Source organism: Conger conger, chromosome 6 (genome assembly GCF_963514075.1).
Source record: "Conger conger chromosome 6, fConCon1.1, whole genome shotgun sequence".
NCBI classification, from domain to species: domain Eukaryota; kingdom Metazoa; phylum Chordata; class Actinopteri; order Anguilliformes; family Congridae; genus Conger; species Conger conger.
The window spans coordinates 33,848,433-33,920,521 of record NC_083765.1 but is presented as its reverse complement, the minus strand read 5'-3'; the positions used below and the strand labels follow the sequence as shown (position 1 = coordinate 33,920,521).

At 42.2% G+C, this 72,089-nt stretch overlaps 2 protein-coding genes across 5 annotated transcripts; one reads left to right on the top strand and one right to left on the bottom strand.

Moving 5' to 3' along the window:
- The first annotated feature begins 17,208 nt into the window (after positions 1-17,208).
- On the top strand, positions 17,209-20,650 carry LOC133131308 (secreted frizzled-related protein 2-like). The gene is made up of 3 exons (XM_061246611.1): positions 17,209-17,811; positions 18,819-18,899; positions 19,290-20,650. Exons 1-3 carry the CDS (start codon positions 17,313-17,315, stop codon positions 19,592-19,594), a joined length of 885 nt encoding a protein of 294 aa, XP_061102595.1. The 5' UTR covers positions 17,209-17,312; the 3' UTR covers positions 19,595-20,650.
- A 935-nt stretch (positions 20,651-21,585) lies between these two features.
- On the bottom strand, positions 21,586-62,201 carry tmem131l (transmembrane 131 like). 4 transcript variants are annotated; one of them, XM_061246441.1, is made up of 34 exons: positions 62,010-62,201; positions 61,127-61,197; positions 57,930-57,973; positions 45,166-45,237; positions 43,300-43,423; positions 42,780-42,896; positions 42,058-42,162; positions 39,631-39,714; positions 38,667-38,814; positions 36,959-37,017; positions 36,761-36,866; positions 36,540-36,642; positions 35,036-35,186; positions 34,439-34,606; positions 33,816-33,885; positions 33,303-33,420; positions 32,946-33,015; positions 32,532-32,641; positions 32,072-32,141; positions 31,633-31,745; positions 30,977-31,119; positions 30,520-30,706; positions 29,602-29,787; positions 28,448-28,597; positions 27,473-27,989; positions 27,003-27,124; positions 26,626-26,789; positions 25,800-25,997; positions 25,151-25,229; positions 24,107-24,213; positions 23,673-23,805; positions 23,238-23,314; positions 22,927-23,129; positions 21,586-22,058 (listed from the first exon to the last, which is right to left on the bottom strand). In XM_061246441.1, exons 1-34 carry the CDS (start codon positions 62,131-62,133, stop codon positions 21,771-21,773), a joined length of 4,581 nt encoding a protein of 1,526 aa, XP_061102425.1. In that variant the 5' UTR covers positions 62,134-62,201; the 3' UTR covers positions 21,586-21,770. The 4 variants fall into 4 exon arrangements, with proteins under 4 accessions (XP_061102425.1, XP_061102427.1, XP_061102428.1 ...); XM_061246443.1 differs by having other exon boundaries at positions 33,816-33,882; XM_061246444.1 differs by lacking the exons at positions 57,930-57,973; positions 61,127-61,197; positions 62,010-62,201 and adding an exon at positions 47,862-47,981.
- Between the last annotated feature and the right edge of the window lie 9,888 nt (positions 62,202-72,089).

Sequence of the window (72,089 nt, the reverse complement as noted above, 5' to 3'; positions counted from 1 at the left end):
TTTATTAAGGGTGCCAATAATTATGTAAGATGTAGATGGATGTAGGTGGGCAACACCGCGCTTGCACATTGAGGTTTAATTTGGCTATTTATACTCCTGACCATAAACAAGGATTTAAAAAATGCCGACCTGCCTCAGCCATATGTCACGGAATGAAGGGAGGCTGTCACCAGAATCACTGCACTTCACCGAAAGACCCACTACGGCTACTCTACCTGCCAAGAGCCGGAAAGCCAAAGGAATGGCAGGGTCCTAATTACAGACCGCCCCTGTGTGCAGGCCTGTCAGGGGACCTACCCCACAGGGATAAATGAGGACATTGATGGATGATGGAGTCTGGAGTATCACATTTGGGTCTAATCAGTCCATCTGTATTTTTCTTGGCCATTGTATATAAAACACATTTGCACAAACAAGAGGAAAATGTCCAATGGTTCTTGTTTCGACTTGATGAAAAATGATGCCGTGGAGAAATAAAAAAAAGAAATGGTCCTAAGTGGTTTGCGATACTTGCCCAATTATTTATGTATTCTTTTCTTTGCTTGTTTCTGCCTTTTCGTTTCTGCAAGGGGATGGGATGATACAATTTGTTGACTTTGTTAACTTTCTGCTAACACAGAGTAACCATTGGGCCAGTCCCACAGATCAGGGGTTAAACTTCTGTTCCTTGATGACCAGGTTTATGTTAGCTTATCTAATGACTAGCTATGGGAATGTTGTTTACACCTATGTTTTTGTGAAAGTACATTGGACAAAGCACATAATGCATATATGATACATGTATAATCTTCCAGTCTGACGAAGAACTCGTATAAATCCTTTGTAAATCCTGCAAATTCCAAAGTGGATAAAGGATCTTGGCAAATTGTGAGCAGTGGTTCGTCAGAGCAAAACCAGTGCAATGAAACACTGGGAACAGAACTGGGAATCACTGAGAACAGAATTCCATCTCAGGCCTTCCTGCATCACCACAACAGTTCAGAGTGATCATGAGCCATCTATTACTCTCCTGGTCAGAGAGAGGATTTCAGTGTGTGTGGGCTGGTATGTACATTAATATCACCACAGTAAAATGTTCCACTTAAAGACCAGGGTTCCCATTGCTCCTGTGGGACCTGGGCTTATTGATTTTACTGTGGTGTCCAGCTCACTTGGCTGATCTCTAAGAGCTTAGCCCCAACCCAAGAGGGCAATGATGTCAGCATCATTGTACAATCTCAGGAGGGCTGCTAATGTGAATGATGAGCCTGGTTTGTGGTGGATCACCCAGTGAGTAGTTTTCAAAGAGATCGAGGACAGCATGATCTTTAGCATTGGGGTGGGGAGTGGGGGTGTTGTGTGAAAAAGTGCTCAGAATATAAAGAACACAGACAGCACATGTACATCCACTCACATTCTTATCCATAGCATCTGGAAGGGTACTTCGCTGCACATCTGGCTTAAGTGTTCATCAGAGAGCAAAAGATGTAGGGAGATTGACTTTCCAATGATCCGTATTTCCTGTTCGCAGGTTGCCACTGCCATCCATTTCTCAGCAGGTCTCACGTACAGTACTCCACACTGCATTAATCGTGAGGATCACTCTCTGAGGACCGATCTTACTCTCGCACGCTCAGCTCCAAAAAATTCACTCCTTTCAAATACAGTGACTGTGGTGGCATTTCAGATGCACAGGTAATACACTGAATAGTAAATAATTCTAGTAAATTCTGTAAAATAGTCTATAGTTTAAACAGAAATGATACAAAATATGACTTGTGCAAATGCCCAGTTGGGTAACAGTGAATCTATACCCTCCCCTCCTTTTTGATTTTGAAAATTCAATGAAAACTATCATGCTTATTTGTTGTTGAAGTGGTGATTGTCAGTTTTGACATCACTGTACTGGTAGAAAAAAGGCAGGAGATCCACCAACCACAGTTTGTTGATGCCAACTAATAAAACAAACCTTACAATAGTTGATGGGTGCTATACCCTGCTAATGTTCACAGGGAGCCTGGAAGCATATCCAAAAAGTCCCTACCAATCACCACTGATGTTGTTCTGTTGGTTGTTATCAACTTACACCATGATCAGTCAAGCTCCCTCTGTTTCTGACATCATGACTAACTTATCCCAATTTCATTATCCTTGACTTGAAAATTCCAGTGGAACTGTATGGAAGCTCTGTAGCAACTGCCAAAAAAACAGCTAGAGCCTTCCCCCTCAGCAGGAGGAGAAACAGTGGTGTAGCACTACTGCTCCTGAGAAAACTGCTGACCTATGAAATTTACTGGGTACAGTGGTGGGCTAATGAGGTTCAGAAGCCAGGAGCCTTTGATGGGCCTCTTATGATTTCTGTTTCATTGGTGGGTTTCAGTGAGGAGATTTAACAATTAAGCCCTACAGATGTTGAGAGGGGGCTTTTCACTCTTCTACTCCTCCACTCTTCTGGTCAAAAGTTGCTCTTGTTATTCTAAGTATCGCTGAACTCATAATTTTACATATTTCTCTATAAGCTAGAGGCGCTGGACAAATGATTTCCACCGGTCGGTACTTCCAGGGCTACATCAGAAGCTTGTGGGGGCTGTGCAAAGTGAATAAACGTACAGTAATAAAGGTGAACAAGTAGACATCAAAAATGGGCAGTGGAGATAAAACCAGGGCCAAAAATAGTTTCAATCCGAAATTAGGTCAAAACTTTTGGCAGAAGAACCGCCAAGTTTTCAATCGGCCATTAAGATCAATCCATAAACAAGATTTACTAACATGGACACTCTTGTCATACCTGTGAATCATTGTTGCGATAGCTGTATGATGTGAAGAAAATATTGTCTGGAACCAATAAAGCAAAGATCTTTCTCTTTCCAACTATACATTTCTGAGTGTGCCTATTTGTTTTTCATAATATCATTGCTATACCACCATCAAACCACTGAAATATCAACATTGAACCTAGATCCTAGGCCCACATACAGCTATCAGGTTTCTGATGGCTAAAATCCAGTTTTATTGTAATGTATTGTTTATAAGCACTGACACATTGTCCATTTCAACTGGAAAGAGAAGAAAAGTTGGCTCAGTCATTTCACCCTTCAAAAATGTGCAATGTTAGATAAATGGGTTTTGAACCTTCGATTTACTGAGTTTGTCATTTATTTGAAATATAAGTCCTGGAATCACTCTGGAAGATACAGAGTGATTAACTCTGAAGAAATGGGAAAGACAAAACAACTTCCTGACATCCAGCAGTTGCTCTCTGTGCATAGGAAAGCCTCAGCTTCAGAAACCCACAGAAACACATAAATAAACAAATAGACAGATTGGAAAAGACAGACCAGAATGAGTTATGTATTGGGAAGTTTAAAAACCCAATACACCAAGGGATATACTCTATGTCCTTTTGTCTCAATCCAGAAAAATAAAATAAAATACTTATTGGCATCATTCTCGAAGGAGCAGTTCTTCATTTACATAAGGGATGAATAAGAAATATAATAATTTAGATTATTTACATAAACTAGCCTATGCATGTCTACTGTAAAATAAATTGACTTGAGTCTGACAACAAGAGATGCCAGAGATCATAATAAAAAATTGAGCTCATCTCACTGTGAAGTCGAAGTATTCTGTAATGTAGCCTACAGAGCGCAAAGCATTTTATTCCCCATTTAGCTTCACGGTGCATACAGTACTGCCCAATTAGTGGCAAAGGAGAATACAAGCAACGCAACGATGGAGAACTAATTACCGAGTCCACCTTGGATCTGTGATAAAAGTGTGGCTTCTCATAAAATAAACTAACCCTGTTGTTAAAAATTACAGTAATGTGTGACACAACACATGCAGTCTGCCAAGAAGCAAGTCTCTCTGCCAGCATTCCGATCTCCAACACAGAAAAATACATTTATGGGAATGCTGCTCCGTTGGCTGTCAAGGGAATGTTTGTATGAAGTTACTTTGCCTGATATCCCATAGGTCCTTTAACTCCTGGGCCTGAGCTCTATGCAGATTAATTAAATTAATGAACTTAAAGAATCTCCAGAAAGGCTCCTGGCTGGTTCAGGTCAGTGAGGGCAGTCTGAGCCTTATTGTGCAGTCATTGTGCAGGTCTGAGCATTTTCCCTCCCGGTATAAATACCAACAGACATCCCTTCCCTCTTCCCATCTCGACTTTTATTCCATGTTTGTTCTGTTTAAATTTTTTGTCTTTCATATCAAAACGACAGGGTAAACAACCCCGTCCAGCAGCCAGATGTGATTACGTCAACTGACTCCAAGCCAAAGATAAAGCACATCAAATGCCAGTCCACTTTACCATCAAATGCCAATCCACTATGCCAAATACAGCCACTTAATGGGCTGGTTTCACAGACACATTAGTCCTGGGCTAAATTGAGTTTTGTTTAGAGAATCTCCATGCAAAATTAAATTTATTCTAGGACTAGGCTAATCTGTGTCTGTGAAACCGGCCCTTCATGTTTAAATGAAGCCCCCGGTAAAGTGCCAATCCATTGTATGGTCAGGCCATTGGCAGCAGTGTAGTATAATGGTGAGTGAGGTAGACTCGCTCTTAGGTTGGACTAACTCAAAGGTAGTGGGTTCAGTTCTCTGCTGAGACACTGCAGTTGGGTCTGTGAGCAAGGTACTTGTCTTCACAGGCTACTCAGATCAGTGAGAAAAGCACAATCTCTTCTATAGTGCTTCTATTGCCTGTTGGGGGTAACAGTCACAGGCTTTGGGGGTGAATGCATTGGAGAAGTGCACTTCAGCTTTAGGGTTCAGTTGTGAGACAGGAAGCACAGCAGTGACTCAAAAAGCACCCCCAGAAAACATGGGGGTTGGGGGGCTGTGAGCAAGTGCCTCTGACCACAGTTTTGACAGCATGCAACATGGAAAAGAGAATAACTCAAAATTACACATTGCCAGGAACGGAACATTTTAAGAGAATAATGAAATCAAATCTGCGGTCATTTTCTTTGGTTTCTGGATGGCTTTGGTGTTTTCTCCTGATTTAAGGTTGACGTAGGAAACGGAAAATATGCATGAATTATCCGCTGCAATTTGAACGGGATGTGGCATTTTGCAGCTATGCTCAGTACAGTGTGCTATGTCAGCAGGGGGCGCTAAGAGTAGAGTACTTCTCTTTAGGAATAGCTATCCCATATGGGGTTTCTCTGTTATGAGAGTGCTTTCAACTCACACTTCATCCCTGTCCAGGGAGTTATGCTTATAATTCATTTTCATAGCCAACATCAGAAATACATCTGGTAGGTGTGAAAAGGCTATTAAATTGTCATTAAACATGCCCATTGAACTGCTCTGGAATTTGACTGGAATTAAGAAACACCTACAACTAAAATATTCTTGCAAGATTGTTCCAGTTTTCATAAGATAAATATAAAAATTTTAAAATGCTGTTGGCAATAATCTGAAGATACCTCCAATATACACTCACTGAGCACTATATTAGGAACACCTGTACACCTACTTAATCATGTTTTATTGGCACACTGGGCCTTTTAATACCAATCAATCATCGCTTCAATGCCACAGCCTATTTGAGTATTGTTGCTGAGCATGCGCATCCCTTCATGGCCACAATCTACCCATCTTCTAATCGCTACTACCAGTATGATAACACACCATGTCACTAAGTAAAAGTCATCTTAAACTGGTTTCATGAACATGACAATTAGTTCAATTTTCTTCAGTGACCATCCCAGTCACCAGATCTGAATCCAATAGAACACCTTTGGGATGTGGTAGAAAAGGAGATTTGCAGCATGAATTTGCAGCTGACAAATCTGTAGAAATTGCGTGATGCAATCATGTCAACATGGAACAGAATCTCAAATAAATGTTTTCAACATCTTGCCACTTGGAATCCATGCCACGAAGAATTGAGACTGTTTTGAGAGCAAAGGGACAACCCTAACCAGTATTAGTATTGTGTTCCTAATAAAGTGCTCAGTGAGTGTAGTCCATCATAGCAGTAGAGAGAAGAGAATAAGAGGAGAGAGAGAAAGAGAGAGATGTGGGTGGGGCACTTTTTAAATCCTGAGGGAAACCTAACAGACAGTGATATACAGAACAACACACACATACACACAGCACACATACATACACATATACATACACACTCCTTTTCCAATTTAGAGACAGGCTTACATGGCCTCCAGTCCCCTGCTGCGTTTCTCCAACTGCTGTCATCACTCAGTGTGGAGGGCAGTGGAACATGACTATTCAAAGTCAAGGTCAAAAGGTCAAGCAGGCACCAATGTAGCTGAGCTCTGCGAACAGTTTCTCGTTTCAGACGATATGGCCTGAGACGCTGCATACGGCTCGCGAGAAACAGGCCTGCTGGCCGGGCAAACTCCCCAAACTCCCATACCACAACCCCCTTTCACCAAGTGATTTCACAAACCTCCATTCAGCTCCGTCAAGTTGATGTGCTTTCATGTGAGCGCTCCGGCATGTTACAGCATGAAAGTGTTCATCTAAGCCTGTAAGCTTATACACTATGTGTCAACCACATGGCACATATTTCTGTTACTTTACAAGAAAGTTAAATTGTGTTTTTAAAGACAAATAGTAAAAAGAGTGATTGATGTGCACATAGTGTATTCTGGGGAGTACACAAAACAGTCTTGGGTAAAGAACTCTTCTATCTCTTCGGTGAGACCGTGCAGAGAAAATTGTTCAGTGTAGAATAAATGATTTTAACTCAAGTAGACTGCATATTGCATCTACTGGATTCAAACAAAACAGTAACAGCAGTAATCAACGTATTCAGTAAGTGGCTTTTTGTAAAAGGAACACTGCCCTGTCTTTATTTATTATTCTAAATAAAACACTGCTTCTGCATCTGTTACAAAAGCAAACACTCACTCATAATGCCATAGAGCAGTAATTTATATAATTGTTAATGACTTTATACATATTCTTCTTGTAGGCTGCTACAGTAACTCTCCATAAAAAGTTTTTATGTAAACCTGAAAAATGTGACAGCAATAATAAAATAAGAGAATAATATATAAGCTCACACACGTATAACTTTCAATTCAATTTATAGATTCAGATTATAAAAATTATAAATTATAATGTATTGCAGTACCCCGTCATAACAGGGAAACCCATAATGTACCCTGAACAGTTTGTTAAGGATGAAACACTTTCCTTTCAACTCAGATATTTTCCACAGACATTGTTTAATTACACAGGAACTTTATCGCTGAATTCTCCTCCAAAAGGCTGGATTGACATTGACAGGTGTGCACATCAGGAGGTTTGGGGGTGGTAGTTGTCTATGGTGGAGGTGGGGTGGGGGATGGGGGTGTAGGGCCCAGGCTGTTTATCTGTTTCCTCATGTTACAGCTGATGTCTGTGAAGCAGCTTTCGGCCTTAGGCTGTTACGGCCACTCAGGTGGCAGATGTCAAGCTTTATTTACCCACAAGCTCCAGTCCGGTGTGGCCAGTTCAGGCTGGCTCATTCCTTAGCCTAAATTAGGATTTATATTTTGTCAAAACTTGGCATGGAGATCATATGTCTTAAGAGAACTATCTTGAGTGTTTTGTTTACACTACACAGGAGTTTTGGTTTTGGTGGACAAAATAATTGCTTGTACGATTGCCTTTTTTAATCTGTTTACAGTCCTCTGTGTTGTGTGGTATGGGCATCATTGGTGAATACACATACAACAACTATACTAAGGTATAAACTCAGATAGCATCCCTGGTGTGAATACAGAGATCACATCGCATCATCTTTTTTTGTATGGAAGGCTGGTCAATATATTATTGAAACTGTTTAAATGTCTGTAGGTTTTAATATATATTATCTGATAGTACAATTAGTGTGATAGTACATTATCATTTTTCAGTGGCACAAGAATTATGCTTGTTATGGCTTTAAACTTGACATTACACATCTCCTATATTTGAGACAGCTTGTTGTTTCAGACCACACTGTATAGGGTTTATCCAGACATTCTGTAGCTAACTCTGACACCCATTCATTTCCAGGCCTCCATATGATAAATAAATATTGAAGCATTATAAGCTATGAGTGAAGTTCAAGATATTTCCAGGAGGTAAAGCACAGGTAATTAAATTAAAAATAAATATCCAATATTTATATAGAGGAATATTCAGATCATATATACAGTGATCTACAATGCACCCCCACACACAGTAACAGTATACAGTCAAGTGGTTAATCTTGTTGAATGTATTACTCAGTAATTTAACTGACACTTCACACTCTTTTCTACTGGAGTGATTTAAGCTGCATGGTATTTTATTTTTTAAAAAGTGTGGCTCTGTGTGCCAAGAGCCCTTCTGCTGCAATGAATCTCAGCTGGGGTTCGATGAGGTTGGGGGTGACTCAGATGTAAGCTTTTCTCCATATGTGCGAAGTTGGGGTTTGGGGGGTCACATACATCACTGACAGTGCTCTGATCACTCCTGGGCCTGTGTTTTAAAGTACTTAAGTCCACACAGTATGAGACCTTAACATCTATTTGAGCTGTGGGTCAAAGGTCAAAATGTGTCTGACTTCCTTTAGTGTCACTGTAAACATCCTGCAGACAATACACCCTTCACCCTTTACCCCAATGGATTCCATGTAAGTGTCCCTACATTTGACAATAAACTCTGTACTTATATATATTTACCTCAAAAAGTCAGCAATTATTTGCAGCACCTGCATTGCTGATTTGTTCACCAATTTATCCCTGCTGTAAAACCCAGCTATTTCAGCTTTACCAGCTTGAAAATTGAGCTGGCCAAGCTGGTCTAGCTGGATATAAGCTGGTCAACCAGCATTTCCAAGCTGGGAGCTGGTCTGAATGGTCAACCAGGATTCAGGATTTTCAGGAGGGTTTACTCAATGTTTGTAAGGGACATTTTGGAAATGCCAAAGACAGCTGACTTATGTTTTGGGGAGCCATTGGTAACATTAACTGGTAAAAAGTACTGACATATTCTACATTCATTTTGTTTTGTAAATGTATTTATTTTTACAGTCCTTCATCTAATGGTTAAACTGCAATCCTGTTAATTGCGCATGACAATGGTAATAAGGCCTTTTTTAAGACCAGACGAACACCAGTGAATCAGCATGTATGGGAACCAAACTGACGGGAGTCAGGACTCACCCCCCCTCCACCCTCCCCCCTCCACCCCTCCACCCCTCCGCCCCTCCACCTCGCCCCCCGCTGAGGCCCGCTGCACTGCAGAATTGACAGCACATAATAAAACTGTGCTGAGTAAGCATAATCTGCATGACTTGTTTTTGAACTATAATTATATGAATAAGCTGGCAGGTGGCATGAATTCCCGTTCGGATGTCAAAGACTGGAGAGCAGCTCAAGCTAACGAGCTCATTAGCTGACGGCTCTTTCTGAAGCGTACGTGTCTGCGCTGCTGGGGGTCCCATGTGACAGCCTGGCCTTTGAATCCCTGCCACTGTTGATCTCAGAAGACCCCCATAATAGTTTCTTCTGGATGTCATCGCTTCCCAACCTATCAATTTATCATACAGGATGGGAGTTATGACCCCCACCCCTAGTTTAGTAATGCTGCAAAATGTTCAGAGCAAAATAAACTTTGAGTATGTTGTCCTCTAATAGAGAACATATTGTCCCTTCTGAGCTAATGCAAACACCAGTATGGTTGATTTAACACACGGAATTTTACCCTGTAAGGTTAAATAAAAATAGCCAGGCCAGCTATAAAGAAGGTTACGCACGCCTGCGTGAAAGGCAATGAAAATCGACATTATTAACATATTATCTGATCAAGGGCTTTTAAAACAGCCACTAAAGTGCACCTATAGCACCAAGTTACCATTTAAAAGTAATAAAGTTATGACGTATTCGCATAGGGACACTAATCTCTGCAGCAATAACCCAGAATTTATGAAGACCAGCGTATTGAAAATAAAACCAGAAACAGGTCCCCCTTTCTGTAACAAGAGGGTTAAAAAGCCTCTAATCTGGGCGAGTGTACTTTGATGCACTGCACATTAAGGCGGATGGCTGCTTCTAGGCCAATGCCAACATGCAAGACCCCTCACACTGAGCCAGACTTTATGGCCGACCAATTTCGATCCTCAAAGCCACCCTGTGGATTTCCCATTACTCCCGAACTCAGGAAAACATGCATTCCCTAAGCGGTTCTGACAGCGGTTCAACCAGAAAATTCTCAATTAAAAAAAGAGAGAGGAAGAATGGAAAGGTCAGTGCTCTGCGCATGCAAGACAGGCTGCATTTTCTTTTCACGCACGGCCCTAATGAAAACCCACTGTGCGCATTTTATGGTTAGAGAAGACTACCAACAGTGGGGTCCAAAAGTCTGAGACCACATAGAAAATCTGGTAAAAAGAAAATCATGTAATCCTGGAAACAAACAGAAAGTTTTAGGATTTTGAAAAATTTCAAACAAATTAAAGTTACTTCAAAGCTTTGCAAGAACTACTCAAAGACCAAAGAAGAGCAAGGAGTGCTGGACAATCCACAATCCACTGAACATTTATGGGGACACTTGAAGACTGACAAAAGCAAAGCATTCAGTAACATCACAAGATGATCATTGGAACATTGTCAAATAATACTGGGATAACAGGGATAATCAGGCTTTGCACAAATTTGTGGAGTCCATGCCAGCTTGAGTGCACGTTGCCATTAATGCAAAAAGTGCACATAACAAATACTAAGACATTTTGAAATTAATGTAATTTTTTCAACTTTTTGCTCAAATTGTTGCTGATAATATAAATAGTAATGAATAAATTACTTTTAAATTTGAAAAGAATGCAAAATAGAAGCATTTTCACTCTTAGTCTCAGACCACTGTATGTGTTTCTGCAGCTGCACCCCCCCCACTCTAATCAGTAGAATATTTTTTTGTGGGTCAGCAAAAATGCTATTCTACATTTAAATATACCAAAATGTTTTCTTATCGAAATGTTTCCTTATCAAATATGGATGCAGTCACTAACACTGTGTAGCCTACCACATAGGCAACAGTACACAAAGCTGTGGAGATGACACATTAACCAATGCAACATGATTAATGACAGCATTAAACACAAAATTAGATTAGGTCAAGTAAAGTGCCATTTCCTGCACATTCTATCATACATCACAAAAACGTGATGTGCTTCTTGGGTTTCAAGATAATAAGGGGAAGGTATGTACAGGTTACCTTTAACATTTATGTCTTGACAGTTTTGATTACCCAGCTGCTGGGTCAGTCTCACCAGGCATCATTTGCGTTCACGTGCTGTGGAGGCTGCAGGTGGGGATGTGGGGCACTCTCTGACATGGTAAAACTCCCTTGGAGATTTATGGTCACAACGGTCTCTGTTGTTTGGTGATTAATGAGATGTATAACCTATTTAATCTGATTGCGTAAACCTTCAGTAATCTGAAACATCTGGTAAATACTCCCCAGAATTGAAAAGGTCAATGCAATTATCCCGAAAAGCAAGGTATCCAGTGACTATGGGGCAGGTTATGGGTAGGTCCACCAGTGCAGGTGACCTCTACGGTGGGATGCTGTGTTCTCACCTCTGTGGCCTCCAGACGAACCTACAATGGAACCGAAACATGACGATACTAGAATATTTATGGGGGAAAGAAGGCTTTGTTCAATCCAAAGTTATTAACAATCTATTATTTGAACTGATGATTTGGCTGATGATGGGCTGTCTATAGTGAAATAAGTTTTCACTACAGACAGCCATACAAAACAATGGGCCGATTGTGAAAATAGTTGCTGGTTTTAGTGGTGCTCCTGGACCTTGTGCAGAACAAGACAGACCTGGAAACCCCACAAGGTTAACAAGCTCTTCAATGCCTACAGCCTCCAGGTCATCTTCCCAGATACTCTCGGGCAGAGTAGATTCCACAGAAACTTGGTGTGACAACAGAGGTAGTTTCTTGAGATAATTTGACAGTCAGTTCTACTGTCTCCAGACTCAAGACAGACTGCTAATTGCCTTAATTTCAGAGATTTAAAAGTGACTACACAGAAAAATGATCAGAGTCCAAGATGGATACGATCACCTTTAGGAGAGAATAGTATTTCAAGCTGAACATTTATTTTACTGTTTATAGTTTTCAGTAAACACAGAGGTTGCTCTTTGATAAATCAGTCCAGAAAAATTACAAAAAGAGCAATTTGTCTGGTCAATATATTATAAGACCTATACACCTACTTATTCATGCAATTATCTCATCAGCCAACTCTGTGGCAGCAGTGTAATACATAAAATCATGCAGAGATGGGTAAGGAAATTCAGTTAATGTCCACATCAACTATCAGAATGGAAGAAAAATTGATCTCAGTGATTTTGGCTGGGGCATGATTGTTGGTACCAAGAGGACTGGTTTGAGCATTTCTGTAACTGCTGATCTCCTGGGGTTTTCATGCACAACAGTCTCTAGAGTTTAGTGTGAAACAAAAAAAGCGGCAGTTCTGTGGACGGAAATGCCTTGTTGCTGACAGAGGTCAGAGGAGAAGGGCCAGACAGGTCCAAGCTGACAGGAAGGTGACAGTAACACAAATAACGAGGCATTACAACAGTGGCATGCAGAAGAGCATCTGTGAACACACAACATGTCAAAATTAGTCTAATAAATGCCTAATAAAGTGTTCATTGAATGTATTATGTGCGGAAACATACAGGGAAATGATTTCCTAAAAAAGAGAAAGTTAACATAAAAAGTTAAATAAACATTGCTCAATGTCCATCTCTATTACTGAACACTAATGACTAAGAGCAGTTTAAACCTGTGAGCTGATGTGACCTGGGTGAGAAGGAATGTCTCTGCATCTGTGTGTGGGATTGACCATCCTCCGACAGTGATTCAGAACAGCACATGGACAGATTAACTGTCATTTTCAAACCCAAAACCCTTCCTTGATAATGTCCAGAAATTGTACTTGTCTGTTTGTCATAATTGTGTTTAGTGGACATGGCTATTATAGTATTTTCAAGGTACAGAGCTAAATGACACCAGCGATCATTCACCAAGATGTATTTATTTATATATTTTTATTTATTTTTTTATTTTTTATTGTTAACTGATTTGGATTCTTAAGGTTTTCTTCATTAATTTGGATTGTTGGGCAAAGGCAGACAAGTTAATACTTTCTATCCAGAAGAATAGCTTTATTTAAAAATAATCAATCTATCATCAGTATGACAGCTTTTAGGGGGAAAACAAATAATTCAATTTCCAATTCATTCCAGAGAAGTTTGAAGTCAGATGAAATTACAGCATTAAGCTATGCTTTGTTAATCTGCCAAAGAACGTTTGTGATGACTTGTTTCGAGCGGAACATAGAAGTAATCTATCATCAGGACCGAAGAATAAAACACCTAATTTACTGGAATAGTCTGTTGCTAAGCTATTAATTTGTCGTAAATGATGGTTTATTCACTGCATTAATGCCAAGAACTCCCAGTGGGTTACATTAGTTTGGTCTTGAATTACTGTGGAAAAAAATAAACTAATATTTCAGGATTGTTTTTGTATCACCAACCTCTTTCATCCCCATCCTTCCTTCTTACTAAAATGTAGGACCTGGTTAATGTTAGGTTTAATGCACATACAGTTCTAGAACAACACAGTCCCTTTTTAAGATCAATTTATGGGGGAATGATGCCATGCTGTTGCACATTTGTGTCATGAAAAGGAACAAGGAACACAAAAATGCATAACCCACCTGGGGAAGAACTTACCCAATTTTCCTACAAGGTGCCTTCGTGCCTTCTGTAGGACTATATTTGTATTGTATTATGTTCACACAAAACGGTGGGATGCTGTTCCACTCTTTGCTCATTTATGTTGGATGGACTCCGCTGGAAGGCAACTACATCTTCGTGAAACCCAGTAAAATTCTCAACATTCTCAAAACACAAATCTGTGATTGTTGGATTTCATGCACAGATGATTTGGTGATATTTTAAATGTTATTAGGAGTCCTGATAACATATGTTCTGCCATTACCATGTAATATATTCCTTTTAAAAAATTAAACAATGCATTGGTTTAACAAGTTAAAGATTTATGATAGCCTCCCTGTTCCTTTATGTTAAATGATACCCTGCTGCAGGTTTATAGTTCTGTTTTAAATTACAGCCACAGCAAGGAAAGTATTAAATGGAAAGCAGAATAATGTAGTAGAGTTTCATTCTGGGGGATATTTTAGCTGGCACAATGATGCCCTATAAAATGGATATAACCTCAGTGTGCTTTATTGGTACGGCCTTACATTATACCATATTGCTAAAACATTGCCACAAATGGAAATAATTTGATACATTAGCAACAATTCTCCCCCCCAACACCCCCCCATTTCAGATTTTTCAGAACAATCTGTGCTTGAGATTATTATAAAGTCATACTGTAACCATTCCTATGTTTCATTTCAAAGCAGAAGGTTCCCATCTGAAAACAAAATGGGAAATCTCAGGAAAATAATTGACAGACAGAATATGGTTGTTATGTTTTAAAATCTGATTTAATCTGATTAGTATAAACAATTCCAACAAAAGCTCACCCACCATGCATTAATTTGTGAAACACAAACATTCAGTGTGAATTGCACAAATTTTAGTCTAGTCTGTACTCTTTAAGAATAATGGGGTGGGAGAAACTGTGGAGTGCTGCTGTATCTTTTCCAAAAATAAAAAGTACCAATGCTGACTTGGAACGTCTCAACCCAGACTCAGGGCTGCTCTGGGATGTTCAGTTCGAGGAAATGTTGCCATTTCGTCTTTATAATGTGAAATTTCAAAAGAATGTGAAGCAAAAGAAAAGTGTCACAATTGAGGTGGATACCACCCATGCTGCTGTACTAAGCAACAGAGCATGTCATCAGAACAAGCTGCCAAACAGTGGGGAAATGGCTGAAGGTCCTGGAACACAGAGCCGTGCATGCTGGCTAGACCTCGGGAGCGGTGACGGCTGGCTGGAACTCCACAAGGGCAGTCAGGAGCAAATCAGCACCACACCCTGCAACGGGAGGTTGATCTGGACCTCATACACCATACTAGCCACGCACTGCCGTGTGGTGCAGGGGCTCTCACAGTCAATGTCCATTCCTCCAGCAGGGGCTGTAGACCAAGACCTAGTCCCCTGGCTGACATGAGCGGCTGGTCTAGCAGAGGCTGTAGTTCCTCTCAAGCCTGGACCCTACACTGGCCAGATGCTAGCAGGAGTGTGCTTGGAAGGGCCGGACCCCTGCCATCACAGCCTATAGCTCCCGCCTCTTCACGTAGTACTTGGGCTCTGGTTTGCTGAGTGCATAACTAAAGTATGCGATGACCTTGCCCCCCTCCATTGGCTGTGACCATGAGGCCCACATCACTCGCATCAGTGTTCAGAATGAAAGGCTTTGCTGGATCCACCAAGGTGAGAACCTGTGTGTTAACCAGGGCTATGCAGAGTTTAGCAAAGGACTGCTGGTACTCTAGGGACAACTGGAATTTGCTGTACTTCTCAGTGAGGGTGTACAGAGGGGAAGCAATGCTGGCAAAGTCCTTCATTAAGACTTTGTGATAAGAGGCCAGTCCCAGGAAGCTGTGAGGATGAGAGGCTGGCCACTCTGAATGTCTTCACCTTTGCCGGAGATTGGCTTGCTGATGCCCTGGAGGACAAGCCATAGGGCAGGGAATAGCAGCTGGGCCCCGCACTCCAGCAGGGAAGGCTGGGAGGAAACAAAGCGGCTGTCTGCTTCATCTGTCAATTGAATTATGTTCTCTGCAAAGCCCAGCTGTGCTATCTTTATCCCCACCCTGTAGTACACCCTCTCCTGTCACGGGGATCATTTCCACCATCTTCCTGCATTTGCCAATCCCCTCTTGTCATCTTTAGGTAAGGTGAGCTCTTCATTGATATGAAGGCCCATTGCTGACACCAGTGTAGCGATTGACTGCAGAGAAAGATCTGGGATAATAATCATACTTCTTTGTTGAGCAATAGAGCAAGATATCGGAAAACAAATATCTTAAGGTCATTCTCTGGGCTGGAAAAGGAGCCCACGGTTACTCCCGCACAAACACACAAACTCGTAATGGGGTGAATAATGAATAAGCAATGTTGGGAATGAATGAGCAATGTTGGGATTTTCTCTGGGAGACACAGTTAAACGTGTTACTTTTACACTAGTTATTCTGTGAACAGTGAAACTCTATTCCAAAATTTGCCCACTTAAATACGCCCTGTTAAAGAAAGCTAGTAGTTATATGTGTGTACAGCATTTATACCAGTGTTAGGGGAGACTAGGATACAAACAAACACTTTTAGGTTTCTTGCTTGATAAAAAAATATACACACATAATAGAGCAAATATGTTTAATCCAAGAAGATACATGTCTTTGCTATGACTATAGACCATCTGTAAAATTCTAGGACATTCCTGGCAGGAGTGAAACTGTTGAAATGTGCCCCGACTATGGGGGAAATTTAAACAGCTCTGGGGCATGTTGAAACAACATCCAAAATGTTGGAAAACTCAGCTTTTTATGTTTTATGACTAAAGATATAATTTTTAAAAGGGTGGATTTGATAAGTATTTTAAAAAAAGACATGTTTATTTGTACAATAATTTGTTTTCAAATGGCGTTAGAAAAATAGGCCATTTTATATTTAATGTGTAATAATAAATGAACAAATTTCATTTGTTTTATTGAAAAGAATGTCCTCTGGGCCTATTCACAAGTTCTTGTGTAAATGTAATAATGTGGGTCTGATTTAAGCTAATGTTCTGTTCCTGTTACAGTACATCCATCCCCAGCTATAGTGTTACAACTCACCCCAGTAGTGGAGTAGTTTGTAACAGTGGAACTCCTAAACTCACGCATTCTATGATATTGTAGATGATGTCTAAATTGCTAGTATTTTGTGGCAGACAAATGTGGATCGGTTAGATCATTGTTTGAGAGGTCTATCATAAACACTCATTGAATTATACATGTTTTTCTCGTAACATAGATTGTAACACGGAGCAAACGGACTCTACGTTTTAAGGCTCTAGTGGAGAAAGTTCAGTTAGTCTCGTTTGCGCCCCAAATAGATTTTTGTTTTACAGATGTACCTGATACCCAAAGTGACTCAAACAAGACCAATCAAAACTTGCTTCTCCACTGTAGCTCCTCCCCCTCCTTATTTACGTGAAAACCCACCCGCAACCTCTGCCTCTTCAGCAGCGCTTTGGAAAGAAAAAGGAGTCACAAAACCTAGATGTAGCTGCTGAACGTAGCCAGCTACAATAATTCAGTAACTTTTTAATATATTTTAACCCACAGGCTTCTCGCAATGAAACACTTCACATACGCAGCGATATGGGCGGTTGCATTGCCTCTTTACATGGCATCGATTCATGGATTATACAGTTTCGGCCAATCAGAATTATTTTACAAAAAGAGAAACTGCAAACCGATTCCTGAGACACTTCTGCTCTGTCACGACATAGAATATACGGAGATGAGACTTCCAAACCTTCTTGGGCACGAGACGATGAACGAGGTTCTTCAACAAGCATCATCGTGGATTCCTCTGGTCCAGAAACAGTGTCATCCGGACACCAGGAAGTTCTTATGCTCCCTCTTTGCTCCGGTGTGCTTGGACGATTTGGATGAGCCTATTCAGCCGTGCCGGTCGCTCTGCGAGAGCGTGAAAGAAGGCTGCGCTCCGGTGATGTCTGCTTTTGGGTTCCCATGGCCGGATATGTTAGAATGTAACCGCTTCCCACTAGATAATGATCTGTGTATACCTCCTGTCGGCACTGATAACTTGGTACCCACCACCAAGGAAGGTAATGTAGCCTGTCAGAACATAATATATTTGAATGGAATGACATCTTTCGTGTAATTGTACTACATTGTATTTATGCCGTACACTTGGCAACATTGAAAAATGAAAATCTTTATGAATAAATTGGGGTAGGCTACCAAATGTTTGTTGTACAAGTAAAATATTCGTTGGTAATTCAACTCTAGTAGTAGAGAGTCCATGTGAAATCTGCAGTATAAATGTACTCTATCAGAGTTGAATACATTTAACAGATATTTTGCTATTTGTCGGATTTCCCGCATGCAAACCCGCTGCACTCGTAATTGGTAGGCTCTGTGTTCAATCCCTGTCATGAGTTCTCTGGAAAATATTTAAGATTTAGAATATTCCTATCTACCGTATAGGCCTAGTGAAGGTCGGCATTAGGCTATGTGAACGTCAATCACCGTGTTGCCATATTTCTGGGTTGCGCACAAATTACTTCATGACCTCTTATTGACATGCTCTAATTTTTTGATGCAAAATGTTAAATGAAAACAGGTCAAGGTCTTGTTATTTGTGTAAATAGCATTTCACACATTTGAATAGTTTTTAGCGTAAAATGGCTAGCTTCATAAAACTGATTTGTTAAGCCCTTCAGTCTTTCGTTGTTTGACAATAGCTATCAGTGAACTGCATTTTTCCGTTGTTTGACAAGAGCCATCAGTGTAAATGCCTATGGCGCTTCTATGTGATTCATAGTCTATTTAGGCTATTTAAACTGCGTTTACAGTATGGATATCCTATGTATTTCACATTAAACAGCACTGCCACAGGAAATAAAACAAACTATATTCAGGGTATATACTGTAGGCTATGTAGGCTAAGCCATGTTGCTTGGAATATTTCCGAATTAATAGCGCCAAGCAATCAAACGGGGTTTATGCAGGCTTGTTGTCTTAAGATTGAATAAATATCCCAATAGGCCATGTCTACTTTCATTCATTAATCCATATAGTTTATTCAACCATGTTTTCATGTCTACTTCAGCTCCAAAGGTGTGTGATGCTTGCAAAGAAAAGGAAGAAAACGAGAACGAAATTGTTGACAGCCTTTGTAGAAATGACTTTGGTAAGTTAACATTTATCAATTTGCAGTTAAAACAAAGAAGCGAAGAAGTATTTGCAAGAACACGGTTGTCTTATGCCAATTTGACATACTTTCCACAGTGTGGTCAACTTTGCAAATATACTCCGCTTAAGAAAGCCCTGCATACTATGTCTAAACTTTCCAAATAGTTTAATAATAATAACAATTACTACGACATTATGTGCGAATGTAATGTGACGTAAAACTGGGGACAGTTTTCACGCGAGGAGATATTCTCCCCTTTCCCCAGCCATTACGTTCAGTAGCCTTCTCTTTTATATTGATAATTTGCGTTTGCTGTGGGAAGCACTTTACATGTCATGTTCTTTCTAAACTGCCATTGCATGGCTTCTGCGTATTTTCTCTTCACAGCACTCAAGATCAAAGTGAAGGAAATCGCGTATATGAACGGAGACACCAAAATCGTCCCTGAAACAAAGAGCAAGACCATCTACAAGCTGAACGGAGTGACTGAACGGGATCTCAGGAAGACTGTTCTATGGCTGAAGGACGGTCTGCAGTGCACGTGCGACGAGATGAACGACATTAACGCCGCCTATCTAGTGATGGGACAAAAGGTTGATGGGAACCTGGTCATCACCTCCCTAAAGCGCTGGCAGCGCGGGCAGCGTGAATTCAAGAGAATCTCCCGCAGCATCCGTAAACTTCAGTGCTGATCATGCCCCATTGACTCCACACTGTCAAGATCCTTCAGCACCTTTAAAGCTCTGTCGGTGGGTTTCTCAACGCAGCTTCACCACGAGCCACTAACAGTTTACGCGTAATCAAATAATGCATTCTGACAATGGAAAGAACTTAAGACTTACTTTTGGCGACGGAGGAAACGTGGCATGCTTTTTTAAATAACAGGTCGTTATTTTCAGTTAAAAACTATTAAAAACATGAGAATTAGCTGGCTATTTTCTCAACATTATCATCCTTAAATGTAGCTTTTATATTACTTGGGAACCTGTTCAAAGCATGTTTTAATATCTAAAAAATTTTTTTTACATTTTGGCCTACATTGAATCAATCCAGCTTTTCTCGTAACACAGATCTGAACTGAAATGCATGTGCTTTTTAAAATCTACATTTCTGTGATGTTAATATTTTGCGCTTCTTTTGGTATTTGAGCATAATAGGGCACTGTTTCGTAATTTTATTTTACCGATATTCTGTTTTTACAGTTTGTTCTATAATCTATTTTGAAAAGCACTGACGGATTTCAATGATGAAAATGTATTTTAACGATGCGTGGGTAGTTAAATTGCCTACTTCTGCATTGTCTTTATGAATGAGAAACATTCCTAAGGACAATGCACGTCACATACACATTTTACCACTGAGTGCCGTTGAGGTTTGTTCCCAGCTGATTGTGCATTTTAAGAATGGCTCTTTACCAAAAATGGAATCGTCAATGTTGTAAAATACCACTTAAGAGTTAATTAGCATTTGAATATAAGCATTGTATAAAGATGTATGTACATAGTGGGGTACTGATTATTGTAACACATTAAAATGTAAAAAGCTCAGTTTATTTTTGAATGGACAACCTGTTTGGTTCATTAGATTCTTACACACGCTTTTCCACACTGCACTCAAACAGTGTTGTAACTGTTATTTCTATGTGCAATTAGCCTTGAGTGGCCTTCTGTAATACTAACCAAAATATTTTTTTTGACTTATTACGCATACATGTAATTTGCTTAAGCATTAAACTACATAAGAAGAAATAGTGTCCTTTGCTTTGTCTGACTTTGTGCGGGAATCACAGTGATCAGACAACTATAATTATTATGAAATGTATGCAATCATGTCACCAGTAGCCTACGTATTCATTATTCACATTTAAGGTGCTACCATTCGCAGTGTGCGTCATTAAATAAATGGGACCCCAAGTAAAACAATAAATATTGCCGCATTTATTGAAGAGCAAAAGGACAGGTTCAGACTGAAAGAACGTTATTTTTCCCCCGATATGTAGCGCCCTCTTGAGGAAAGACGGAAGACAGACTGTGGCAAGCAGGTGTATTATTTTTTTTTTTTTAAGATTTAAACCACTCACTCACTTTAATTTTAGCCCAGATCACTTTGTTATTTTATCATCTTATACTTTAACTCGTACTTCATACCTACTGTCTCCTACAATATATTTTGGGCAGTGGGGGCTAAAGGCTACACCGCATATACAGTAAGACAGGCAAAATTGACTCATTATGCTGTAATATGTCTGTGTAATTTAGGTGTCCACTTTACTGACCACTACATTACATAACATTCAAATAGCTTATGAAAGTGGAGAACATTGCTGTTCGGCTCAGAAATACAAACTCGCAATATCACCAAGGAGGCACTGAGCCCACTGTGCACAATAGGGTTACAGAAAGAAGTAACATTTGGAGTTCAAATAAATTATGCTGCAGTCACTCATTATTTTGTCAGTTAACACAATTTGTAAATAAGATTTAAATCATTTTAAATCAGTCACTGTTTGCAGTATCATCTCAATGCCAGAGAAGGTGGCATTATATTCAATGACCTTTGACCTCTGGAATACTGGACCCACCTCCTATCCACCTGCACTCTTTCTGTCTGGTCTTTGAATGCTCACTTGGCAAACATTTGAATCCAATTAAGGAAGAGAAAAAAAAACAAGGATATCCTTAAGTACAAAACATTTTTTTTTATTTTTCTATGATCAAATCTGCAAAACACCTAGAAAAATATACAACGTTTAACTTTTTCACAACATTGAACTTTGGGGGGGTGGGGGAAAAGATAAAAAAAAGAACATTAACTTTTTTTGTTTTCCTTTTTTTTTTCCCTGGTATGGATAAAAAGCAACATTCCCGTTTAGACATCGCCGCAGTAACCGGAGTCGTTGGAGAGCTGGGAGTTGGAGCTCCGGTTGGAGGAGGAGTTCCAAATGTCCAGGTTCATGTGAGGGCCGAAGGGGTTGAAGCTGGAGAAGCTTCCGGGCCTGCAGACTCCCGGGCGCTCGGGGCTGTAGGGCGACTGTGGGGATGGTGGGAGGGAGCGCTCGCGCTGGAAGTGGTTCTGGTACGGCTCGCTCTGCGGGGTCCAGATGGAGCCGAAGAGACCCGACATGGGGGACAGGCTCCGGGTCCCGGAGAAGAACCCCTGAGGCAGAACACAAAGGGTTAAGTCCAGCCAACATCACCAGGAAGGGGACACTACATCACACTTTATGCAGCAGATGCTTTTATCCACAGTGACGTACAAAAAAGTGTATACTAAGGTCATAGAACAAAGTACAGAACAGGTTGAATAAGGTACAATTCACATAGGATTGGTTGTACAGCCATGGATGCATGGTAGATAATCCAAGTCAGGAACTACAGTACCAGAAACCTCTTGAGTGGTGACTATGTTAGCACATAATGTACAACAAATGTAGTGTATACCTTAAAAAGAGTATGAAATCTATGTGAATGCATTTCCAAATGCATACACAAGATACATTTTCAAGCCAAGTTTCTGGTGTGCTACGCTATTGTTGAGGCTAAGTGGTGTTCGCTCCAAGTCTTGAAGTTCAGCTATCATCTTATTGACACCTGTCCTGGGACAAATACGCAATTGCTTTGGATTTGAATACCTTTCTTCGCTTTACTGAACTGTTATTGGAACCAATGAAATTCTGTCAAAAAGTGCAAACCCTGCTTTCTGGTCCTCTTGCTTTGCTCAATTGCGCCAGGCAAGATCAATCAAGCACAGAAAAATATTTGAATCCGAAAAAATCACATACTTGTCCCACGCCTGATCAACACCAAAACATGTTTCCAACCTATCAATTGCCTCAAATTACAGAAAACAAGGTTTGCCAAGCCAAACTGAAGTGTTACAGAGCTGCACAGTCTGTCAGTTTTTCTTTACACCTTAAAATCAACAACCAGTTCAGACCCAAGAACCAGTTCAGAGCTGAGAAAACTGTACAAAAAAAAAAATTTAACCGGTCAATTACATAATGAGTAACAACAGAATTCAGCACCTTGCGGGCCTCCGGAGCCAGGGTGGGGGATCTCTGGGGGACCTGGCCGGGGGGTCCCCAGGTCACCTTGGTGCCCACACAGCCAGTCCCGTCCCAGACAGAGGGCACCTCCGGGGCGCTGTCCTCCCCCCAGCTGTGCTGGGGGCTGTATGTCACATTTGGGGTTTCTTGGCACAAAAGGCTGTTTTGGAACTGTGTGCTCCCTATGCCAAACCACAGGACAGAACAGATTATACAGCTGTTCAAGGACACACCAATCACACCAAACACAGAAATGTATTTTAAAAAATGCATTCAATTTGAACTCCTACCTCCTGCCGCGTAGTTACTCTGCTCTGAGTACGGGTAGGAGCTCGTGCAGTGGCTGCTGGCACTGCTCCAAGGAAAGCTTAATGAGAACAAAGACAAATTTAAAATAAAAATGATAGAAAGATTAGACCATAATAATAGTAATAGTAACAGTATTAGCAGTAATAATAATACTAGCTATGTTGTTCAGCACATCCATACACAGCAACTGTAGCAATACTTTATAATAGAACCAGAGAATGTTTGCATCAGCGTTCCAGATGTCATTGTCCCAGATGATTTTTTCATGACAGGAAACAAGCAGACTAAAAAGTAGCTTTCTCTAATGGTTATTTAGTACAGCAGTGCAGAGCTGCATGTCAACTAGCAGTACTACCATCAGTTGGAACAAAAGTGAGGGGCATTTGTGGCAGAAGGGACTGGTTGAAAAGACGTACCCATTGTAGGAGCTGGAAGAAGGCCCCTGAGGTGCAAATGGGAGTGACTCTGTTGTGTTGTACCTGAACTCATTTGTCAGAGGGACAGAGGGGGCTGACCACGCCTCTTCTGGCAAGTACGTGCAGGTAATGTCTAAACAGAAATACACGACAGCACAAAAATATTTAATTAATTAACATAAAAAAAACACAGAAGTTACCTCACAAATCATTTAGCAGATTCCACCATTTTATTTAGTTAGAATTTAAATAAATTCAGTGCAAAAACCAAAAGGCAAGGAAAATAAAATCTCCCATTATATGATTGAATATGTACTAATGTTGATGAATCCAGCATGACTGCTGATGTCACGGAGGAAACATATTATAACCTTTATTACCTTTAAAACAAGCCAACCAACAACATGAGATGAGAACTATATAAACAGACTCACCATTGTTCCGCTCCAGTCCTGCTGCCACGGCTGCAAAACTGGGGGTGAAGCTGGAGGTTGGGGCGGGGTCTGGTGTGCCTGGGTCCTTCCTGTACAGCGTGTGGGTGCTGGCAGGGCCAAAAAGAAAGACATCCCATTACACCATTTATCAAATGTGCTTATGCACAGTGATTTCTCACATGCTGGATATTTACTGAAACAATTGGGAGTCAAGTACCTTGCTCAAATATACAGTGGTAGTACCCCAATTAGGAATCAAACCCACAATCTCTGAATGACCAGTCCAGTGCCACTGTTATGTGATAATTTTATCAAAAGGTTTACCAAGCCCAAGTACTAACATTTTATTTTTTAGCATGCCTAAATACAAGTATAGAAAATAGTTAAGTCTGTATATGCTAATATCCCAATATATTTCCTCAGAGAGGAATGTTGAAATAATAAGGGATTATTTCAAAGTGATTTTATAAAGGTGTGTCCGTAAGCTGTATGCCAAGGTATATAGAATGGGGTGGAAAAATGTGGGCACCCCTGGTTTAAATATCTGTTACAATGAACCTGTATGTGATCGAAAGCAAACCTGAAGTCTAAATGGTACAGAGTTACACAGGAGAACTTTCTGTACATTTTAAAGCAAGATTGCTTTTTATTTTCATTCTTTACAAGCTGTTATGGTTGCCCAAGTTACTAACTGACAGGGTTCCCAAACTTTTGCACAGGGTCTTTTTCCGTTTATAATATTTTCAAACTGTAAAAATGTTTAATAAAGGGTAATCTTGCTTTAAAATGTGAAGAAATGTCTCATGTTAAACGCTGTACCATTTAGAGGTCAGGTTCTGTTCTTGTGTTTACTTAGCTATTAATTGTAAAAGGCTTTTTGACCAGGGGTGTCTACATTTCTGCACATTACTATAAGTAAGCTTATATGATTGTGCACTCAGTTAAAACTGAATTCAAATATTTATCAGTGAGTAAGATGCCACACGCACACGCACACGCATAATGCACACGCACACACACGCACACACACAGACAGTGCATTACCTCTGGGCCTTATAATTGGAGTTCAGTGTCTGATAACAGTCTCTCTCACCCTGATGAACACTGTACTGAATGTTGTCTCCTGTTGAAAGGCAAAGAAAGGCATGCAACAGTTAAAGCATGGGACACACTGGTTTCAAATAATTTTTTCCATCAACAGATTCCCTTCATTTACAGACGTTTTAACCACAAGGGGGCGACCGAGGGATATTACAATTAGTTAGTGAGTCTTACTGGGCCCGGCTGTGGAAGTACAGTAAAGCCTGGTTATGGTATAGAATAGGGTGAGTAGAGATGTATACAATAACAGTGTCTTACTGAGCCTGGCTGGGCCAGTACAGTTAAACCAGGTTATTGTATTGGGAGAGTAGAGCAGTATATAGTTAAGTCTCGCTGGGCCTAGTTGGGCCAGTACAGTGGTGTCTGGTTATGGTATAGAATAGGTATATTAGACATGTGTACAGTAACAGTGAGTCTTACTGGGCCTGGCTGGGCCAGTACAGTGGTGTCTGGTTATGGTATAGAATAGGTATATTAGACATGTGTACAGTAACAGTGAGTCTTACTGGGCCTGGCTGGGCCAGTACAGTGGTGTCTGGTTATGGTATAGAATAGGTATATTAGTCATGTGTACAGTAACAGTGAGTCTTACTGGGCCTGGCTGGGCCAGTACAGTGGTGTCTGGCTCCGGTGTTGGGGTCCTTCTCTCCCTCCAGGCTGCTGGCACTGCTCCAGCTTCCCCAGCTGCCCCGGCTGGCCCGGACGCTGCCTGAGGAACTGCCCGAATCTGAGCCGGACTCCCACTGAGGCCTGCCCGCCCCCTTCCTCCGGGGCCTGGACGGGCACACACCTGAGGGGACGCGACAGAGACTCTCCGGGGTCAGGGCGTGGTGAGCAAAACAAATGCTGCATTTCGTATAAGCAAGAAAACATTTGCTGCATTTTATTTTCATTGTGTGCCCTGCACTTGTGGCAAATGTGTTACCTTTTCCTAATGGGTTCATCCTGATTTTCTTTTTAAGTTTCGAAAATAGATGCAAGAAAAAGGTTTTTTTGTGTTGAAGATGATTGATTACCCATAAAAGGGCAGGTTCATCCTCACACAAGACTTGTGCTAACCATACTGTGCTTCATCGGATCAATTTAAAACTGCCTGTCACTGCATTGTCTGTGCAGAAGCAAGCAGTCCAATGGACACTGCAATATGAGGTGTCTCTCCATTCAGTGGTATTGCAATAGTTATATTCCAACAAAAATACACCCCCTGAAGACAAACAGAAGGAAAATGATTTTACAATTTGTACGTCTGCTGAGACACAAAATATACAGCTGACTTTTGCAGGGGACGTATTTAAAAGTCCATCGGCTCTCGCTAGAGATTATCTGTGCGTGAATAGCCAAAAGGCTGTTCCCATGATGGACGATTGACAACCCTCCAAGCCAAAACGAGTTACTTGTGTGTGTGAATTATGACCAACCGTTCTGCAGCTGTTTGACAGGGCTGTCCGCGTTCGGCGCACACTTGGGGACTTCGGGTTTTCCATTGGAGCAGCGATTCCGGTTCCTGTTGGCGGTCCGATTCTCCCTCCATTCCTGGTCCCTGTTCCTGTCTGGCAGCAGGGCTGTACTGTGCTCGGAGACTCTGTGATAGTGCGGGAGAAATGCCCGTTTTCAAATACAAATGAAATACAGACCTGCGCAGGGTTCAGTATCTTATTTTGGTTCATAATACCTCAAGCAAACACTACAGGAATAACTTGGGTTTCCTTCGATGAACTGATGAATATTTTGTGAAACATATTCTCAAAAAGGAACTTTCTCAAAAATGCTTCCTGCAAATCATACAGAGACCTACCCAGGCATGTCTTCTCCAGATCTCCGCTGTCCCTTGCCTGCAGACTTCTTTCCCTTCTGGCTATTGGTCAAGACCCCCTGCTCCACTGTCTCAGACAGTCTCAGTACGTCACAGTCTTTTACCTGAGCAGACAAAACACCATAGAAAATTACACTTATTTAACCAAATCAGGTAATTTAATAATCAACGTAAAAGTTTAAGAACCAAGTTTAAAACCAGATTATTTAATGAAAAGTAACAGAAGACACTGAGCATGCACAATACAATACATTATAATGTACTATACTATACTATACTATATATTATATATACACAATTGAATAATATAATAGTGCAGTAATGTCAAATGGGACTTATTACACTCTTATTTATTTGAGGTCATTCCTGATTTAGACAGTAATAAATGAATGAGGTAGGAGACCTAAGACTTTTTTGCTTCTACAGTAACGGGTGGCTTTCATGTCTCTGACCTCTGAACCCAAGGCGGTGTTGTTGTCCCTTTTCTCGAGCCGCTTGACGTCGCTGAAGCGCGGCGGCGCTTTGTCAGCCCCGCGGCCCGGCACCACCACGACGTCGTCCGGGAGACTGAGCCGCGTTTCCATGGGAAACATAACCGGGGCCGGCGCCCTGCTCTCTGTTTGGGGAAAGTGCACTTTACCGTTGGCCGGAGCGGCCGGTTGTGCCGCGAGGTCGGGGAGGTCTTCGTTGCGGTCGTAGGCGTCGGGGACGGGCTCTGTGACCTGGTCGGCGGCGGGCTCCTCCCTCTCCTCGCTAGCGGTGGCGGGGGACGACGGGCCTCCCTTTTGCTTGCCGTAGTAGAGAGACACCTTGTGCTTCTTCTGAGCCGGGCCGGCGCTGCCCGAGCCCTTCTTGGACGTGGGCTGGTTTCGGGCGGGAAGGCAGCCCACGGCGAGGGAGCCCTTTCCCTTGCCTTTGTCCGAGGAGTTGCACGAGTCCACAAACGTCTTGCAGCTGCCTTTCGCTTTACTGAAAAGGAACAAGCCACAAGTCATTGAGCTGGCAGCTTTAGCCATTCATCAAAAAAGTTTCAGTGTACCACGCAACACAAGTATACAGAATATGTATTATTCATGTGTGTAAACAAAGAAAATGATTGTATATGTAAAGCTACTGTACTATTGTTTTTCCTATGTTTCTAGTGGAAGGCACAGTAACACAGTGCAGATTGTGGACCTGGACCATAGTCACAATTTTACATTCGTCAGAATAACACTTATGCTTCTTATCAGTGATCAAAGGGCTAAGAGCAGACCTCTGGCAGGCCATTGGCCACCAGGCCACCAGATGAATATCCCTGCTACAAGGAATCCTCAGATTAAAAAAGACATTCAGATCAAAAGAGATGTGCTTTACTCTCATGTGGTAAAGAATGGAGTGTTTCCTGAAAGTCTTGCACTGAGTTCCTGTCCAGGCTGATGCCTTACCTCAGACCATTGTGGCAGACGGGGCTAATGGGGCTGTTATCCCGAGAAAGTGCTGAGCCGTGATTGGTCCTCGAGCTGGGTGCTGTGAATTCGCTCAGGATATACTGTGCTTGATGGAACGCCAAAAAGCACACCCCACCTAAAGAACAGCTGCAGCGAAAGAGGTCACATGACGTGAGTGAAATGCGTGAATCCACAAAAACCGAAGAAGCTCAGGGCATAAATCAACTATTAGCTAAAAGGACATCTTTCCATCAAAAAAAGCACAATGCTAATCAAAAACATCATGAAGTATGAATAACACAAGATGGAAACAACCTCATTTTAAAGAAAAAGAGTGAGGAGAGTAATTTGCACGCAGTGATGCACAGCCGGCATGAAGTACCAAGCTTTGAAACATCAGCGGACATCTGCTAGGGCCTAAAAGATTCACCAGCTTTGAGCCCCGACAGTTAAAGATGAAAGGCATCCGCCCAGCTAACTAATAAACACGTTATGGAAGTCTGGTTTACCCAGTGACATTGCAAAAGACAGTCTTCACATCTGGAGTTGCAGGTCTGAAGCGAATTAGCAACTGATTTACAAAAACCTTTTCGCACACGCAAAACTAATAAAACAACCAATGACTGGTGCAGAACAAATACCATGACTAATCATTGTTTGTGTTATTGGTTATGCATGTACTAAAAGGTCTTGCATGTGCTAAAGGTCTTAGTAAATGTTATGTTTGTTCAAGACAAATGTTAGCTAACAATAGTTATGAACATTCGCTAACAGTTCGAAAAGTAGTGTGTGGCAAACAAAAATGGCTGCTAATGGGGAAGACGGTGAGAGAACAAAAGTTGACAATCATTTGGCTGTTATAATGCACTTTAAATCAATGTAATATTTGTTCCTACCCTTAAAAAAAATAAAAAATTAAAAAAAAACTCAGGTAAGCAGCTAATCAGCAAGCTAGCGTTGTCAAACCTAGGTCACGTACATTTGTATTAAAAACAAATTGCAGGTGTTGGTGGTGAACTAAAGGGAATGTTCATTTAAAATCGTTCATCAATATCGGTTTGCTGCAAACACGGTTTGTCATGAACGTTTTACGGCCTTCAATGCATGCGAGGCATTCTGTTTTTGCCGGTAGGTGTGGGTGCAGAACTTACCAGGCGAAGACCAGGGTGATCACCCAGAAGGCCTCCTCCCAGTTGGGCCCTGGCACCACCTGGGCACACAGGGGCAGCATGTGGTGGGGCAGGGTCACGTTCAGGGTGAAGGGGAAGGAGGACCCCCGCCCCGTCACCAGCGTCAGGTCCCTAATCACCCAGGAGGAGGTGAAGTCCGGGACGAACCTGGAGAGGGAGGGAGGGAGGATTGGATTGAGAGAGAGAGGAGAGGAAAACATAAGGGAACATTTCTACCCAAAATTCACAAGAAATGCCTTCAATTATAAACTTTTATGCCCACCAACCAGTGAGCCTATTATAGCTGGCCTATATGTCCACAAACCGTTTACACACATATAGGTTCATGTGTTCAATGGTGTATGTTCTTTTATGTGCTTTGGCAACATACGCTCTAAAAGAGAAAAATGCCAAAAGAGAGGAGGGGCGATACACAGAGATAGAGGGAGGCGCGGGGGGGGGGGGGGGGGGTGATAAGGATGGAAAAGAATAAAAAGAGGAGAGAACTCAATGAACCTGAGGAGCAGCCCTGTAGAGGGAACACTTCTGTGGAAGCTCGACTCTCATACTGGAAAGCGCTCAGAACACATTTCCAATTACCATCATATTTTCACTGTATGCACTTTCAAACTATGAATTTTGGCCACTGCCACAAAGCAGTTCTGGTAACTCTATATCCCTGCATATTGTTTTAGTTTACGGTGACTATAGAACACTACTTACTTACTTAAGAGAAATGGCACAACGTTTAACGAGACAGATGAAATTATGACTACATATTAGAGCGTGATTTGTAATGGAGACCTTTAAACACGAGCCAATGAAGACATATGGACACAATTACAGCAGTGACATGCTGCTGATCTCACGGCAGATTGGCGCTGAGGCGGGAGATCTTACGCGATGTTGATTTCCGAGGTGGAGTTGTGGTCCAGCTGGAAAGACCTGCACTGCAGCACCTCAAAGCCGAACCCCTGGCACTTGTAACCGTTGATGGTCATGGAGACCACGGTCAGGGGCAGCTCTCCTGCGTTCTCCACTTTAAAGCTCTTGCGGATCAATAACCGCGACCTTTCGGATCGGAGCCCTGCGGAGGAAAATTACAAGCATTTTAGTCTTGTATTTAGACTTAAAATATTTTTTATTTCTTTAAAATGTCTATTACTTTCTTTTACTAAATAAGTCAAAAATATTGCCAATGGGGTAAAAAAATAAACAAATTTAAAAAATCACTTGTCAAGCTAACAAGCGAACATTTTCTACTTGACAGAAAAAAAAGATTGTATGTCTCATTACAAGACTAAGACAGACTTTGTCTGCAGTGTGGGGGTCAGTAAAGCACAGACTGGAGACTTACGGTCTCTGCACTCCATCAGGGTGGCCTGGGGCACGTTGAACCGCAGTGAGGCCCCGGGGCCCGGAAGCTTCCCGCCGATCCGCAGCAGCTCCCTGGCGCCGTGGCCCCTCACCATCACCATGTCAAACACCGTCAGGTTGTTCCTGTCACAAGAGAGACAGACACCGTCACCCTGGGGCACTGGAGCTAAGTAAGAGTCCACACACAGTCCACACTTAGTAGGCTCCTAATGCAATGTATTGACACCGAACAGTAACAGTAACATTAAGTAGCAGTGTATAGCCTAGTTGCTAAGGCGCTTGACTGGAAGGTTAGTGGTTCAAGCCCCAGACTAGCCATAATAATACGCAACCCTTGGACCCACGTCGTATTCAACAAATGCTAACTTGCACTGCACGGCTCTTGTTTACATGACTTGTATGGGACCACTCGATGTTACCACAAATGTTGTTCCCACCAAAGACAAAATTCGAAATAATAGAAAAGCTGTCAATGAAATCACTTGTTTCAAGAGATTTCAATGGTTTAAGAACAAATGAGTTTGTGTGCGTGGTTCTTGCATGAGGCCCAATGACTTCATTTAATTTTGGAGCTATGACCCTGGCGGGAGGAGTGAGGGGCACAGAAGGGCGTGGTCAGATGATCTGCCCAGTCACCTGATGAGGATGAGCGAGGTGACGGGTCTGTGCTCCGTGGGTGTGAAGGCCACGTGCACCTCCTTGGTCTCCTGGGGAAGGAGCAGCAGGCGCACGCCTCCATCCAGGCTCTCCTGAGGACAGCAGAGGAGCACAGGGACACGCACAGCTTTAATTAGATCTTTACTGCGGTCACAAAACTTCACTTTCCTGTGGTGACACGCACATTCATACACACACAAGACTCAAACATCCGCATGTGAACATTTCTTATGCATTACTCGGCTGCATTGGCCCCCCACATACTCCCCCACGCTACGCATGCACACACACACACACACACACAATATAGAAATATGGAAATACGAATTTCGAGCAGACTGGACCTATTATAAAAAAAGAATAATAATAAAAAAGGAAGTTGTTACTGTAGGACATTTAAAAGAAACTGGGCACCCACCTGCCCGTCTGCGTGCAGCAAAGAAAACTCCCCCGTGGTGATGTTAACGGACAGTGGACTGATATTAAACCTGAACAAGAGGGAACGTAGCAAATAACCTTAGTACGAGAAAGAAAAAAAAAGTTATGCATTTCTGTGCTGATGTTTCTTGCTTAATGTGCTAGTGTTCTGTTTGTCGTATACACCTTTCAGTGTGGGTTGGTGTGTGTACACTAGGTGAAAGGTATGCCTTTCTGTGTGATTGGTATATTGGTGTGTTGTTGTGTTAGTGTACTGGTATATTGGCGTGTTGTTGTGTTAGTGTACCGGTACATTGGTGTGTTGGTGCGTGTTAATGTGCTGGTATGCTGGTTTATGAGCGTACTGGTGTTATGGGTGTAATTTTGTGCGCTGGGCGTGTATGTTAATGTGTTAATTATGGGTGTAATGTTGTGTGTTGGGTATGTTTCGGGCCCACTACCATTTGGTCAGCAGATCCAGGGCATCCAGAGGGGCAGAGTACGATGAGAGAACCCGCACCTCCATGTACACAGGGGACCCAGAGGGGTTTTTCACCTGGAAGTACTTCATCTGGAAGAATAAAATCATCATTACATCATCTTTAACTGAACAGAAGCAATGGCTACTATTAAATCGCCATTTTTCTCTTAAGACGTTACAGGCCTAAAAGTTTTTTTATTGTATTTAACTTCTACAGGTAAGACAACCATGCCATTGTGTCTTGACTTTCATAAAAAACACCGTCTCAGCAAACTGTATCAATATAATATTGTAAACTAATTGTAGAAAACACATTTTAATGGATGAACTGTAAACCATTTTACTACATGCAACCATATAATACAATAATAAACGTCTTCAGGCAGCTCCTGACCTTGCGCTCGTTGACTGGAGTGGCACCAAAATCGAGTGGAGAGCTGGTTTCTACAGGGAGGCGGGGCCAGCTACACACAACAGGGAACGAACACAGCATCAGTGGACAGCTCTTCATTACATTACATTAATGGCATTTGGCAGACGCTCTTATCCAGAGTGATGTACAACAAAGTGCATACCCATAACCAGGGATAAGTGTGCTGCACACTTATCAACTGCTACCTGATTTTTTGTAGGTAAGCTGGGGAAGACCCCTTAACTGCTTGGAAGGCTAGCACCAATGTTCAGACCCTGTGTGCGTGTGTGTGCGTGACTGTGTGTGTGTGCGCACATGCGTGCATGTGTGTGTATGTACCTGCAGGTGAGCTGGTCCTTATTGTTCCTCCAGCGGGAGCAGAGCTCTGCAGCCAGACTGCTGTCCACTCTCCAGGAGGAAGTGACATCGAGGAGGGTCTGCTGCCACTGAACACGCCCTGTTAGGTACACCACCATTAGTCACATCAGTATTTAACATCCACCATCAATCAACCAGTATTCAACACCCACCATCAGTCACACCAGTATTTAACATCCACCATCAGTCACACCAGTATTTAACATCCACCATCAGTCACAGTATTTAACATCCACCATCAGTCACACCAGTATTTAACATCCACCATCAGTCACACCAGTATTTAACCATCCACCATCAGTTATATATATCACACCACCATTTAATAACCACCGTCACCCACATATACCACAGCAGCATTGGATAGGCACTATTTTTTAACACTAGCACCACCATATCTCTGACACACAGACTGTGCTATCAACAGGGTGTGAAAGGTACAGGTGAAGCAGGGGTGATGCCAGCTCAGCTCACCAGCATCAGAGAGCCTGAGAGGGCAGGGCTTTCCACACTCTGCACTGGCCTCCAACACGACATCCCCCTGCTGGAGAGAAAATATAGTACAATTTCAGTTATTTACTGGTCAACAATACAGACACGGTACAATTTCAGCTCTATCCATCTGCATAAAGCAACATGGTACAATTACATCTCTGCACATCGGTTTATATTAGAGATGACTTGGAACAATTTCAGGTCTAAACATCTGCCTGTATTAGAGACAATACAGTCCAATTTCAGCCCTACATGCATTAAAGACAACATGATACCATTACAGCTATGCACCGGTCTACTTTTGTGACAACACAGTACAGTTTCCGCTCTGTTTAGGAGAGAGGAACAGGTGTAGAGAATAAACAGGAGAAGGCAGAAGGTGTAGAGAATAAATAGGAGAAGGGAGAAGGAAAAATAGAGAATAGATACAGGAGCGGAAAGAGAAACAGTAAGGTAGGCTCCGAATGAAGACAGAAGGGAGTGAGGAAGGAAGGTGTGGACGAGAGACAGGAAAGAGGGATGAGGGGACTGAAAGAAGCTTGGGAGAAGGGAGGAGTAGGGAACGAGCATGAGCGAGTTGAGCGAGGGAGGAGGCAGCGCACCTTCGAGCCAGACCGAACTCGGAGAGGGATCTCCAGGGAGAGGCCGATGCTGGTGACCAGGACCACAGTGGTCATGACGTTCACGGGCAGCTTCCTGTGGTTGACCCGCAGAGAGAGCAGCCTCCAGCAGCCCCAAGGCACGGCCACAGGCCTGCTGAAGTTGGTCACCTGAAAGAGGCCCGTCTCTGTTCAGCACGCATCACCACACCACCCTTACGACATCACCCCATCTCAAATTTATGGTGCAACCATGATAAGATCTACACAGCTGTTGGGCCCTTGAGCAAGGCACTTAACCACATTACTCCCTGGGTGCCGCACGGTGACTGCACACAGCTCCTATGTAACTAGGATGGGTCAACTGCAGAGGACAAATTACCCCACGGGGTTCAATAAAGTATATATTCTTCTCCTTCTTCAACATTCCTCACTTAGTAGTAAATTAATGGATTGAATAATCGCATGTAATCAATGACAGCCCACCTATTTGATCATTGGGCCATGATCAACCTGGGTTAAATGTACGTGACACAAGTGTGTGCGTGTGTGCCGGTGTGTGTGTATTGGGGAGGCGGGAGGTGCACAATGGGACTGTACCGTTAATATACCCTCCATATCCCGAGGGACAGTGGCCTCGTTCACAGAGAAGCTGAAGTCAAAGCCGCTAGTCAGCCACAGATCCACCAGGTGGCGCCCACTGTGCCTGGGAGTTACACGGAACAGGGCGGAAGGGTCACGGCCAAAGCCTCTGAAGCAAAGAAAAAATAAAACAAGATTACAATGGAAAAAAAGCATTGCTCATCATTAATTCTCATTACGTAAAGTGGCAATCCATGAACAGATACCATATTTGAGACATATTCCTAACGGTATTTTTCTACAATGACCATTTGCGTTTCAATTTCAAACCACGGAAGCCTATGGATGTAGCGAGTGTTGCGAGTATGGAGATGCATAGTTTGCGTGACACGTACTTCTGGCAGTAATACGTGACAGTTTAAGGGGCATAAACAGAAGAGGGGGAAGTGTTCGAGCACAGTCGCCTGTCTGCAATAACTTTACAACAAAGGATAAAAGTACAAGTAGTAAAGTGACCGAAAAAAGGAAAACAATCAGAAGGAAAACGTGTGAGAAGGCAGAAGGTTTCAATGTAGCAGGGAACTATGGGAATTGAAGTGTAGAATAGACCAGCTATGTCCACCAGTTGCCATGGGTGGCCGCTAAATCCTCCAAAACAGAGTAAATCGTAGAGTGCCACTTTAACGGAGCAGGAAAATAATAGATTAACAAGAATATAAAATTAATGAATAACATATAAATGCACAAAGCTATTGACAGGCATGTTCCCTTGTCGTAAATGAACAAAATTATGTGTACCGTAAAAGAGACTTCTGCCTATTACCGACACTGCAAGCAAGAGCAAGAGAGCAGATATAAAATGAGGTTTTGTGCATATAGTCTAACCTCACCCCGAGATGCTTTATGAATACGGACCATAATGTGAGAACATACCAGGTGAGAAAAACTGTAAATGAGTGTCTAATGTCTAATCCAACATTGAGATGTCATGTGACCCATAGTCCAGGCCAAGACCAGCTGTGCAAGACCAGCTGTACACGCCCCCCCTGCCACTGCTGATTCAGCTGTAGCACCAAGCCTGTCCCCTTGCCTGACAGTGCCACCCATTGGTGTTCCTGCCATCCCTCTACCTAATCTCTGCTTCGACTTTTTAATTGGACATTTATGTACTTTTATTCAACAGGTTTTCCGTTTAAAACCATTCTTTCAACAAAAGAATGGGGTCAACCAGCGGCAGATGGGTTCCCCTACTGTGTCAGGTTCTGCTCAAGGTTTCTTTCTGTTAGCCAGGGAGTTTTTACTTTACTGTTGCCCTTGGCATACTCTTGGGGACCGGTTTCTCTGTAAAGCTGCTTTGTGACAAAGGCCCTTTGCTATACAAACAAAAATTGATTGATTGATAGTCCTTCATAAATATGACCGGGTGCAGGAGAACAACGTGCACAGCTTTACTTATCTGTGTCTACCCAGAAAAATCAGACCATCATCCATCCAGAGAGCATCATGTGTCTGCCTCTCTCACCTGTGTGTGAGGACTAGCGCAGGATGCAGCCGTGATGTGGAGTTTCTCAGGATACTCAAACTGGTGTGTGTGGAGCACTTTGTGTCAGGAGCTGGCACAGACCCTGTGGCACAGAAAGTGTTCAGACACAGGGACTGAATAGTGATGGGTAAGACCCAGTACACGCACCACACATTACAGACTGGGTATAGTGCTGCAGAAACACAGCGCATCCCACTTACCTCTACAGGCTAATGTAGCCACTTGTGTGAAATTTGTCGCAGAAGCTTTCAGCAGAATTTGTTTGAATTGTAAAGAGCTCTCCCCGTCTGACAAAACTTGCATGTCCTTTGAAAAAAAAATATATTGCCATGTTTAGGAACATGAATAACAGAGGGACTATTTATTTGGCTAAATAATGCTAAATTCACAATACTCACCTTCACAAATAATTTTTCTGTTCCTGAATTCAACATATACATCCTAATCCTTGGCTCTCCTGTTGAAATACAAAAAAAAAAAAATAATAAGCTTCTTCCAAAAGGACCATGTGCAAAAACAAGAGACTCAACAAAATCTTACACACACAACTCACAACGCACAGACTGCACTTCTGTACCCGGTCAACAGATGGCGCTCACATAACACGAGGATAAGGAGGGCTAGCAGGTAGAATTTTAGGACCCTGACAACTGCACATGGACACGCAAAAGAGTATCTGTTTGCGCATGAAGAAGTTGTGTGTGTAACTGAAACCTATGGTGTGGTCTGGTACTTAAGCTGCTAATGTTATGTGCACTTAGTGTCATGTTCTGCGCTAAAACACACACGCTGGCCTGAGATGAATCGATTAAGAAAAAGAAGTCGATTTTGAGTGGAGTGCTAGTTTTTCTCCTATGTCTAAACTGCAGTTAGCTGCAGGTTGGTGGGTGCTGCGCACCGTGGAATGCACCTACTCTGCCCTTGCCTGGACTATTAACACCTACTCAACACGGCTGTGTTGCATGACACTATGTCCTCAAAATGTGTCAGCCTTACAACATGATACGGATAAGGAAAGTGCAGCTTCCTCATTCTAGCCATTTTTTCTAGGCCTCTTGTATGCTTATTTGCCTGCAGGGCGGCCTGTAGCGTAGTGGTTAAGGTAATTGACTGGGACACGCAAGGTCGGTGGTTCTAATCCCGGTGTAGCCACAATAAAATCCGCACAGCCGTTGGGCCCTTGAGCAAGGCCCTTAACCCTGCATTGCTCCAGGGGAGGATTGTCTAATGAACTGTATGTCGCTCTGGATAAGAGCGTCTGCCAAATGCCAATAATGGAATGTAATGTTATTTCCCTTAACCTTCATACATTATATTTCAAAACCTGAGGAAAAGGTCAGTTTCACAATTATAATTCCCACATTAGTGTCCAAAATGAACTACCTGCTTGACTTCAATACCCATTTTACAGTGAAAGTCCTTTCAGAATGCAGCGAGTGATTGTGAAATATCGAGAATGACTGAAGTGGGGGCTCTTCCTGTTCACAGCCGAATATAACGCTGGTGAGGAAATCTCCAAAGTCCAAGCTTCCTTTTCAGAGAGTTGTGTGCACTCGACAGGACAAATGCCATGCAAGTCCCTTCTTTGTATCGCGCTGTCTCATCATCTGTGCTTTTTTTACCCCATTTTGACAGCATGTGCCAAAATGCAAGTTCAGAGTTATTCAGATACCTCATTCTCCTGGCCAGAATTTATTTTTAAATGTTGCATACATCCACCAAGCATTTCCTGCAAGGTACCTGGAGGGTTGGTGGTTCAAGCCTTGGTGTAGCCACAATGAGATCAATACAACTGTTGGGCCCTTGGGCAAGGCTCTAAACCCTGCATTGGTCCAGGGAGGATTGTTCCATCCAAGTCTAATCAATTGTGAGCGGTTTTGGATAGAAGCATCAGTTAGACTCACTGTAATGTAATATACATAGTACGTGCTCCTTTTCCCCTTTTCTCCTTTTCCCTTACTTGTGGGAGTTATACCGTGTTTGTATACACCTGAATGTACTGTCCGAATGATAAAGGAGTATCTTTGGGGGGCGATGGTTGAAAAGCTGTGGTTTAGACTAACGGAGCGTGTTGCTAAGGTTTCGACACGGTCGCACTGCGCTTACGTAAGCCGCTCCCCCCCGATGACATCACGAACAGGACCATGATGTTCTCGATCACGTAAGGCTTGAGCCTCTCCAGGTCCGTGCGTCTCTCCCCTCTCTCCGATAGGCTGATCTGCACAGCCAGCTTCTCCGTCGCAAAGCAGGACCCCTGGGAAATGACAGGAAGTCATCACAGGCATGCAGAGGGAAACTCCCCACCTTCACAGAGTGACAGCAGGAGGGGGTCAGCTTGGCTTTCTCACCGACTAACGCCTTTCAATGAACCCTCTCTCTCCGGGAAGTAAAGCCAGTTCATCCAGCCTGGCTAACATACGCCGCTAAAGCTGGGGTCGCCACGCTAGCGCTGCACTATATTGGGGAAGGAAGGCTTTAGCCTCCTGAAACACAAGCTGGCTAAGCGGAGCGAAGGAGAGCGGGCGAGAGGCCGTTGGATCCGCAGGGCACGAGGCGCCGGCGTGGTGGCACCCACGGGCTGAGCCGGCTTGAAGTGTCCGTAACAGATTTCACACGCCGACGGCGGGGATAGACAGAATTAACCTTCGCCCTGCAGCCTGCGGGCCTCGTCGAGCTGGCACAATAACCCACACCGCCGCAGCATCGACACTGCCTGCATCCTGTGTCTGGCCTGCTTCTCAGTCGGGTCTTTGTCACCATTACTCATGTGACTCAGGCAGACTCGCTTACAGGATGTTCCGTTGCACTGCAAGTCGCGCAGGAGTAATCTAATATCCTCACAATGGCAGTCTCAGCACAACTGAGACACGGGGGGGGGGGGATTACATTTGGTCAAACCACAAACACAACCTATAACTGACTGTCTGACAAGGGCACAATACAACACCCAATCAATTTTTGAGTTGTTACAGTAACCAGTTGATCAATTTGGAGCTGATGCATTGTGAACACTCATTTACATCAAACTGTGACTTTGTTAAAGGGAGACCGTGTTTTACAGCTGCCTTACCTGATGGGGAGAGCGTCTGTAGGCATTCTCAGGGATCCTGCTCTCCAGCAGCAGACCCAGGAGAGTGATATTTGAGGCATCCTCCTGTGGAAACAGAATATCTATGCGTCAGTGAATACCAAAAGGCATAGTGCACCTGGGGAGGGGGGGTCAAATACAAGACCTGAGAGGCACCGCGTGTACCGTGTGTGCGTGCATGCGTGTGTGCGTGTGTGTACCGTGTGTGTGTGTGTGCGTGTGCGTGCGCCGTGTGTGTGTGTGCGTGTGTGTGTGTGTGTACCGTGTGTTTGTGTGTGTGCGTGTGTGTGCCGTGTGTGTGTGTGCGTGTGTGTGCCGTGTGTGTGTGTGTGCCGTGTCTGTGTGCGTGTGCCGTGTGTGTGTGTGTGTGCGTGTGCGTGCGTGTGTGCCGTGTGTGTGCGTGCGTGTGTGTGCATGTGTGCGTGTGTGTGTGTGCGTGTGTGTGCATGTGTGCGTGTGTGCGTGCGTGAGTGCCATGTGTGTGTGCGTGCGTGCAAGCGTGTGCGTGTGAGCCGTGTGTGTGCCATGTGTGTGTGCGTGTGTGTGTGTGCGTGTACTGTGTGTGCCGTGTTTGTGTGCATGCGTGTGTGTGTGTTTGCCATGTGTGTGCGTGTGTGTGTGCGTGCGTGTGTACCGTGTGTGCCGTGTGTGTGTGCGTGCGTGTGTGTGCGTGCGTGTGTGCATATAACGTGGGTTTCATTTGCACCTCAAGATTAAAAAGCATAAAGGACATGATGTAAAGCATCAATCGTTCTGTTTATCCCCACTATAAGTCATTGGTGGGATGCTCATATCTGGCCCAGAATTTGCACATTTGGGAGCGATCTCTGTGCATGAGCATGTTTGCTTAACCCCATTGAAGCCATGTTCATGTGAGCAGTGAAGACTCTGGTAGGGAAGCTCCACTTGTATGCAGGATGTTAGGAGGGTGTGGACAGTGGAGGCTTGTGGGCGGGCTTAGCATGGTTGCTAGGGAACCAAGGTTTTTCAAAGTTCAATCTGACGTTTCAGATACGAGACTTCTGCTATTAGACTTCTTACAAAAGTTTAAACACATGAAGTAAGAACGAAGTTTGGTCCTACTTGCAACCCAGATGCTTTGAGTCTCCAAAGAGAAATTACTTTTCATTGGAGGAACGGTAGAGTTTAAGATAGAGAATTCCCCCTCAAAACCAGCACTGCATACAAAAAGAAGCCCGTTCCAAAAGCCCTGCACTCAACTTGGGTTTTCACCAAACATTTACCTAACAATGCTGTTATTTGGAATCATTACAATCCTGAAAACGTGCTGGTTTTAATGTTTAATTGTGTATGTATTTATTTGTGTTTTATTGTATTTATTAATTAATTAATTATTATGGAGCCTATCCCAGCATATATTGGGCAAAGGCAAGAATACACCCTGGACAGGTCGCCGGTCCATCGCAGGGCACACACACCATTCACTCACACACTCATACCCACGGGCAATTTAGGCCCTCCAATCAGCCTAGCCTGCATGTCTTTGGACTGTGGGAGGAAACCGGAGTACCCGGAGGAAACCCACGCAAACACGAGGAGAACATGCAAACTCCGTACAGAGAGGCCCCGGCCGACGGGGATTCGAACCCAGGACCTCCTTGCTGTGAGGCGGCAGTGCTACCCACAGCACCATCCAGGCATCATCATCATCATTATCATCATTATCATTATTATCATTATTATTATGAGGTAATAAAGGTGGTGGGGAATATTGACATTGCAGGATTTACACAGAGGTGTTACTGAGCACTTAGAATAGTGAGCATACAGCAGTAAACTCATTTAACATAAATTAACATCAATCATCCAAACCTCCCCATGCCAGGGGCTCAGTTTGATTGGTGGTGATTAAGTGTCAGCTAAATTTAAAGCAGCCTATACATTGAACGGTTGGTATGGACTGTATCCAACACAAACTGCAAAAGCTATCTCTTTATAGATCTCTTCACAACTGCTTTCAACTCGGAAAGGAGTGTCAGCTTCCAGTCCTGGAGGGCTGTAGTGTCTGCTGGTTTTCAATGTATTTAGGAATTTAATCAATCCTAGTTTCTTGTTGGCAACAAACCTTTTTCCAAGGCCTTAATTGGCATTGGACTGAAAGGAAAGCATAAAAACCTGCTCACACTTTGGCCCTGCAGGCCAAATTGTGATGAACCAGCAGTACAATGCTAGCCATTTTTCAGCATAGCAAGCAAATCTAATTCAAAGATCCATTCCTCCCCTTGACAACAAATTAAATTTAAGCAAAAATGTAAAACTCTATTTTATTGCAATAGGAACTTGAGCAAGATATTCTGGGAACACAAAGTATCTGGTTATGAAAAAGCCGGCTGAAACTAAGCAATCCACTTCCTCTAGAACATCGACAAGCGCCATTGAGAGGAGTACCTGAGTTTGGGTCAGTTTAATACTGTGGATATGGGGAAACAGCAAAACACCAGTCTTCATATGAGATGTGGTCTGAGCACCTGTGTGAACCCCCACTCCGAATACCTGTGAAGTAAAAACATATCTCACACAACTCACATACAATATAGCTGAAATCATAGGAGGAGTGAAGAAAGAACCTAAGAAGTGGTCTAATATTGTTTGGTAAAAATGAAATAATCCATGACCAAGGACATTTTCCTGGGTATGAACTAAGAGAACGGCTTCCTCACTCGATGGTAGAGTAAAATACAAGATACAAAATGCACTGCAGTTTTTTAATCCAGCCCATAGCTTTCTCACTTCCCTGTCTCATGGTGCATGGTAACCGCAAGTAAACACCGCAATGCACAATGCCACAAAACACACATTCATTCACCGATAGCCAACAAAGGCTACAGCAGACATTTGGTACTGGACTAATTTAGATGCAGCAGTCAGTTTTAATAATAGGAGAGTGAGGTTTCATGCACTCCAAATAGGTTAGAGCGACAATGAAGTGTCAATCGCTGGCTTGCTTGTGCAAATCTTGTGCAAGTCTTTTGTCCAAACACGATTGGCTCAATTCAGTGATTGACTGATATCATTAAGTAGCCCCACCAAATTTGAACTGAAATGTAAACTGACTCTCCCATCGCTAACCAGTTTAATTCTGCTGAAGGCCCTGACATTACATTACTGACCTGGTAAGGCAGGAGTCCATGCGATGATGTGTTTATAAATAGTGAGGTTTCTACATTTCCCTCTTCCGTAGGAAGGAAGATGAGTTTAAACGACGCTTTCCCCCGGGGCAGGATCACCTAAAACAGAGATGGACAAGTGGGCTGATGACCTTTTGACCTCCCACCTGTCACGCACGCTGTGCAACAAAACACAAAACACACTTCTTGCCTACGTTTTGTAGTCTTTATTGTAGATTTATGCAGTAAACATTTGGTGGGAGAGGGAGAGAGGAGGGGGGAGAAAGAGAAAGGGCGAGAGAGATGGATGGAGAGAGAGAGAGGAAGGGAAGAGGAGTGAGAAAGGAGGGGGAGGGAGAGAGAAAGGAGGGGGGAGGGAGGGAGAGAGGAGATTGAGGGAGAGAGAGATTATTTAACTCCTAGTTTGTAATTTCAGAACACGCTCTCGCCACATTAGGTCTCACATGTGAAATTGGTTTTTACCTCATTATGTGACTTCCTTGCCAACAGAATGCTTACTCACCCTTTTGTGAAAAGGAGGGGCATGTAAATGCGTGCTTGACGTAAACACGGACAGCAGGGTTACTGCCACTTCCTGGCTGGGGTTATGAATGTATATGGTTTCTGCTCGGGGCTGGCCCAGCAGCCTACAGAAATAAACACAGAGGGGAAAAAAAGTAAGATTCATACTCCTAACACAAAGACAGAACATTCTCAGGCTTTATTTATTTTTAAATGCACTGTGGACCCCTTGGGATCTTCTCAAAATGACCACCGAGGACATGAAATCCACATATACACATGGACACTCACATTCAAACATCATATATTAACGATGAGAAACGCTACAAATGAGTATGCAAGTATGCAGTTCTGCATGGTGACACTGCACATGCAGTATTAGAGAACCAATGGGGGAAAAAAAAGATAATTAACAAATAACCACAAACCAGTCCACATATCCACACCGAACATGAAAGGCACGGCTGGGAGACATGTGGAGAGCTTCAGTGAGAGAAGAATAACACAGACGCGGTCTTTGGACAGGAATAAAGATGACCTTTAGTGCCACGGCCCTCTGTGTAGCATTTCAAAGAGTGCGTGTGTTCTGTCCACGGCGAGGGAGCTACAGCTAAGCGACCTGCGGCCTGTGAAGATCTCGCTCGGTAACAGACCCCTTTAGCACCTTAACCCCAGTGTTGACTTAAACACAAAGACGTTGATAAGCGTCTCGGGCGGCAGTCATGCGTTAAAACCACGCCACGTTAAACAGCGAGCACGAGGGGCATTTGGCCAGGAGCACCGCTGCGCAAACATGACGTAATATAAATACGGCTTCGTTCCTTTGTTTCGTTTTTCTTTTTTTTCTGTTCGAAAACTGCCTTGCTGCCCGGGTGTTTAAAGTCTATTCTTTATAAGGACGAGGGGCGTGGCTTTGTTCTCAAACGGCGCGACTTCGCAGCGTCCGTCCCCCTGTCGCTCTGCACGCAGGGCAGCGCTCGGAGCGAGTCGCTGTTATCGTCCGCTGCGACGCAACAAGAACGCGCGCTACTTTTCCTCGATATTTCAGCCCAAAGATGTCACCGAGGATGTCACTGCAATTTCCCTTTTGTGAAGCGACGGACAAAAAAAAGAGGAATAACGTCCACTCAGCAACCAGCAGCACTTTCACCCAGAACTACTGTATATAGCTGTGGTAGCAAGGCTGTCCTGTTACTGTAAATGTGAATCGCTGACGCCTGCATAGGCCGTGTTGTGTACTTGAAATTATTAATACAATTTATTCCCTTTGGGGAAAAGGGTGGGACAAGAGAACTTTCACTAGATCTTCCAGAGCTGAAGCTGTCAATCAAAACCTCCCACTGCCATATTTGGTGTTGCCTTTGACCTGTACGCTGATGTTAACTCAAAGCCCCACCTGGTAAAGCACAGAGCCACAAGTGTCAGCCCTTTTCAAAGGGTCTTAACCCGGGATGTGAAACTCCCTTCAACAGCTCAGCAACACAGATGCTCGGTGAAAAGAACTAAATGTATCATTAAAGAGAGAACCACATTTAGTGTAAAATACAAATCAGTCCACCTCATGAGAAATTATACTACGTAATAGAAATGACTTCCATAACGTGTAACCATAGAAAATGCTGAAATATAGAGGTTTGCATCTGCTGATTTTAGATTAATACATAAACGATCTTATTTTAATATCCTTTCATATCCTTTTTTGTTTTGTTTTTGTATACTGCTCTACATAGCAGATTAGCATTTTTTGTTTCGTTTCAGCTGTGACTATTTTAGGGGCAAGAATTGAGGTTGCCATTAACCGTTGATGAATAAGGCGCTGTATATGGGGTTCTGTAAGGCGGAACTGTGGCTGTGTGTAATAACTCACTGTGTCCCAAAGTCCAGGACTGGAGGCTTGAAGTGCAGAGCTCTTCCACTGCCCCCCATATAGAACGAGGAGCTGAGAGAGAAATACATAGAGAGATGTGAAGCATTATTACCTAGTCAAGCCAAAAATCAGATTTGGATACATTGCAACTATATTCAGAGTTGTATGTTAGAGAACAGAAACCAATTACATAATGGGGCTTTCAGCAGAATTTTTACATGACATTTTTACATTCCATCCAACTGATAATATCAAGTCCAAACATGAAGACAAAACCTGTTGTTTTCATGTGAATAAGCCACCACCTTCCAGGCCAAAAGAGACACACAAGTTTGGACAAAAACACTTGCTTCAAAAATTATCTTTACTGACATGGTTTTTTTAACAGGGTCTGAAATTTGTGCCGATTACAGCATAGTTAGCTGACCTAACTTCACACAACGAGGCACAAGCTAGCCTCGTGAGGTATTCAGCCCCAACCTGTTTTCTGTGTTTCTGTAATTCTGTAGGCTCATATTAAATGCCCAGCATAAGCAAACAGCTTCTGTCTTGCACAACAGCATTCTGCTCAAGGAAGCCACAGATATTTTGCCATCAAGTTTCTGCCCCACATAATTTTGAATTGTGATTTGGTTTATCGAGTGGGTTTAAAATAGGCCAAGATGAGGCTAATGATCTTCTTTGCCGTTACTGTACTCTTTGTGGGTCTTTGATGTCTTTCTACAAAATAACAAGAAGGCAGCATCAACAGACATCTTGTAAAGGAGAACAGTCCCACTCCACTTCCTGTTTATGTCATCTTGTACGTTTGCATTTAACTGTACCACCTGAAACAAAAAGCGTTAACCGCATGGTACATTATCCACACCTCATTATCAGATAGCCTATGTGTTGCCGTGTCACAACAGGAAATGGTAGAAGAATGTCACATTCAAGACAATACAGTCGCTCTGTGTTATTACCGCCAATTATGAAAAATTAAGCAACCGCATAATCAAAAGATTAAATTAGAAAGAGAGCAATAGAGGAGTGTGAATCGGTAAGAGACCAACCATGTTATTAAGCTGAGCCAAGTGTGGAGGCTGCATTACTCATACTTTTCACATGCGCTACAGGTAATTTTTTAAGAACAGTGGAATATTTGAGGGCTTTTCAACATATTCTATGTTTCTCAGAGATTTCTGAGAACTGTGCTACACTGTTCATTGTTACTCAGGTTGACACCAGCAAACAGACAGCTAGCGTCTTAAATGGCTCATTACAAAAATGCAAGAGAAATTACATATTTGAGGCAAATGTTATATGATTTAGGGCATTCGTCTATAAATAATACCCATAGTCCCATCAGTCAGTCATCTCAGTGCAACCACACTCAACTATGAAAATCAAGGCAGCACAAAGTCACAAACTGGCATATAAACAACTCCAGAGTAAATACTGCATTTCACTAATCATTCAGTTAAATTTGGCTGCCAACAGCTGTAATACCATTTAAAAACATTTAAACATAAAATTACAAAACCAGTAAAATCAAGAACATAAAATCAATAGGCTAATCAATCATAGGCTTTATTAGTCAGCAGTCTTGTGCAGTGTCAGGAATAAAAAAAAGAATTATTAAAGCAAGTGTAATGAAATTTAGTGCAATGAAAACAGCAGAATGTAAAACAACGGACATATAAGACCGGATGCCTTTGCTCCAACTGCAGTAAAATAGGCACGTTGAAGAACGCAATCTCAGGCCTCTAAAAGCTCTCGATTAGCTCAAGGTGCTACCGCCGACATGTCACACAAACCTCCCACAACCGCAACCATCGCATCTGCGTGTCTGTGTGGTGTGCCTGTCACTGTGCCATTCGGACACCAGGAAACGCCAATGCCCTGCACCTCGCAATGGCGTGGCACGGCTAGCGACCACAGATACGACATGCTGCAGTCGACGAGGCGACCACTCCACACGCAGCAGAACGTGTGAAACTGGCCGCACTGCCTTCAGTCCCTGTGAGGTCTGACGATAGGGCTCGACATTGCTATGAAACTGAGTGTTAAAGGCACAGCATGCATCGTGGAGGATGTAGGCCTGACTTCCTCATCATCGTGAGGTAGTAAGCCCTGTGTTGACTACTCCCAGACTGGGTGTATTTACAAACAGAAATATAGCTAGTAATCTAGACCGCAGTCAACACATTGTAAGCAGTGGAAATGTCAAATCAGGACTGAGCTAGCCAGCCACCGCAAATGGTTTTCTCTTGGTATAACATTCAATTTCAGCCTGCCGTGCCAGACTCACATATGCAAAATGACAGGATAAAGGAAAACAGCAACACACCAATTCCACAAATGTAATATCAGCTCATTTCTCTCAGGCTATTGTGATTACTTTGGAATGGATACCTTTAAATGCTGTGAGATAATTTATAGAAAATGTTTAATCATCTGCCGTGTATCATCATTGTCATGTGATTTTGATAAAAACTGTTTCGTCAAAAAAAGGTTCCAGTGAATTAAACCCTCTGAACTGCAGTGCACAACTGACACATAGGCCTAAAGAGAAAAGTATGGAGCCAAAAATTCAAATGACCTCATCAATTACTAGCAGCTGTAGCATTTGCATCGCATTACATAAGCCAATTTGCCTGATATTATGAACAAAATAATACACTGAAAAAATGAAATGAATAAATACTGTTACTTACACAGTAAATGAACAGCAAATACTGCACTGAAACAATTACATTCAAGCCTTTTGATGTTCAAAACAGTGGCAGAGCAATGCCTCCCTTATATCAACATAGGTTTTCACTCCAACCCTCACAAAGCACACTTATTCAACAGCTAGAGCTCATGTTGAGCTGATAATTAGTACAATCAGGTGTGCCAAATTAAGGTTGAAATTAAAACCTACTTGCTGTGGAATGCTCTAGAACACAGGTGTCAAACTCCAGTCCTGGAGGGCCGCTGTGTCTGCTGGTTTTCAGGTTGTTCCTGGCACCTGTGGTTCATTTAAGTTTTTAATTGGCTAAAGAATCCACACACCTTGTTCCCAAGGCCTTAATTGACAGCTGATTGAAAGGCAACCACAAAAACCCGCAGCCACTGCGGCCCCCTGGGAATTCAGTTTGACACCCCTGCTCTAGAAGGTTCCGTTTCCTCCTCACTGCTTCGAGGGACAGGTATGGCCCAGCGCCTGCTCCCTGGTACATTACATTACATTATTGGCATTTGGCAGAGGCTCTTATCCAGAGCGACGTACAGTTGATTAGACTAAGTAGGAGACAATCCTCCCCTGGAGCAATGCAGGATTAAGGGCCTTGCGGGTCCCAGTCATGTACCATAACCACTGGTAGCCACGCTTATATTAGCAGAGGGTGAAAACGTCTGTGAAACCATCCGGTGTACGGTGGTTAAGCAGACTATAAATAGCTCCTTATTTCAAATTGCCTAACGCCAACTGCCAAGTCACTTATAGCATTCAGAGATCCTCAGGAATCCTTGGAAAAGCGCACCCGCCGTGCACATGCGACGCCACGTGTAAACAGTTAACGGGCAACGAGACTGAATCCCCTGCCGCCTCAGAGTTCAAGCACAGGTCACTGTGCCCGGACGCGACTGGATTTCTGCTTAGGGGGCACATTAATGCCGTCTCCCTTTAAGGGGGTCGTGATCTGGCCTATCATCTGGGTTTCATTTTCTTCCACTCACATGGAATTTGCCATATGAAATGACTGCGAAACATCAAGATCCATAAAGACAACCCTTGACTCGTCAAAGGAGCCCAATCGCTGAGCGGCTGATTATGGCCCACACAGCACTAAGCAGTTCAATAAAAAAATGATAAGAGTCTATGAGAGCACAAACCTCAGAAGTTAAATCCCTTAAGACATGAATGGAGGAGGGACTGGGGAACATGGGAACTCTGTTTCACTCGACCGAATGGTTAAAGCGTCTATGTGGGCGTGTTCAGCAGTACGCGTCTCTGCTCAAACATGTCTCACAACGAAAAACACCACTGAGGGGAAGAGCTGACAGGCTAAGGCCATCACAGGCACATACCTTACAGCGCTGTCAACAAAGAGAGACCAGGATGAAGCTAAACATACGGTTAAATAAAAGCCTATTGATGACAAGCACATTTTTTTTCTCCATTTTGAATTTGTACAGTCGTATCATGGTATCAGTCTATAGCGCAGAGCTGGGCAGTGTTGTTTTCTGAACCCGGAATCAGTAGTCGCTAGTGGTTACCTGTAGAAGTACACCCTGCATGAAACCAGAAGCCAGCCAGTAGCTAAGGGTTAAAGTAATAAATGGGTCATATCAAAATAGGACTTGCACTGATAAATTTAGGTTCACATTAGTGCAGGCAATTTGGCCCATAAACAACAATGCAGCACTGGAGGAAAGTGCTTTCTGCTGAAATTTCACTCTGACGGAGAACAGACAAATGCTCACTCCCACACACAATACACACCATACATTAGACGTACATGCATGCCTGGAGTGGTTATTTCCTGTGTGATGTAAAACAGGAAGCTGGCTGCAGTCTGAGTGCTTGCTGGAACAGGCCCGAGTGTTAGCCAGGAGCTCGAATCTGTGCTGTAATCTCATCCAAAGGGCTTTTATCACATTCGCCCTTATACTCTGGAGAGGAGTTGGAGGAGCAACGGAAAGGACTTGAAGCAGGCATGTTGTGGCGAGGTTATAACTTTGACAAAACATTCCAGTAACATTGTGAGAACATTTTGTGTTCAATGGGTGGGCGCAGCCGATTACACACTGTGATTAAGATAACCTCCGAGCATTTAAAACCTCTCTGCAAAGTGTCTAGACACTGGGTGGGCATGCAACACTGAAACACATTTGTTGTAGTCAGCTCATATGTAGAGCCTCATTACTATTTTTCTATTATTATTTAAACTAAATTAAAATGAGCACTCCCGGCTATGATGTGCCAGCACTGTACAGAGACCACTGAGTGCACAGTAACCAGCACTGCACTAAATCAGCACTGCACAGTAATCAGCACTGTAACCAGCACTCTGCAGTAATAAGCACTGCACTAAACCAGCACTGCACAGTAACCAGCATTGCACAGTAACCAGCACTGCACTAAATCAGCACTGCACAGTAATCAGCACTGTAACCAGCACTCTGCAGTAACCAGCACTGCACTAAACCAGCACTGCACAGTAATCAGCACTGTAACCAGCACTCTGCAGTAACCAGCACTGCACTAAAACAGTACTGCATAGTAATCAGCACTACATTAAACCAGCATTGCACTAAAGCACCACTGCACTAAAGCAGCATTGAACTAAACCAGCACAGCACAGTAACCAGCATTGCAATAATCCAGCACTGCACTAATCCAGCGCTGAAACCAGCACTCTGCAGTAATCAGCACTACACTAAACAAGCACTGCACAGTAACCAGCACTGCATTAAACCAGCACTGCACAGTAACCAGCACTGCACTAAACCAGCACTGCACAGTAACCAGCACTGCACTAAACCAGCACTGCACAGTAACCTGCACTGCACTAAACCAGCACTGCACAGTAACCAGCACTGCACTAAACCAGCACTGCACAGTAACCAGCACTGCACTAAACCAGCACTGCACAGTAACCAGCACAGCACTAAACCAGCACTGCACAGTAACCAGCTTACTGATAATTTTAGCAAATGAAACCGAGAGCTGTCAGGTGCTTTTTATGGTGACTTGAGTAAATGGAAGGACAAATCAACTGGTCAAGATGTAGAGAAAATCATAAAATGTCCCACCCCTAATTTCTCAGTCTCACAGAGAACTGTCGTGCCAGTAGTACTGTAGGTTACAGAAGGCAGTACTGCCCCTTTTTAAGCATTGTCCATGGTGGATCTTTATTACACTGTACAAATGAACAGCAATCAGCAAAATGACTCAAAAACCAGAAAAAACATTCTAAAAAAAAGTTCTCCCACACATGCTTTTCTAAATACAGATCTGAGAAATGCTAGACGCTGAATACACACATAACATCCTGCGGCTCAGCCAAACTCAACCATCGCCTTCTGATTAAAAGCACAGCTCCACTTAATCCCTTAGCCTCCATCTATGGCACAATATTCACATCTTACCAAGAATGGATGCATTGCATTGCAAAAACAGTACAGTACGTCAATGCGTATGAGTATATTTTCATTTGTTTTAACCAGATGGCGTTCCCTGCCATTGCCGGTAGAGTGTGAGAGTGTGAGGGCAGGCTTTGGCCCTGGCTGTGGAAAGCAGATCGGAGTCAGCGCTCTGTAGCAGATACATGTCACTGAGCCACTTCCCAGCAGCTGGATACTGAAAAGTGCAGCTACACAACCCACTTCCCCACTGGTTACTACATGCGCTTTACTCACCCATATTACGAGGTCATTTCTAAAGTTATAACAATGTTGTTACACTGTGAGTGATGACACCTGCAAATATCACATTCCTCACAGTCTACAATGCAAAATGTCTTTTTATTCTTGTAATGAGACTTAAAATCTCTCTTTTTTTCTCCCCAAGTAGAAAATATTAGCTTGTTTTAAGTTCTTAAGTTACCTTACCCCATCGGAAAATCTTGAAATGAGTAAAACTGCCATACCTCACTCGTAATCTTTTTTTCTCATTTAGCAATGAATCTAAATCTGAAAAGAGACAGAAAGGTCAGAGTACACTTGATCAGGTTTTTCCCCTGTTTTAATGCCAAAGACATGACGCTCCAAAATCGACACAAGCCTCACTTTTCACTTAAAATCTCCAGAATGATAGATCCAATGAGGTTAATGTTTTGCATGTCCTCTATTGCATACAGTACCAGTCACACCCTAACCTTTTCTGCTTTTTCCTATTAATGTTTTATTTTCTTGGTTTGTAAATACATATGTGGTCAAAGTGCAGATTCTCAGCCTTTATTAAAAGGTATTTCTGTACATAAGTTGTTTGACCATGTAGTAATTACAGTACTTTTTATGTTTGAAGCAAATTATCATAATATAAAAATAGTCATGTTTTGTATTTGGTTGCATATTGTTTGCATACAATGACTTCCTGAAGTCTGTGACCTATCAACATCACCCGAGTCTGGATATCATATTTTCAGATTGTCATACAAATCTCTGGGGGGTGGGACTAGATTGAGCTGTAAATTGCACCAAAACAGTATGGAATACTGTACACTTGTTGACTAAGTGGCTTTATTTCATCACGGGTGCATGGTATCAGACCATTGTGCTGCTGCCAGATATGCTGTACATACTACAAGGGACATTTCCCCAGACTCATTTTCCTGTTGAGCTCAACGGAAGAATTATTCAGGAGAAACAGCCCTTGAACTTTTGGCTGGTACTGTATATAAAGAGAATTAAGACAAAGTCTGAGCGAAATTGGAGTGGTCACCCCCCACACCCCAGGTTGATTTTTCACAGAATGACCCGGAAGCAAAAGTGTAAATGCCTGCCGGCAGTCCAGTCCTGGATATCCCGTATTTCAGATGGTGGCGGGAGTGCCCCGTACAGGAAGCCCTGTGTTCCGTGTTTCCCCACATCCTGCGAATGTTACCGCATCAATGACTGACACGTGCCAAAGCTGCTGACTGAAAAACCAAACTGCCGGCTGGCACTCGAGAGGCACCCGAGACGGTATATGGTTACTATGCACCACAAAATAATGAATGATAATATATATATAAAAATAACCAGAATAACCCCCGCATAAACATGCTCTATGTGCTTTACATCCCATAGTCAAGTGCAATAAGTGAACAGAGGCAGTGTATGTGTGTGTGCGTGTGTGTATGTATGTGTGTGTGTGTGTGTGTATGTGTGTGTATGGGTATGTGTGTGTAGGTGTGTGTGTACTGTGTGTACAGTCAACCATGAGATTCTCAGTCAACCATGAGATTCTTCTCTCATCGCTGACTGGGATGGGTGTCACAGGATCTGCACTCGCTTGGTCGCTCCTACCAGGTGACTTGGAGGGGCTCAGTCTCTGACCCTCACCCCCTACAAACTGGAGTCCCGCAGGGCTCAGTTCTTGGTCCTCTCCTCTTCTCGCTATACACCATGTCTCTTGGTTCTGTTATCTCTTCCCATGGCTTTTCTTATCACTCTTACGCTGATGATACCCAACTCTTTATTTCCTTCCCCCCCGATACCCAGGTCACCATGCAGATCTCTGCCTGCTTGGCTGATATCTCTGCGTGGATGACTTCCCACCACCTGAAGCTTAACCTTGCCAAAACTGAGCTTCTCTACATCCCGGCTAAGTCCTCTCCGTCAATCGACCTCTCACTGACTGTTGAGGACTTTGTAGTTTCCTCCTCCCGTAAGGCAAAGAATCTTGAGGTAACTCTTGATAACTGCCTCACCCTGGCTCCACAAGTATCCTCCACTGCCAGAACCTGCAGGTTCTTTCTGTACAATATACGCTGTATCTGTCATCTCCTGACAGAGAAAGCCACCCAGCTCCTAGTCCAGGCGCTCGTCATTTCCCGCCTGAATTACTGCAACTCCCTCCTAGCCAGTCTCCCAGCGTGTGCCATCAAGCCCCTCCAGCTGGTCCAGAATGCTGCAGCCCGCCTGATCACCAGTCAGCCCAGGTCGGCTCATGTCACCCCGCTTCTCATTGGCCTCCACTGGCTTCCTATTGCCGCACGCATCCGATTCAAGGCCCTAGTGTTGGCATTTCAGGCTGCTAAGGGGACTGCCCCACCTTACATACAATCCTTGATCACTCCCTACTCCCCAGTTAGACCACTCCAGTCTGCCAGCTCTGGTCGCCTTATGGTTCCCTCACTACGAGCACCTGGCGGTCAAGCTGCACGTTCACACCTGTTTTCCGTTCTGGTTCCTCAGTGGTGGAATGACTTGCCTACCACTGTCAGGACAGCAGAATCCCTCCCCCTATTTCGACGCAGACTAAAAACACATCTTTTCAAACTCTACCTTAGCCCTCCCTCCTGATTTCCCCCGCCCCCCTTTCTGATATCCCTATCCCTCTTGTCTAACCCCCCCCCCCCCCAACATAAATTGCACTTATGATGACTCTATGTTTAGAACAGCACTTCCTATGTATTTTCCTAGTTATGGATGTGATGCTTTGACTTGTGGAAGAACCTATGCACTTGTAAATCGCTTTGGATTAAAAGCGTCCGCCAAATGACTAAAATGTAATGTAAATGTGTGTATGTGTGCATGTGTATGTGTGTGTGCATGTGTATGTGTGTGTATGTGTCTGTAGGTGTGTGTGTGAGAAGTTAGAAGTAACACGGGGGACCTCCCCACAGCCCTGACGCCAGAGTCCCTTCATTTAAACAACCCAAACAGAGAAGAGATCCGGAAATGGCATTAACTACGAAGATGCTGAATATACAACGCTGTGGTTTAGAACAAGGCACTAAGAGACATGCTGATATGCCAGACGAAGCAGAAACAAGTCCTTAAAAATCCAAACCACGATACATTTTATGTTATGATGCAAGGTGTGACTTTTTTCTTTTAAATTTCCCTTTGCCTGTAAATTCCCACTTCTATTTACCATTGTCAGAATCTAAGGAAAGTGCTACTCCTCAATATCGTATGAGCACTGGAGCCGTCAGAAACCTCACGGCCACAAGCAGACGAAATGATCAGCAGCTAAAAGCATTCACACGGGGAACATGGGTATGATTGTGTCATGAACATCTTTATGTGCAAGCTGTTAAGTTTATTCTGAGTAACCACAAACGGCTGCCATTAACAGCACCAGAAAAGTTATGCATTAAAAACACAGCTGTCAACAGCATGTGGCGTCTTATTAAAACAGTTTTTATAAATGATACATTTGTGAAATGTATATGATACATACATTTTACAGTCAAAGGCTTAATATTGTAATATCTAATAGCAGCATTAATCTAGCTGTTCATATATTGTGAAATATACTGTGATCTTGTAATATATTTTGTTTGAATACACTGCAGTATATTCCACTTACATAAGGGTCTCCCATACACCCGACCCCACCCGCTAACTCATTTGAGTGTGAAGTTCACACGCTGGTAGAACAAACAGTGAGGGTGGACTCACAGTGTTCTGCTCGGGACAAGATCGCTTTGAGTGTTCACTTCGGAGTTATTGTCGTTTTCACTTACATAAGAGCTGCTTTCCAGCCATTGGTACAGTAGCAGCCCTTCTGGGTAGTTCATATATTGTCAAATGACATGTTCTGGGTCAAATAAACATGGCCAAGATATGGCGAGAGAGGGTAAAGGCCAAAATGTACTCAGAACATTGCCTATGCAAACATCTAGCTTCAGGGCAAAAAAATATCACTGGAACTTTTTAAAAACATAAACCCTCTAATTGTAACTTTTTAGTGTAACTCCGTACATAGCGGAACAATACAGCCTTCAAATAATCAGGAAGTCAGAGAAGCAGAGAAATAAATGTTTTTTAAGAGTCATATTAAAGCATGTTGCTGCTTTGTAAATATAAAGCAAACTCCATAATTAAGACAAACTTTTCAATGCAGAGGTTCTGGATTATTTTTCTGTCCGAATTAGGGCACAAACCTCTGTGTTAAATTATCCGACCTTAATTAACTGCACTGTTTTATTACGGTAAATTTCCACTGGCTCCACCGTTTTCATGCTGAGTTTTTAAGCATTGTTACACATTCTGAGCTGGTTTCCGATCTCACAACATTTGCCCGCATTTCACATACCCCCTGCAGAGCCTGCAACGGCCTTGTGAGATGACATCACAGTTTACACTTTAGTTAGAGAGTAGCATTTTGGCCAGGCAGCACAGACAACCTGGGAAACTGATCATTTCACATCATCACTTGCCGTGGCAATGACGAGGAGAGCCCTGTTACGTTTAAGGATAGCCAGCGAGGGTCATCTACAGAAGCAAGGCTGCAGCAGGGATGCAAGGACACTGCACAAGAAGGGCTTTTTCAGTGCTGCGCTAGCTGACGACAGCTGAGCGGATCTCGCACTTTGTGGTTTTCACAGCAGAACCAGGGCAGCGCTTTGAGCAGACTGACCCAACCTCTTCCTAATGCAGGGTAATAAATTCACACACAGCCGGCCTGTTCTCTTAATTGCTGCCGCTCTGCAGAAGTGGTGTCTAGTGTTTGCTTTAGGAGGAGTAGACTCACAGCGCAAGCAGCTGATATATTTTAATAACGTGCAAATACCAGCCTGTGCCAAAAATAAAAACCATGTCCTCTCTGCTCCACCGATTTCCAAATGCAAAGAGTTGTTTTTCATCCATTTCAAAAGTCGGTGATACTTTTAACACTGCTAAGGTAGCACGCTTCTGGGTTTCATTTTAAGACTGTGATGGTTACATGATTATTGGCACCAGATTGACTTTGTACAGATGGTATGATAAGGCACTCACAAAAAGAGAATCGAGGAGTGCTATAGTTCTCAATTATATGTTTTCACAGAGGTGACACTGTACATGTAATTTAACACTCTCACGTGTATCAACATCTACACACCACCAAAACCCACACAAGTTTACACTGTGAATGTAATAAACACAATGACTGGAAAACAGCAGGATGGGCAGTTGGGGTGACACACATAAGTTCAAATGGGAATAGTGACCCCAGGATGGTTGTGAGTATAATGACAATGATGTTACAATGATGCCACGGAGTTGGTTCCATGCAATTAGGTGCTATTGCCAAACACACATAATAAGCGCAAGGTGGTGCACTTACTGCAAAGTCAAAATGGATGGTATTTTGTATGCTCTGTTTATGTTATAAATGGATGGTATTTTGTATGCTGCCAGAGTAGTTGATAGATCTATTGGCCAGTTCTAAAACTACAGCATGAAAACAAACACAAATTCACTGGATAATGAAGCCACAGCAGCAACTCAAATAATCATCAAGCAGGGACGTCGCATACATCTGAGGTGTGAGATGAGGTTTTCAGTTATTGCTTTGTTCTGACATCTGCTTCAACTGAAAGTTGGCTCTCTTTTTTAATGCAGATCACCTTGATCACTCATTAAGAATTTATTTTCCTAAATCATTCAATTTCTTTTATGATTATCATACAAGACATGTATGATAATGCTTAATTTATTCAGTTGCACTTAACTTTTATTTTGAAATAAAACACCCAAATAGCTGCAAGATCATGACAGTGTGCATGGTGTCACTGAGGTAGACAGAGTTGAGCTATTCCAAGGCTTTGCAGCAGCCACAGACGGCAGTCTCTGACATGCTGCCATAGTTCGACCTAGCCAGCAGGCAGATTTTAGGATTTTCACCAGCTGAGGATGCTTAGCGTGCACCTGTGGATTCCGTCATTACATTTCACGTTTCAGAACATTATCATAAAGCCTAGTTTCCCACAGTGAGCCCTTTCAAATTAAACATAGATAAAAAAAGCTCATATTTTTAAGAGTTGCCGTATTAAGCACTGAATTCCACAATTCCATCAGTGTTCTCAGGATAGCATAAAACCACCACACCGACTAACGCAAAAAGGCACAACATGCTGGTTTAAACATTTAAATAATTAAACATACAGCTGAGAAGTTCCCATTTCCAGTAAGGCAAAATACAAGTTGATGCCCATTAGTTTTAGTATTGTAAAATGTTCTGACCTCATATAAAATGCTTTCTGGCCATGTCAAGAAATGAGTCACAGTCTTTACACAATACAATACAGAATTCATGCAATTAGCCAAACTCCACACTCCATCCGTCTCTTAGATGTGCAAGACGATTGAAGGGATCTTACCTCTCCTCTTGCGGTAGTCCCTCTTTGCTGTGGTCTTCTTCAGCCTACAAGCAGCGATAAAAAATAAATAATTACCTTCTAAAACCTCAACAAAAGATATCTTACAAACCATCTAGAGCTTTCACATCCAACCAATCACAGAACTACTTGCACATCGGACAATAGCAGTAGTCAAAAAATACACACATACTGTAAACAAAACAAAAAACACTAATATAACATTCCTTACATACCAACATTTATTAAGAACTGTAATAAATATTACAATAAATATTAAAATTAAGAAATAAATAACAGTCAGCCGGTGTTCATTATGTGGCAAATGCAAAGCAATATTCCGGACACCCATGTCACTTCCTAGAAAAACCTTCCCAAATGTAATGTTTTGATTCACATAGGCAGCCACATTTAATATCATAGCAAAGCATAACCAAGACAAAGATCAGTGTTTCAGATGCTGGGAAAAGCAATTGAGGCATCAAAACAACCACAAATTGTATTATGTTCCAACGGTGGAGGGAGTAATAAAATACAATAACAATGAGTTAGGATGTAGTTTCCCTTAATCATATGTAGCTGAGGCAATCTTAAGCAGACAGTACCTTGAGCTGAGTGCATCTTGTGGAGGACCAACTGAGGGATACAATCTACCTGTTCATGCCTAACCAGGCTTGGGACATGGGACTTTTGCAATGGTCCTTGGCCTCAACAGTCTGGCATTTACAACTGCTGGTGTCATGTACAAGCTGCAATAGTTTCTCTGCATACAGTAAGGTCAACTACTAAGTAAATATTATGGTAATTTTATAGTGAAATATGCTGCATAGACTCTGCAACTACCCACTGCGCAAACTACAGTATGTCTGCAAAATTAAGCAGCATTGAAATTCACCTCTTTAATGGAACAAGGGGAATTCAATTCACTGTGCAGTGCAGGTCTAAATGGAATCATTTTCTAAAGGAATTTCACTTGAAAACCGATTTATGTGGATGCTAAAGGTGTTGATTACTTGTGAATGCTCACAAAATGCCATAGTCAAGTAACTACACACATTTTCAATGATGGATGATCTTTAAAAGCTGTAAACTGAAGCTGGGAGACTAACACAGTCAAGCATTACAGTCACTCACCACTACTAGTTTACACTTATGCAATACAATAACTGAGAACAATTAGTTACACTTGTCATCATATAAGCCAATAAAATGTGAAACACTGTTTTAATATATGACTCTAGCTAAGTTGGAGAGATTGGGAGATGTACATTACACAAAGATCATAAACTATCTTCAGCCTGGCTCTCCCAACTAAGGCTGAACAGACATGTTTCCATGGCAACACAAGACATCCAGGCTATACCCTGACATCATAAATATAACACATGGCTGGCAGTGGAGCTTCAGTTTGCTTATTCTGTGGAAAGAAAGCATGTGTAAAATTGCCTGTGTGGAAGATGTGGAGAGGGTAAGAGATTTAAGTACAGTGACTACACAAGTACCTTTTATGGAAACATAAGCCAGGGGCCGAAATGTTTACACCGCCCCTTCAATTTCATATCCTACTGGCACACAACCCATAAAGAAGCTCCCTTACAATACAGGTCATTCAGCAGTTAACCAACAGCCCACCAGAACATGAAGCAATGCTGAACAATGATGTAGCCCATTTCATTCCATTCGTACTGTCTGACACTAAGTCAATGTGCAGCTATGTATGATGACAGTTTCCAAGCATTATTTTACCATAGTGTCTCTAACAGGCGTGCAAACTTCCATTAAGCATTTTTAAATGTACATGTTTTTAAATGTTAATCGAAGCTATCAAAACAAATTGTAAAAAATTAATAAAGGGCAAAGTGTCAAATAAGAAAGTGACAGATGATCTGGTCCAATAGTTTTGCGTTTCTTCTCTCTGCCTAGTGCTTGCTGGGTTATGTAACGAATCACCAAAACATACAGGGGCTTCCACTTCTAGTTTAGCATGCTTGCTCAAGCACCTGGGAAACCTGTCTCTCAATGTGACATAAACACTATGGAATGTAAACAGCTCAACACATTCAATCTTGTGCACATTGCTTTTCAGGGCAGGGCTGGGGTTTTAAAAACCCAGTCTCCTATATTTCCTATGAAAATTCTCCTATATCTATCTACTGCAATTTATTTTCAGTAGCCTGAATTCCACCTTTCTTTAAAGAAAACCAGTAACACAACACAGACTTCTACACAATAAATACCCTTTATAGGGTATATACTACAGTATGTAATTCCTCTTTTGAGCTTCAATGTTGTTTAAATGAATCTTGTTTAGAGGAAAGGAAAGAATGTGCCTTATTGCAAACAGTCTGTCTTGATTTTTTCTTTTTACATGTTTAAAGTGTATAATATCTGCAGCCCATCTAAAATACAGTAGGCCGAACAAACATCATATTCTCCAAATCACATATATAGATAAACCACCAGATAAGATATATAGCTAAAATAACTGGAGGGCATAAGAATTCCAAAAAATGATTTAGCTTGTAAAATGGAATGGAAGCAATATAGTGCACAATGTAATCTAAGAAAATGCAATGACACCGCTGCTGTGCTAAAAAAAAAAAAAAAAAAAAAAAAAAAAAAAGCATGTAATCTGTTTTACGTAACAGAACAGATCACTAAACCAAAGCACAAAATAATATCAAATGATGCTTTTGAAACTGTGGGTTTGGATTACTAATCGGATTTTTGATGCACAGGGTCTCAAACTCGTTAAATCCGCGCAGCATGCATTGTGCACACCCGCGCGCTACCAAGGGCCACATGGCACTCTCGGAGCAGGTGGTCGGGACTGTGCTGGCTGATTTCGCTCTGATCCCGCTCTTTCATCACTATCAATAACCCTCCGTTCAGCACTGCACTGTATACCGACGGTCTGAGCGCAGCAACAAAAAGACACCGTCAATTTGATTTGCGTACGACCAGCAAGCAATCTATTGAATGTTTACATTAAATGGTCAAACAGACCCCGATTGCAAGTAATATTGTGTTGTTAAATTAACTTTCAAGTTACATCACTTGAGCTACAATACCAACCACTTCATTACTTTCCTTCTTCTGCCTTCCAAACCGACAGTCAGTTGAAAGGGCTTTCATATCTTTAGACTGATGTATCGAAAATGCGGTACAATGTTTAAATGCATTTGCAGCTGACAGCTTACCAGTGGAGGGACTAGTAATTCTGCCTCTTCAGCCTGCCAGACCTCGACCACGCCGGACATATGTGAAAGTGCTGGGGTACGACAAAACAGTACGAGTCAACTTGGCTGAGAAAGTAAACAGTGTCAAAACGCATGCTGATGTTTTGTAAGCTTGATGACTAACGCCACGAAAATAGAAGGCATGGGTTACTTCAAAACAGCAATCTAATGCTATGGAGTCAGAAAGCCAACTGGTTATCTGAATTATGATGTGACAAAGAGGTGTATGACTTGAGGACTGGAGGTAGCTCGCTCGAAATCTAGTGGGGACCGGGGAGCTATGACGAGCACCCTCTTTAAGTTAGCTGACACGCTAACTATAGCTACCGCGGCCAATCCACAAATAATAAAACTTAACCGAGTAGAAATCCCGGTATACTTAGCTAGTTAATGGTATTGCGTTGCACCAAACTAGCTAATGTGGATATCTAGTTTTCTTTGAAACGGGACACTTTGTGTGATCGCCTATGCTGTACATACCCTAGCTGCACATATAGCTTGCTAGCTAACCGAGCGATGCTATCAATACAGGAAACTGCGCTATGAACAATAATGATTTGTTCTGGATGAAGGTTGGCGAAAATTGATCAGGATAGTTTCTAATTAAAAATACAATCTTTATATTTCCCTGAATATACACAGCATAAATAATTATCATTTATATATGTATGTATTAAATAAAATAATAGACAATAAAATAAGCATTCCCTTTCACCGCACGACTTCTGTCTAAATGCTGGTGTCAAAGTCAGCAGTCACTCCGCTCTTTCCTTTGAAACATTTCAACAATGGATCGGTTAGCCTGATAGCTAGCTACGTAGAAAAGCGAATGTGTTGCCCAGACCTTGTAGCTGTGCCCCTCTTTGCTCGGCGTAGGTTAAAATCAGCTGCAAGATTCCAATTAGAATATTTATCCACGTTTTCCTATGGCAGTTGCCGCCTTGCTGGAAGTCCCTCAGCCCCGCCATGCTGCTCGGTTCGGCTCGCAACCGTGCTTTGCTGCGCGTTGTATGCTTTCCCTTTCTCTCGCCCTCCCCTTCACACACCCTCCACTTGCAGTCACACACCCTCCCTACTCCTCGCCCTCTCGCTTTGCACAGTGTAGAGTAGGCTACCCGCCTACAAGGGCTCATCTGCTATGTTCTTCTATTGAATACCAACTATACATTAAGCCATCTGATGTCTTATATTTAAATATCCAATTGACTACCGCGAATTGCTATCTGTAACACCGAAAATCTAAAGAACAGTGAATTGCGATAGTACATTGAGCTGTCATGTCATGCCAACCTCGTAACGTGCTCCCTATCACTGTTTTCTCTTTGTTTTCCGTTTATTTCTCACGTGTAGCCTATAAATAATACATGCCAATGTATGACTATTTATTGTAGTATGAATTAAAATCTACATAATATATTTTATCTTGATTACCTTCATGATACCCCCACCCCCGCAGAATTATTTTTACGAAGCAAAAAAAACTGTTAATTCTTAAAAGTAGGCTATTATGCCTATAGATTTTTGTGTATCCCGTATAAGTGCACACAATACAAACCCGCGCTGAGTATTATTTTTATATTTCATAAATAAAAGGCATCTTAAGAGAGAAGAAATAGCCTTAACCCAGGATCAAGGTCATAGTCATGTAGAAACAGCCTTTTAAGCAAGTGAACTTGAATGTAAGAGGTTTATGGTGGGAAATATCTCCTGCAGTGCCATTAAATGTGCTTACATGGGTTATCTATCTATTCCGTTATCCACTGACCTTTATTATGTGCAGCGAAACGGCTACTGCCTGTGATACTGTCATTGCGTATCACAACCGTAGCCTATTTAATCTAAAATTGAGAGAGAATACCTACACAAAGGCCCAAATATATTCCTCAAAAGTAAACAATGGAATCTGTCAATTAAGCTGAAAATCTTGAGCCTATCCAGCACTTACCAGGGAGAAAGAAAACCTTGGTCACACCATGTCTACCTACCCAGATACTGGGTTGTCTCTACAAATCATGCTTGAAGAAATAATTCGTTATATTTCATGTGCAAGAAGAAAAACAAAAACAGCATGAACTCATCAACAAATAAGAACACTGTCTTCATCCAAAATCAGCTGTTGCAAAGTGTGCTTGATTATGTGGACTGTAGTATATTGCTTTGTATTTCATGTTAAAACAACAGCTTCTCTCCAGTGTTATAGTGTTAGAGGAAAATACCGCTACCATCTCACAAGTGGTTAAATGGGTAATAGTGGTACATTTCTGAACAAAGGAAGGGGAAAGACCAGGTAGTTCCTGAATCACACTTCCTGGCAGGCCTGCCTCTCTTAAGAATATTAATGAGTAAAAGTCACAGTTTTTTGCCTCTGAAATCGTAGCACAACAAAGCAGCAGGTAATTGTAAGGCACTGAGTAACATGTATATGCCCCGACTGTACTGTACTTGAAACCAAATTACTGGAAGTCCACTTGGAGCCATGTACACCATGTCTGTGTGGGAGAACAGTTGAATTGATTTTCTGTAAGTGCTTTTGATGGCCTCTAGTTTCTCATTTTTTTTAAACAACGTGATCTTTGCCTTGATTTAAATGGAGTGCATTACTGATCTGTATGTGCTCACCAGAAAAGATCTGAAGACCAGTGGGAATTTATTATTTTTCCACTTCAACAATCTAAACATCTCAATAGCAACACTTATTGGGAAATATTTCTGATGAAGATTATCCCTGCTTATACAGTTAAACACATATAAACACAGATTTACATTAGCTAGCATAATGCTAATTCACATATGAAAATACAAGCTAAATCATCACTTATCTTCTCCTGGAGGCAGGATTCCAGAAACACTTGCACAAATAGAGCTTAGTCTTAATAAGGAAGTATTAGGGCAAGAAGGCTCACAGTGTATTAAAAATGTGCTTCTCATGACTGCAATTTACATACCATGTATGCACTTTTGAAAGTGCAAATTATGTGAATTCACATCAGGGAGGTTGAGTGAAAATGTAGTCTTGGGTCCATTACATGTGGGTGTAGAATATTACAACATGGTTGTAATTTGTCACTCAGTCTGTGGGCTTTGATTAGACTTTTTTCATTTTCTTTTTTCTTTTATTTCCACAACGAAATTGTTTCCTGTTCTAAATGTCAAACTAAGCAGGATATACTACATTCTTTCAACATTGCTCTATCTTTGTATTGCATTCCAACGGGTTCCATTCAAACCTCAAATATTCTTTTCTTTAAATGCAACTACCGTGCAATGGTGGTGTCAAAAATCAATCCAAGCATAAGATAATTGTCTCAGATGGCCATACAAGCAAATGGAGTGCCATATAAATTAATGGAGGCAAAGGTCCAGTATTAAACCAACTATGAAAGGTGCATTGCATTTAAGAAAATGTCCTTATACTGAATGTTTTCAACTCAGTGCCATTCCTAGCTGTGAATAAGAGCTGTGAACAGTAACAGCAGTGAAAAATTATCCCAATAAAACAGCGCCTGCAGATCAGAGTCATTAGGGACATTCCCTACCATTGGAAACAGCTGATATTTGGACTTGCCTCTGCTGGTTTGTCTGACAAAAGAATAAACCTTTGATAACTAACTGTGGTGGGAAATTGCAAATACAATCTGTGCCATTTGTTAGCGTTTTTTATGTCTTTTTTCCTGAATGTTTTTTGTAAGCTATTCCAGAGGACACACAGCAGGCAGCGTGCCTGACCAAAGGTTATTATCTGCAATTTTTGTCCAAATCTGTTCTCCCTGCCACACGCAAGTTTCTCCCGTTCCCTCCTGCCAAAGTTATCGAGTAAACACACCCTCCCTGGCCACACCCCCTCTTTTCCCCTGTGTTTGTTTTACCGCAAATAGGGAAATTCTACAACAACAAAAAAAAAGAAGAAGACGAAATTTACATAAACTGACTGGGGAAGCACCGATGTGACTCCCCTACTTCCACGTGACAATTAACCACGGAGGCGGCCCCCCTGATTTTGTTCTTCGGAACCGTTGTTGTGCAGCATTCCGCTGACAGAAGGAATTGAAGAAGACGCGTTCACCACCCGCTTGGCTTCTTTCCAGTTTGTTGGCGATGCAAGGCATATGAAATCAGTTAAGACAGGACTCTGCAAAACATTGCACAATTGTTTAATAAATTAGGTGGAGAGAGAGAGCGGCATTTGTCCTGGCAAATTTTATTTCTGGACCTCACTTGAAATTCATCCAACACATCTCATTTCGCCATTTAAATAGGTTGGCCAGATGCGTCATTAATAGCGGGGGAAGTCGGGGGACTGCTTCTCTGTCTAACCACATGTGAAGAACTGCCTGCAAGCTTCCAAAATGAATGACAGGGATATTTTCTGTTGGGTTTCAGCCAACTGTCCTGTCCAGAATTACTTTGCCCTCAGAGCTCTCTCACTGGTGACAGGCAGGACATGGGCTGCCAAGGAAGCTACCTGAGAAGAAACTGCTTGTACAGGTTTTAAAGTTAAATTAATATATTTTAATTTCCTGAGCTGTCATGGCAATATTGGTAAGTCTGTTGTGAGCTGCACTTTCTAGAAGATGTGACCCTCCCACCTCCCAATATGCCGGTGCAATTCAATTCACCATGAATTTCCAGCCAGTTTTTCCTTATTGACAGGAATACAAAGAGGTGTAATTGTCATAAATCATGTAATTTTGGACCCTATGGTTGCACTGATTGCTTTTGCCTCTCATGTGACACTGCCCAGTGAGCCGTTGCCACGGTAGCGCACACCTTATTTCTATCATCGGGTCCAGGCTCTCAGTTTTCACACAAACAGGTGCCTCCAAATCCAGCCTGCTCACTGTGTCCATCACTAAGCTCTGGGGCAGCCAAAGGTTTGCATAGCAACTTCTCCCATTCCACATTATTCAAATTTACACCTGCTCAATACAAAATACTGTAAAAGATCAGACATACATTTTGTCCTTATGTGCATGAAGAAAATTAGTCTAGAATGAGGCTTTACAGACATGTCTCAGTTTTTTCACACCAAAATGAGCTTAATTCATATCTAATTTATCCGGTGCTGAGGGATTTTTCTACTCACACAGTTAGTTTTCACTACTGAAGTATATCTTTTTCAGCTGCTGTAAAGCCGTACCCCTGAGGCCAGAGGTGGATGAGTAACTATTTTCATGGCAGATCTCTGGTTCAATGATGAGTTACTCTCAGGTCTAGTGGGAAAGTATGAGTAGAATAGCTCTTAATTATAGTGACCATAGAGTCACTGTGATTTTTTTCAAAGAAGTCATATTATTTAAGTTTGTTTTTAAAACCAGAACCTCTTATTTGAACAATTCAATTGTATTTAGCCAAAGTTTCCTTGCATGATTTAGAAATGATATACTTTGTGTTCTGTAACTTTGAAACCACCAATGATGCACCAAAAGAATTATGGGAAAAAATGTGGACACTATACTCTAAGTGTGAATGAGATAAAAAAGATGGGACCATCTTGTTTACTCACCAAAGATAAGCCATAAAGACGTAAGTGCATACTGCTACGCCTAGGTGCAAACAAGCAAAACTAGTAATGGACAAAATGTGAAAAAGTGTCAAGCAATAACATTGTTGGACCTAATCCCAGGGGTTTCTGTCAGTCTAGTGGAGACTCTAGATTAACTGCAGTCATCTGCTGTAAGATGATATCAAGACTGTAAACACAGACCGTGCTGTCAGCTGGACAGCACTGGCTCCCACCTTCTGGCCTTCCGTAATTATCATAACCTCTGAGGTCCCCGGTCATCAGGGTCAGGCCTTAGGCTACGCAGGACGCATGCTTCTAGATATAACCCATGACTCTTGCAGTCAATGAGCCTGAAAACTGTTCCACTGCACAGTCACTATCTCTGTGATATCTGCTTTGTTTTGGTGTTGTGTTTTTATTTTGGCACAGTTAGCCAAAAGTCATTTGAGTCATATTTCCTTCTTGCTAAGTGGGGAACATTCAAATATATATGTAAACTATTCTTTCCTTGTATTGTATCATTGGAGTGTGCTTGTATGCACCCATGCACACGTGCACACACACACTTGAAAAACAGAGGGGTACAGAAGGGCTTTTAATACTTTCAGACATCCCTTCATTCTCTTCTTCCATGGCTAATTATTACTTTAATGATTTAAGGATCATTTTGGCAAACACTCCACCTTTGGGTGAAGCAGGCAACGTCATAAGTACTTAAAACAAACAGTACAAAATAATTTCATACTTTTCTCAAACCTATCAAGGATGTATGGTCAGGGGAACAGCCAAAGAAGGCACAGCGTGTCACTGGCTTCACTGTGTCATCTGCCTTTACTCTGCACAGAAGAACATTTGTAAGTGTAATTTCAATGAGGTATGAGTTAAAATTACTCCATGACATAGGTACTGTATGAATTAACCGTCAGATAATTCATAGCATTACTTCACAATGCACTTTCTTTAACCTTCAGATAATTCATAGCATTACTTCACAATGCACTTTGAAAATGCAGTTTAATTCACTAAAATACTGTATAAAAAAAGCTGAAGTACTGTCGATCAGTCAAAATCAACAAGTTGTCTTTTGAAGGGAAAGTTCTGTACGTAACGAACCAAGTGTTGGTCCAGTAAATCAGGCTAGGAAATTCATTGGACCCTAACTTATATATCCATTTAATATATATATATATATATCATATATTTTTTTATTCTTTAGTTTACAACAATAGTACAATGTGTGCCCCATAAATTAAAATATTTCTAAATAGGCCAAGCTTGAAATGTCAGGTTAAAGTGCTGTGCCAGGATAGCACGGCTCCTTGAACAGGGACAGTGTGCTTGTTGGAGGCAGTGGTATGGCCGTGCCAAAACTGCTCAGCACTTGGCTTACTGCATTGGTCTGCTCACTGTAACAGAACAACAGTTGGGATAAAGTTATTTTTCTTGGCTCCAGAAATTGTATGAAGATTTACTTTACCTGACCACAACAAGCATCAAGTCAACTAATTTCTCTCAGTTATATTGATCTTTTAAGCACATTATTTCTTGGTCAATAATTGATCCAATGCCCTCCTCAAATGTATATTTGGTATTTCATCAGAATTCAGGGAATCTTGATACTTTGAAACAGCTTAAATCCTGCTCAAATGGCCCAGGCAACTGCAGAACTGTGAGCTCCCACTGTTTGCTATAATAAAGTAACACTTCATCTGGGCCGCAGGATTGCCAACTCTTCAGAGCATTATATTATATTACATTATATTAATTTAGCAGGCACTTCTACAATATAAGAAACCAAAACATACAGTTATTTTTAGTTTTTATTTGAGTAACCTTCCCAGACCACCGAGTGTATGACCACCAATCGAGTTCCATGAGGTGATTCACACCTGAAAATACAAAATATAATGAACAAAATATGTAATAATAATAATAATAATAATAATAATAATAATAATAATAATAATAATAATAATAATATTATTATTATTGGGCGGCATGGATGGCGCAGTGGGTAGCACTACCGCCTCACAGCAAGGAGGTCCTGGGTTCGAATCCCCGTCGGCCGGGGCCTCTCTGTGTGGAGTTTGCATGTTCTCCCCGTGTCTGCGTGGGTTTCCTCCGGGTACTCCGGTTTCCTCCCACAGTCCAAAGACATGCAGGTTAGGCTGATTGGAGAGTATAAATTGCCCGTAGGTATGAGTGTGTGAGTGAATGGTGTGTGTGCCCTGCGATGGACTGGGTGTATTCCTGCCTTTCACCCAATGTATGCTGGGATAGGCTCCAGCCCCCCTGCGACCCTGTTCAGGATAAGCGGGTTAAGTTAATGGATGGATGGATGGATAATAATAATAATAATAATAATCTAAAGAAGATGACATTCATATAAATCCATAGAGCCTGTTATAACATCTTAAAGTGCAGTAATTATATAAGAAAAGAATGCTATGGGTTTGGGGTTGGAATTTGAGGGAACATTCATTCAGTGTTGAAAATCTGATTATTGAAAAGGTTGATTGCTTGATTACAAGGGGTTTGGGCAGTGGACTTACCCTGAGGGAAGTTTTAATCACAGTTCTTCCATTTGAACATATAGACTACATGCTGGTACTTTAGTACTGTTTAGTGACAACATCAACAAGCTGGCAACACTGCTGGAGAGACTGCAATGTAGAGATTCCTCATCTTTATTCCCTCTCCAGACTGGCTCCAGATGTGATTAAGAGGTAGACAAAACAAAGTATCTTATACCCTCAGAGATGTGTGCATGATTCTGACCATAATTATCATGCCAATGATCATACGGTATGTGGGAATAAAGAAGCCCAGGAAGCGATCGGCCGGTTGGCACGAGCTGGCTCCCCGTTGTCAGTCGTCTGTGAAGCAGCTGATCAGAAAAAGGGCTGAAAGAATGGAAGGCCGGGCCTCTCTTCACACCAGGGTGTCCCTGACTGCCTGACGACAACACCGTCATTCCACACACTCATCAATCAGCAGAGCAAGACTCACACACACAGAAACATACACACACGCACACACATACTGGGGGGTGAGTCTTCAGAGCGGGGTTCTCCGTAGAACGTCAAAGCACACTATGCACGTGTAATATGTATCCTACTATTGGACTTTCACAGCTCATTATTCAGGATTGAACTGGACACACAAGTGAAGTTGTGGAATTTCTGAGGTGATTTATTTTGAGATCCATTAGCTGGGTATTTGTTTGGGGAGAGAGGACGTTAGTAGGTTTATACATATATATATATCTGGGCAGAAAAAATACTTCTGCATGGACAATCTGAAAGTGTTGGCCTTGAGTATACTTGTGGCGTAGAACAATAGAGATTTGGTTATTCAAACAAATAATATTTCAAAGCACTTCAGGTTCCATCTCTCAAAGAGCGTTCGTTCAACCCATTTTTGGGTTTCAATCGCCCCCATTGAGCATGGTGGGAGGTATCAGCCAGCTGAGAGGCAGATTTCTGAGACCGAGCATAGGGCCAGAGATTGGCTCAGTTTCTGAGCCGTTTTGGAGAGGAGACAGGCCGAGCTGTGAAGGAAACAAGATCTTTCAGGAATGACATTTCTCAAAATGGTGGCGTGCATCGTGGGAAGCTAAATTTAACATTCTTGGTCCAGAATGTTCTATATTCATGAAAAGAGAGAAGTGTATGAGGTTGCATGAATTTATGCCCTTCGGACTGGACTGTCAAACGCCAGCATCAAATTCATTGTAGATTCATTGACTGATGCTTTATGATGCTGTAGATCACTCTCAGTGACAAATCAAAGACACTGAAGAGCAGTCCTCAGTGTCCTATATTAAGGGCACTCCCCAAGCAGTCTACTAAATGCGTCTACATATGATTCACAATCTTTAATGTAACCAGAATCCTCCTATAAACACTTCATAGTTTAACCAAAATATACCATACCTGAACCTACTCCACATTTACACATTTCCAACTCCACATTGCCTCTTTTGAGCCCTCATCGGAATGTGAATGAACAGTTTTGTAATGTGTGCAGTATTTACATTTTTTTAGAACCAATGAGTAAACTGTGATACTCCTGGAAACTGTGCTGTATCTACTACACTCCGGGGGTGCAATCCACAAATGTAGAATGGATCAGCCTGGTTCAGTGAAAAATATGGTAAATTGAATCATGTTTAACCAGATTTTAAAGGGTCAGGCTCAAAAGTCCAATAATTTATATCCTTGTAGGACAATCCAGTAGATCTGCTATAAAGCTCCCTTTGAAGGAACAAGATAAGATTATTCTGCAATTCAAAATGTCATATTTCCATTTCCTATGTAGTCAAAGTACATAAATAAAACGTGTATCAAAAATAGATGTCAGCTTCTGAAATCATGTAGACAAAATAAACACAAATATAAAGCTTTGTGGGAGTATATGATAAGCTTTTTAACAGACAAGAGCACAGCATAATGAATAAGCATGCTATCTCAGCCTTGCCAACCAATGCTTTGCCTCTGAGAGACTGAGAGACGTGGCAGTCCGAGTTTAAAACTGTACTCACTACCACTACACATACTGACCACAGGGGGGAGACAGAGCACCACTGCTGCCGTGATGTACTGTAGCTACACAGTGAAAAGTGTGACTGTTCTCATTCCAAGTTCATATTCTCTCATTAACGATCCCCAAGGCCAACCAAGTAAAGCAAGTCTGCATCAAAGCACTGCATATGGGGAACAGGAGCCCAGAGGAACGATCCACTTTGCAGTAACAAGAAAAATAATTCTGGGAATGTGGTAGTATGGCCCAGATGAGCCAGGTCTGGATGCCAAATTGTCAAGTCACAGTGCACATTTCAGGGTTTCCTGTGCATCCCATAGATTTAGTGTCGCTGCAGACAAAATCACTGGCGTAACCAAACTGTGTGTGCCAAAAATCCTTTCATCCTTTTTTAGAATATAAATGTGGATTTATACTATGCCCTCCTGATAAAAGTTTACTTCTGTCTAAAGTAAGAATGTGTCACTGCATTAAAATAAAATTTTCAATCTCTTTGGAACCAACTGAAATGACAAAATTAATTATTTATTCATCTCTATGCAAAATACAGTGTTTCCTACACTGAACACAAATCTTTTTCAAAAGGTTGATTAATTTAAAGCACTCAGCATGTCACACTGGGGATAAATGTATTCACCTAATTGAGAATACAGCATTTCTGTGTGAAACACTACTGGTTCTTATTGACTCAAACTGCAAATAAAATGCTTCCCACACCGAACACATTTACATTGTTCCTCTTCTTCTGCCGTTGATTTGATCATGATGCATGACTGAAGTACTGGCTTTTTTATTTCAATTCATTTTTTGGTGTTGATTCAAAACAGGACTTTGTAGTTTCCTACTCCCGTACGGCAAAGAATCTTGGGGTGACTCTTG

Bases quoted from the DNA above. Each gene is read 5' to 3' on its own strand.
- LOC133131308 (XM_061246611.1), top strand. From the start codon at position 17,313: ATGAAACACTTCACATACGCAGCGATATGGGCGGTTGCATTGCCTCTT. The intron at 17,812-18,818 runs GTAATGTAGCCT...TGTCTACTTCAG, and splicing joins GGTACCCACCACCAAGGAAG to CTCCAAAGGTGTGTGATGCT. The intron at 18,900-19,289 runs GTAAGTTAACAT...TTCTCTTCACAG, and splicing joins CCTTTGTAGAAATGACTTTG to CACTCAAGATCAAAGTGAAG.
- tmem131l (XM_061246441.1), bottom strand. From the start codon at position 62,133: ATGGCGGGGCTGAGGGACTTCCAGCAAGGCGGCAACTGCCATAGGAAA. The intron at 42,897-43,299 runs GTGAGTAAGCAT...TCTCTGTTTTAG, and splicing joins CCCCTCCTTTTCACAAAAGG to GTGATCCTGCCCCGGGGGAA. The intron at 33,016-33,302 runs GTACATACACAC...TGTTGTGTGTAG, and splicing joins AAGGACCAGCTCACCTGCAG to CTGGCCCCGCCTCCCTGTAG.